This window comes from Acipenser ruthenus, chromosome 16 (genome assembly GCF_902713425.1).
Source record: "Acipenser ruthenus chromosome 16, fAciRut3.2 maternal haplotype, whole genome shotgun sequence".
NCBI lineage: Eukaryota > Metazoa > Chordata > Actinopteri > Acipenseriformes > Acipenseridae > Acipenser > Acipenser ruthenus.
In genome coordinates, this window is record NC_081204.1 from 13617438 (window position 1) to 13689526 (window position 72089).

At 38.3% G+C, this 72089-nt stretch overlaps 1 protein-coding gene across 1 annotated transcript; it reads left to right on the forward strand.

The window, feature by feature from the left end:
* The first annotated feature begins 17071 nt into the window (after positions 1 to 17071).
* On the forward strand, positions 17072 to 38855 carry LOC117411852 (leucine-rich repeat neuronal protein 1-like). The gene is made up of 2 exons (XM_034019652.3): positions 17072 to 17381; positions 35681 to 38855. Exon 2 carries the CDS (start codon positions 35928 to 35930, stop codon positions 38076 to 38078), a length of 2151 nt encoding a protein of 716 aa, XP_033875543.2. The 5' UTR covers positions 17072 to 17381; positions 35681 to 35927; the 3' UTR covers positions 38079 to 38855.
* Positions 38856 to 72089: the final 33234 nt, after the last annotated feature.

Here is a 72089-nt window from a genome sequence, read left to right on the forward strand (position 1 = left end):
TATTGAGGCTGTCTGGGTCACACATAGTAGTTATCTGCAATCTTTGCAGTGCAGATGCAGACACGCTCTGTGCTGGCCTTTGCAGCTCTAGCACAATTCTCTTAAAAGCAGTTTCACTCAAACTGAAAGCTAATTCAGTAAACTAACAGATAAATATGCCCCTCAGTATTTCAGACTTGCCATTAATTAGTTTAACCAATTCCGAAGGAATACATTTTTTGAGCAAAAAAATTAATAAATAAATAAAAAATGCCTACAGAATGTGTGACATTACTATGCACTGTTAGTACAAGAGTGGATAAATATCTAATATACCTGAAGTGTTCCTTTGTAAACAAAATTACAATATGAATAATGAACTCAAAGAGAAAACTCCCGGTCGTTAGTCTGGAGTTTAATTTGCTAATGTGCCCTCACATTGTATTTTCCAGGAAAGCAAAACCTCAAAAAAGTCAGTTAGTGTAAGAGAGGTACTGTACTAAAACTATTTAAAATAACTGCATTTTGAATATATCTGTAACATGACAGATACACATTAAATTAACACAATGTTAAATTAGCCCAAAGCCTACATAATACAAGTCTTGGTAATTGATACTACTCAGAACCTTTATCCACCAATCAGGAAGCTTCATTAGCCTCACAGTAGATGGTTTCTTTCAGTGTTAATGGTTAACAGTTATGATAACGGTACCCATGACAACCTAACCCTACAATTCTGTTCTATCCAAGTTCCAGAATGGTGTATTATGTGTCCCGAATAAGTGTTTGCAACATGAAGACAGGCAAGCTATATTGCTGAAGCCTGGTGTTGGGACATAAGCCTTATCCTACACTGTGTTGTGATGTTAAAAGTCAGGCCAGTTTAAAGTTTTACAGAATACATTTTTGACTTGCTGCATATTTAAAATTATGCCGCAAATTATGCTGGTCTGTTTTAATGTATATTTTCCCTCGTGCTATTTTTCAATTCTAGATATTTTGCTCTAAGAATACATTTCAGGCATTGACAGTTTGCTCTTAAAAGACCATTCCATGCATTAAATATATGCTTAAACAGATTAATTTATTGTAGAGTTGGTCTTAAAAAAAATATATAAGTTAATGTATATAAATATGAAATCAAATTGATGCTTTTGAAAAAGTTTGAGCCCCACTGGTTTAAGGTATTTTAACATATTTATATAGCTTTCCTCCTGTTGCCAAAAAGTCACGTTTGGAGTACAAATGTCCAACAAACTGTTGTATCTTTCAGCTTCAGTACCACTAACATAATGGATGGTGCGTTCCTCCATAATGATACTGTAAACAACAGAGATTCACACACCTAAATGTACTTAAAATACTAAAAAAAAATAACATTTACTCAGTAAAAATGACATAACTTAAAAACAAATGAAATGTGGCATTAAAAATCTCTTTGGGGGAAAAAAGGTGTAAAACCCCTTAATCTCAGAGGATGCGTTAGTTAGGCCTACTAAAATAACAAGACAGGAGGTCAAACTGCTGCATCCTTCTACAGGTTGTACCTACATTTAACCCTACACGTTGGTGAAGACACATCAGACACCAGTGATGAAATCGTAGGACAAGCTCACAGCGAGACTCATCTTTCTTCATCTGAAAATTTGCCATCAGCTAACTTCAGCAGAAAACTGCCCTTGATGCAGGGGCAGTGTCTCTTTTCTAATGACTGGTGCAACAGTGTTTTTTTAAATTGAAGGTTTATGTATTAAAGTCCTTTATCTGGTGTGTATTTCTCAGTTCTGGACCTGTCGAAACACGTTGACATTGTAGCTTGCTGACTTTTGTAATATGAAAATAAAAATACTTTTAACTACAAATCGAGTGCAGATCTGGAGCAATCCAAGGGAGTTGCTGTTTCCCTCTTTCTGTGGTTTTCTACAGTTATATACTGTATATATATATATATATATATATATATATATATATATATATATATATATATACTTTTCTTAACTTGAATAGCTTGGTTTTGGTTTTGTATTGGGTGAAATGTGCTGTACAGTGTCCCCTCGTTATTTGACGATTAGGTTAATTCATAGTTAGACTTTATTCATAGGACATTGTACATGTAATATACTTAACTGTATAAGGGCACCTTACTAAGCACTATATTTGTATGTGGAAGACAAGGTAGAATTTTACTTATTTTTATTTTTTGTTTTCCTGACCTCACACCGTTTTGTATGTTTGCACTTAATGGCAGTTTCCTTTGACTGTTCATTCACTTATTCTGAATTCAGTAATACTTTCCTAGTTAAAATGAGTGCTTGTGACAGTATATTCCCAGCAGACTTTAAATACATCCTGTATCTTTGAAATCTGTTTTAAGCGCACAGGACATGTCTTGGTATATTTTAACTAAAGATTGTCCCTTGATTTTATTCCTTCAAAAGTGTTTTATAATTCTCATCACCGAAATCACATGGTAAAGTTCACCCGGCAACTTGGTTACTAGGCAGTTTAGAGAGGGTTCCATTATGGCTGCATGTGAGGCAAGCATGGGGGAGTATAGTTTTAATATGCATTGGATTTGGGTCATCGTGTCCCCTTCAAAGAGAGCCACTTTAATTATTCAAAATCTTTTCATTTTACTTTAGATTGCTGTAAATGCCAGTCACAGAATTCTTCACAATGTTGAGTTATTGAATTAAACATAATTTCAATTGGAATTCAGGTCAAATTACACTTAGTGCCACCAGCACTGAAGGAGATGTACACAAGCCAACTTTTTTAGCGGAGTCGCATTCATAATCACAAAAGGAATGGATACTTAATAGCCTAATAAAGTCAAGAATAGAGTTCTTCAATCGGTATGGACAATACATCGTCCTTTATCAGGCTGGGCAGTCTGGAGCTGTTTCTTCTGTCTTAAAGCAAACAATTCCATCACCTACATCGTTGTCTTGCTAAGACAATTATTAGTCGCCCGTTATGCAAGAAATATTGTTATCAGCAGGTGCCTGTTGCCTGACTCAAACTCCAAACCCCAGCAATTCCATTCTTATCTTTACTTGCAGGCCTAGTCTTTCTCATCGGAAAACATCACATCTCTGTATCCTGAACCCACACAGTACCTCTGGGGCATCTGAGGAAAGAAGGAGGGGGTCTCTGATAAATGTTTGTCATGGTCTGTCTATGCTATTGAGCCTATTAATCAACATGGATATTAACTACTCTTACTTAAAAAAAGGGAGATTACATGGCAGTATGCAGCTGAAAAATAAGAGATTTATACTATGCTTTCTATGAGTGTATTTCATCCCTCACACTGTTTTATTTTAGGTAAACACACCCAATCACTATAAAGCAATTTGCTTTTAGTCACACAGAGCAGTCAGCACCACATCATTTTAAAACAGTGGGATTGCTTTCCAGACTGTTCGACAAGATTGCATTAACATTTGTATTCACTTAAAATATATTTTTCTGTTGGAATTCTACCAGTGAAAGCACAATCAATGTTTTATATATTTGTTACTGTTTCTGGTCAATGGTCTCCTGGCTAAGTAACTAAAGCTGAGTTTCTGATGTGAGGTGCTTGAGTACTGGCAGTGAATACGTTAAATCAATGTTCATCTTTTTATTATAGAGGTCTCGATTGTGCAGTGTTGAAAGAAACACATGTTTTAGCACACACAGATACAACCTGTTTAGCTTATGGAAATGCAAATAGGCTTATGGAATAATTGTGTTAGCTACAATTACTCTTAATTTCTGCAATTGTGATTAAATGGAAAATATCTTTATATAAATTAAAGTTATGAAAGGGGCAGAAACCAGAGGCTCCTTGGGTTCATTTTACAAATCTTTTAACTTAAGAAATATACAGTGCTTTCAGAAGCTGCCCTGGCGTTATATAACGATCCAAGCAGAAACTAAAGTAAATAATACTATATAAACAGATAAGAAAGAAATATTCAGAAAGTGCCATATATTTGCAGACTTTTCCTCATTAATGTGTACACTGAAATAAGGTTAATTTATAAACTGTTTGCAAACATTGATTCATTTCTTATTATCATCCTTGTGCAATAGATGTGTGTTTTCTAAAATAACTCATTTAATATATGTTCTCCTTAAAGTCCTTTTTTGTGTGAAAATATCAATCTTTTAGATTTACACAATAAAAAGGCCCATTTGAGGTGAACAGCGTCAAGTCAAGAAGAACATGATTTCCATGGTGTTGTGTTGCAGTGGTATTGTGATGCTAATGATTTTGTGAAAGGACTCAAGGTCTGAGCAATCTCAGATTATCTATTTTATGTTAATCATATAACCCATTAGAGATAAGGATAATGCCTACTTTCTAAGCTGTGTTACAGACCTTCCTTTGAAACACACGCAGTAATTAGAAAACACACATTTCAGACAACCATATGTCTCCAAGGCTAAAATCACATTTCACTGACTTGCCCCCAGGTTCCAGAAATAAGATTAAACTGGCTTTTACTTGTTAATTCTGTCTATGGTTCAAAACAAAAAAGTACTATAGTATAGTTCTGACTGCTATATACATACTATAGAATAATGGGTATATACAGCTATGGCCAAAAGTTTTGTATCACCCTATAGAATTAACACATTTTTTCTTCAGAAAGTCAAATGAAACCTGCTCAGTAATGTTACAATAACATATTCAATTACAAAAGCTTTGTAGTTTTCCACATACTAAACAAAAATTGAAAAATATGACATTTTGAAATCTAACACGAAATACTGTTCTACTATTATGGCTTCCGGTAGACTTTTGCGATACCATTTTTCTTTCTTTGATTACATGATGTTAAATAAATGATCTATTATTATTATTATTATTATTATTATTATTATTATTATTATTATTATTATTATTATTATTATTATTATTATTATTATTATTATTACAGCAGTGTGGAGTAGTGGTTAGGGCTCCGGACTCCTGACCGGAGGGTCGTGGGTTCAATCCCTAGTGGGGGACACTGCTGCTGTACCCTTGAGCAAGGTACTTTACCTAGATTGCTCCAGTAAAAACCCAACTGTATAAATGGGTAATTGTATGTAAAAAATAATGAAACTGTATGTAAAAATAATGTGATATCTTGTAATAACTGTAAGTCGCCCTGGATAAGGGTGTCTGCTAATAAATAAATAATAATAATAATAATATGTCTAAATCCTAAAATTCTAAGTAATGCAAAACTTTTGGCCATAGCTGTACATCTTAGGTAAAGATGACCGTGTCTATAAAATACCTAACAATATAAAACACACTCAATTCAAATGTTTGTTTGTATCCAGTGTCTGGCTGTAACTCATTTATAAAAGTCTATGGATCGTTATGGTTGGTCTGTGCTCTAGCCTTGCTCATCTGTGATGCCTTGGAGGGATCAACCTTGGAGAGATCAACTGCAGTGTGAAACCACTCCCAGCCCCCTGTTTACCCTGTCGATTGCAAATCTGCTAGTTCAGTCTGAGAGCAAGCAGATCAATTCTGTATGTATGGCATATATTTAGGATGCCTTTGGGCCCTTTGTGTCAGTCAGTCTGGTGTTCTTCCTGCTCAGACACGACCTCCTGTATTTGTCCTTGGAATTTCTCTACACCCATCTGATTGAATAAATACTGGAATCACTTCAACAGGATCGAATTATACTTGGGATGGCCCATAAATCAGATTGCATTGTCAACAGGGTGTTGGACCCCTGAATTGCATCATCACTTCTGGGATTTTAAGCCTTCTTAGAAGTTTAAAACGTACTGATAAGGGAAGGCGACTGTTTAGTTCAATGAACAGGTTATCATTTTATAATATTTATTTTCAATAAATTAATTTTGGTTCTTGTGAATTTGTGTTCATGAAAGGTGAGGGACCATGATACAAGCTACACTCACATGGTGCACAGCAATTTTACAGTTTGTCCATGTTTTGTCCATGCTTATATTGACCATCTACTATAGTTTACCAAGGTTTGCCATGTTTTGTTTTTTTAATATGCCTAACCATACCTATTCAGGCTTTACAGTGCTTGTCTGTGCTTTACCATGCTTTCAATGTGCTTTATTACACTTTGCTATGCTTTTACCATGGTAAACCTGTATAAGGGATAAGTTCACTTGTAGCTCTGTTAGTGCACATCAACCCTGACCCCCACAACCGCTGCTATTAAGTCCTGGGCCTATCCTAATCATGCTGGTAATTGTACCAGATTATGTGAGGATTTTGTGATGTGCACGTGTGTGTGTCTCTGGAATTCGAACCCAGGCCACCAGAGGTGGAGGCATGAAAGACAATTGCCCCACAATATTGTGTCTTTTTGCAATATAAAAAACAATAAGCAGATCAATAATGCCAGCGCACATTCAGAGAATATAATGGGCTTAAGCTGTGCTACTTGAATTAAAGCAGAGCACGCTGTGTGTCCATTTAATCAACAATAACTCTGCAGTTCTACTGTAAATAGCTCAATTTAAGATCTCTTTCTGGAAGTGCAAGTTATCTGTAATCACCATAACCAATACAATATTATTGCAATTAGTAGGTCCAAGGCATGGAACTATTGTGTATGGTCAATAAGACTACCTAGTCAGTGAACACACTGAGGATTGTTTTTTGAGATGCTCACTCAGCATTGTATTTGAAAGTAATGCATGAATACATACCACAGTGCGAAGTAAGAACCCAGCATATTGAATAAAATATAATAAAAAACAGCTAGCCTGGGGTTGCTCACCTGGTAAAGAGACAGCTGCGTGTTGTGCATTTACATAGTTTACAATGCTCACGTTCCTGAACAGATCTAGGCACATCTAAAATCGCATACAAAAATCATTTTAATGCCTGTCATAAATTAATAAGAGAAATACGGAGTCAAAAAGTGTGAACACGATAGTGAATTTTCTCCAAAGCACTGTCCTACGCATCCTTACCTCCTATAGAGCTCTTGAATTGCATGTGGGTAAACTCCAATAGACTTTCTTTCGTACTAAATGTTTACTGGTTAATGTAGTCTTTAAATCATAGATACCACAAAAATGTATGAATGATCCCGTTTCACATGGGGAATCTTTTAGTCAGATATGGATTTGCTTCTACTTGTTTTAAAGCCAACTAAGTAACAGCTAACTGCCCAAGGCCTTATATTGTAAAAAGCACACACAATCACTTCTCACATGGTTCAACTCTTTTGCTTAACATTCCCTTAACATTAAAATGCACACACACACACACACACTGTGGTGGAATTTTCTGCATACAACCGAGCAGGCACCGGTCCCGTACCGAGAGAACGATTGAGACAGAGACAAGTCGGAGCAACTCACATTTATTAGTCTGCAGACTGGAGCATTCAACAAAGTAACACAGACTCTGCAAGCAACCGCAAAGAAAGCTCAAAAATTCACTTAGTCAAACAGTTCCTTATATAATCAGTTTTTGCACAGAGTTCATGACTTGTGGTAATTCTTATCTCCCTTATTCAGCTCAAACCAACCTTGTGGTTTTCTTGTTACTGTTGTCTACCGACCTCTCTGATTGGTTGATTTTTCTAGTTGCTAGGGAGAGAGTGTTTGTGAGGTCCCACAAGGTTGATTCCCCGAACATGAGAATACTAAGTGACTGATGAGAAAAGAGGAATTATCGCTGTCCCAAAATATTATCTTTTGAGACAGTGTCCTTTCTCTCATGTCGCTGACTCATGCACTTCTCGGAAAACAGGGCTGCTGACCCTTGGCAATATTCCAGTGTGTTAGTTCAACATCTGTAAATTTAATATTTTGTTAACACCAAACTTCATATAATATCATTATTCAGGTTATACAAGTCACAGAAATGAATTTGTGTTCATGAAAGGTGAGGGACCATGATACAAGCTACACTCACATGGTGCACAGCAATTTTACAGTTTGTCCATGTTTTGTCCATGCTTATATTGACCATCTACTATAGTTTACCAAGGTTTGCCATGTTTTGTTTTTTTAATATGCCTAACCATACCTATTCAGGCTTTACAGTGCTTGTCTGTGCTTTACCATGCTTTCAATGTGCTTTATTACACTTTGCTATGCTTTTACCATGGTAAACCTGTATAAGGGATAAGTTCACTTGTAGCTCTGTTAGTGCACATCAACCCTGACCCCCACAACCGCTGCTATTAAGTCCTGGGCCTATCCTAATCATGCTGGTAATTGTACCAGATTATGTGAGGATTTTGTGATGTGCACGTGTGTGTGTCTCTGGAATTCGAACCCAGGCCACCAGAGGTGGAGGCATGAAAGACAATTGCCCCACAATATTGTGTCTTTTTGCAATATAAAAAACAATAAGCAGATCAATAATGCCAGCGCACATTCAGAGAATATAATGGGCTTAAGCTGTGCTACTTGAATTAAAGCAGAGCACGCTGTGTGTCCATTTAATCAACAATAACTCTGCAGTTCTACTGTAAATAGCTCAATTTAAGATCTCTTTCTGGAAGTGCAAGTTATCTGTAATCACCATAACCAATACAATATTATTGCAATTAGTAGGTCCAAGGCATGGAACTATTGTGTATGGTCAATAAGACTACCTAGTCAGTGAACACACTGAGGATTGTTTTTTGAGATGCTCACTCAGCATTGTATTTGAAAGTAATGCATGAATACATACCACAGTGCGAAGTAAGAACCCAGCATATTGAATAAAATATAATAAAAAACAGCTAGCCTGGGGTTGCTCACCTGGTAAAGAGACAGCTGCGTGTTGTGCATTTACATAGTTTACAATGCTCACGTTCCTGAACAGATCTAGGCACATCTAAAATCGCATACAAAAATCATTTTAATGCCTGTCATAAATTAATAAGAGAAATACGGAGTCAAAAAGTGTGAACACGATAGTGAATTTTCTCCAAAGCACTGTCCTACGCATCCTTACCTCCTATAGAGCTCTTGAATTGCATGTGGGTAAACTCCAATAGACTTTCTTTCGTACTAAATGTTTACTGGTTAATGTAGTCTTTAAATCATAGATACCACAAAAATATATGAATGATCCCGTTTCACATGGGGAATCTTTTAGTCAGATATGGATTTGCTTCTACTTGTTTTAAAGCCAACTAAGTAACAGCTAACTGCCCAAGGCCTTATATTGTAAAAAGCACACACAATCACTTCTCACATGGTTCAACTCTTTTGCTTAACATTCCCTTAACATTAAAATGCACACACACACACACACACTGTGGTGGAATTTTCTGCATACAACCGAGCAGGCACCGGTCCCGTACCGAGAGAACGATTGAGACAGAGACAAGTCGGAGCAACTCACATTTATTAGTCTGCAGACTGGAGCATTCAACAAAGTAACACAGACTCTGCAAGCAACCGCAAAGAAAGCTCAAAAATTCACTTAGTCAAACAGTTCCTTATATAATCAGTTTTTGCACAGAGTTCATGACTTGTGGTAATTCTTATCTCCCTTATTCAGCTCAAACCAACCTTGTGGTTTTCTTGTTACTGTTGTCTACCGACCTCTCTGATTGGTTGATTTTTCTAGTTGCTAGGGAGAGAGTGTTTGTGAGGTCCCACAAGGTTGATTCCCCGAACATGAGAATACTAAGTGACTGATGAGAAAAGAGGAATTATCGCTGTCCCAAAATATTATCTTTTGAGACAGTGTCCTTTCTCTCATGTCGCTGACTCATGCACTTCTCGGAAAACAGGGCTGCTGACCCTTGGCAATATTCCAGTGTGTTAGTTCAACATCTGTAAATTTAATATTTTGTTAACACCAAACTTCATATAATATCATTATTCAGGTTATACAAGTCACAGAAATCATCAAAACACATTGAATTAAAACTCTTAATAATCAAAACACAGTGAATTAAAACTCTTAGTATGATTAGTCTATCATTCTGCTATCACATTAAAACTCTTAGTATGATTAGTCTATTTCTGCTATCACATTAAAACTCTTAGTATGATTAGTCTATTTCTGCTATCACAACACACACACACACACACACACACACACACACACACACACACACACACACACACACATACATAACAAGCCAGGTAACTAATACATAAATTACATTGATATCTAGTTGGAATGCTTCAAGGTGTGCCCACAGGCCTCATAACATATTGATTTTGTCTTCAATGTTGAAGAAGCTGGGATTTAACTTAAATGATCTTTCTTACAGTTCTTCTTAAAACAGCTACATGGATAGTGGCCTTATAATTGAATTGTAATCCCAACCCAGATTGCTGCAGTATGAGTAGTCCCTGTGAGCCACTATAGGTTTAGTGAAAGAACTCCACTTCTGTCTCACCGCCCCTTGAGAAGGAGTTCTGTGGCTTCCAAAGAGACCCCTAATGGAAGTGTGTCTATCAAGCACGCCACTCTAACCGCCACTAACTTTACTTAATTTGACATTCACAGCTCAAAGAAGCCGGAGATGCCTTGAGCCGTCTCAAAGCATTAATACTACAGTGCGGTATGGGATATACTGTATCATGTGCATTTCAGCCATGCCCACATTGACCTTTACTTGTCAAGCTAAACAGAATGCTGCTGCTCCTGCTCTGCTAATGTAAAAAATGTCAACTTGTTACAATTCAATGTAAGAAAGATGTGTTTTATTCAATTATAAAGAGCTATACTCACTGACATCAATGTTTCAACGATACCCACGTGGCCATGAAGTCTTTTTTGAAGCAATTCCACTTTTTTTTTTTTTTTTAGGTTACACGTTGCTACTGTATATTTGTAACAAAATATTTATGAGGAGACATCATCGGTACATTAGGTGTTAAAATTAAGGGATCGTTCATCAAAAGCAATGAGTAAGTTAAAGACAGGGTCAGTTCCACACATAACAATGACTGTAATCATTTTAAAATAAGACATTGTTCTCAAATGCTGAGTCCTGGAGCACATAACCTCAGTATGTATTGGAAGAGAAAGATAAGAATGAAAGTCTGTAATGCCAGAAAGAAGCAAATAAAAAGTGTTGAAAACAAAAGTCCCAAAATGCCAATCGATCTACGCCACCCTCGATGAGTCAGGAAGCCAGGCTGAGGACAGGTGGGGAATGAAATGCTTATCTTTTTGTCACATCCCAGGATGGTGTCTCAGAGTGAAATGAAGATAAATGAAGTGCAAATTGAATTGCTAACAGCTCTTTTTACACCATATGAACTCCGTGACAATAAATTTGATTTTCTAAAATTATAAGTGTACCTTAAGTAAGTTCGCTTATAGAAATGCGAAAATTACATTTTGGAACCAATCTTCATTTTTTCCAAAATTCAGCACTTATTGCCAAGATTTGGTTTATTCTATGTAAAGTGTCAATCATATTAAAACTGCATATTGTTCCTTGGTGTAAACTACAAGAGTCTTATTTGTATTAATTTTGGGTGTAGAGATACATGCTACCTCCCTTGGAATGTACAGTAGTGTGCAGATTTATAAGAATGCCTGAAGATCTGTCATATACCTACCTGCATGAAAACCTCTGGGTGTGAGAATGTCCATTTTCGGTCAGTAATCAGTGATATAGGAACAATAGGTGAAAATGTTACACCACTTAGTGCTTTAATTAGGCATTGTAGCAGGGCGAGTGCCCTGCACGTGTGTATTTAGTGTTGGTTATATAATTTGTATGTGGAATGGGTTTATTTTGTGTCATTTTGGGAGATGATTTGTTTAATTGAATTATTGTTTACAGACGGACGCTCGATTGAGACTTGCTGCCTGCTAGGCTTGGTTGAGGGGAAGGGCAGCAGGTGATTGGCTGGGCTGGACCTCAATCAGCAGGTGGGCGGGTCTTGATCGAGTGTCCGTCAGGTTAAAAACATCCGCGGGAGATGGTTCAGAGCTGCTGCAAGGCCTGCCGTTTTCACGGCACCTTTGATTTATAGTTTGTGGGAGTGTGTTTTATTTTGCACTTTTTGTACAGCTTGATGTACTGGTCCTCTGTGCGTTACCATCGCTGGTAACGTCACATGACCACCTTTATTTTACTTTCGTTTTCTGTTTGTTTGTTTGTGAAATAAAACCTGCGCGCCTGTGCCGGCGTTTTCAACACCACCACCTCTGTCTCTCTGTATGCTTGAACAGCGGCTACCCACACGCGTGACACGAGGAAGACCCTGTCACAGGCATCTTAAAATGTCATCTTAATATTGTGGCTTTGGGTTCCTTGTCTCTTACTATTTTAAATGAATTGCAGACCACCAGTTGTGGTTCCAGAATAAAAATAACCTATTTTCAAACTTCAATGTCTATTTGCCTATGTCAAGTCTCTGTATATTTTAATAAGAATAATTAAAATTATAGCTAATTTTAATGTGCCAACATTTCCATATGATACAAACTATCTAAAACAAGTCATCTGATACAAAGAAATGTCATATTATATTAAATATATTCAGAGTGAGGCAAAGTTAATAGGATCTTTACATTGTGAAAACAGAAAACACAGAGCACACTTTCAAATAAGACTATTGATATGTATTTGTGCATACATAATCTCCTGCCCAAAAATATGTTCCTTGCTATAGTTACGGTAAAGCTATAAATAGGGGCTGTTGCTTTATATAAAAGGTGATGTACTCCCCTAAATCACCACACTCGCTAATTAATCAGCGTTTACTCTCAGTGTTTACTTTGAACTTTAACTTGTATTTACCTTTATCCTAGAAAACCAACATCTTGGCTAATATTAACCATGCTTTTGTAACTGGCAGTGTTGTGTGATGAACTGCTGTTAGGATGCTCACTGACACTTTATCATACTTTTTGTGAGCTGATCTCATAGCAATCAATAGCCAAGACATTTGCCTTCTTCACTTGGAGTAAAAGAATGACGAAGAATAGCATCTGCAAATTGACTCAGAGTAGGTTACAAAGATCAAATTAAATAAATCAATAGAAATGGTTCACAAAGGCAGTTGCCCTTATCATTCAAATCCATTGATTAAGGATGTAGATACAGTTATACAAACAATGTTTGCTGCTACATGTTTTGATCACTCACATTCGGAACTGGACTACTGGTCCAGCCAGAGTTTATTTATTTATAACAGTGAGGGTTAGCATGGATTGTAATTTTATTTGAAAACACACTTAAGCTTTCAGATTCATCTGCAACATAAATATATAAAATACCTAGATGAAATATGTGGGGTTAGCCATGCACCTGAGAATTTTCTGCATTTTTTTTTCCCCAATACAGACCTACAGATATTAAAGTAAATCAAACCCTATTAAGCTATTAAGTGAGATGGGGAACACTCAGAGTAAGTGGTAAGGCAAACTCAAGGTTATTTAATGCCACCATAATGTATAGTTTGCCCACATCCAGTGCTGGTGCTTAAATTACAATAGGGGTTACAAATATATAGAAACCAAAAAAGGTGACCTACAGAAGGAAAAAAAAAAAAAGCCTCAGTAGAGAGTATAAGTTATGCACCAAAGAGCTATCTCACCTAAAGTGGGGTTCAGAACACACCTAAACTATTGTAAAAACAACAGATACACAGGGTTATTGTGTAATACAGGATAGAGCAACTGGGTAACACATGTGTTTATACCAAACTGTAAAAATACATTGAACTAGTATCAAGTTGTTCAGATGCATATCTTTATTTACCAAACTTCCTTCAACCAGTCTTTACCATACTTCCTGTCCTGTAATGTGCTTTCCAAGCTTTACCAAACTTTGTAATGCAAATACTGTGCTACAGTAAGCATTGCCATGCTGCTGCACCCTTTTAAAAGAGCAATAAGCAGCTGTTCAAAGTTTTTGTTTTTCAGTGGAATAAAGGGTTAATTGTGCTTCCTGCCCCTTGCACAGGGTGCATTGAGCCCACCTGTCACTGATGTCATTAAGACCTGATGAGCTCTGTTCTCATGCTAGTATTGCCTCCTGCTCCCCTTTCTGCCCTCCTTTTGCATAAAATAGACCACTTGATAATGCAAATGCATACAACATATAACTGGAGTTAGCATTATTATAGCATTCACCATTTGCAAGTTGACTTCATGCACGATAATGTACTTTTCAATGACTGAAAATCTCCTTGATCTTACTCTTTGAAGCCAAACCATGCCTCTTCATACCGGGTATATTAATCTACATTTGCAGCTGACAGCATTGCAAATGCAGAATTGATGAGACTGGCTCATCTGTGGCAATGTCATTTTGGTCACAGGAAAGGGCTGCCAATTACTAACCCACAGCAGGGTAATGTGAATACCAGCCAGGAGTTCCTGTGACCTTGTTTTCTCTGGGATTCTTTCTTAGTTCAGAGTGGGTTATCATTTTGCTACCATCTTCCAAGTCCCTCATTTTACAGAAACAGTGCATTCCTTTACATGGGAAATCAGTATGAGTTATGTTTTATGTCTGTGAGAGTTTTCCATGTGGAACAGAGACTGTAAGCTCCATTTAATGTTGCATTGATTCATAGTAGCACTTGGGTAAATAAGACAGCAATGACATGCTTGGCTGATTGAGGGAATAACTGGTGGCAGTCTTGGGTGAAATAGGCAAAACAAGCATTAGAAAGGAGGCCCGTTGGTAAAATAGAAAGGTTTTGAATGAAATGGCGCAGTGATTGAATGCCATGTTAGTAATACAGTATTCTTATTAAAATGGCTCAGGGTTGTTAAATATACCTTTGACACTTCTGCTTGAAATTTAAAACCTTAGAGCTCTGTTTCCTCTCCTGCTAGACTACCGTTGTGGTTTATTTCAAGGTGAATTTGTAATATTGTGCATAATAACGTACAGTAGGTCATAAATGTTCTTGTTAGAAACTGGAATTGGAGAATACATCATTATAAAATGGAATGAGGTCCTGTAATGCAGCTATGAAAACATCAAAACATTTCCCAGTACGTTTCTTTATTTTAAAAAATATAATAAACTTTAAATATAGAAAACAATAAAAAGGACATTATTGAAGACATAGCTTATAGTTATATCATTTGCAAGCATGTTTTTAAATGAGAAATGAGTAAACATTGGGCATGTTTTCAAAGCATTGGTCTGATCCTTAAATGAACTGTTTCAAAAGGAGAACATGCCTGTTTTAATGTTACAAAACTGAAAAAAAAACAACTTGAGAATTCTTAAGAGACTGCAGCAGCATTAACTGGTATGTTTATCCTTTCAAAAGAAGAGGAGTTAAATAAAGGGACCGTTGGTCTGTACAGATAAGGTGTGGCTTATTTAATTTAGTCCAAAAATGATTCACGCTTTCTGTAATTACATCTGTTTCATATGCAACTCCTAAATGACATTACGTTCATAATTAGAGGAAGTGGAAAATCCAACCCACTGTTTCTTGAAACATGTTCCCTCACTTATGAATTCATGCTTGACTTAAGCGGCCATGTTAATTCAGTACATTTAGTATGAGTGAAAACAGGTTTCTTATGTATGACTGTGTCCGAGGGCAGCAGGATGGACAGTAGGACCACACAGCCCAAGACTATGCACCCTGGTGAATGTGAATTACAGAGACAATGTCTGTCAGTGAGCACACGAGATACCGTGTAGCAAGATGTTGACTCAACATACCCAGTGAGACAGGGCTAGGCAGTGTGAGGCTACCTTTCCCATAGTGGAGATAATGTGTAGATATTGTTCTGGTGTCCCTGCATTGGCTGCCAGTAAAAATCACTGTTGCTCCCTGAAGTTGGTTGTGAAGTACCCAGTGCTGGAATGTGTAAGCATGATGGAGGACTGTTTGATGTAAATGCCTCTAAATTGAGGAATATCCTACTCAAAAGCTATTAGAGATGCTGTTTTTTCAATTATGTCTCAACCAAAAAACATAAATCTGAATGTGTTTCTTACATATAGGATTAATGACAGTAGGTTCTTGTAAGGAGGACTTACATTAAACCTGTTTTTTTTCTTCATTATATCTTGTAGGGCAATGGGGAAAGTTTTGGAATTGATGGGGCCTGCTGGTAGATGTTGAAATACCCACAGGGTGACAGTAAACAAATGAGCTGGATTCTAAATGAGCTGGATTCTAAATGAGCTGGATTCTAAATGAGCTGGATTCTAAATGAGCTGGATTCTAAATGAGCTGGATTCTTAAATGAGTTAGATTCTTAAATTAGCTATATTCTTAAATGAGCTGGATTCTTAAATGAGTTGGATTCTTAAATGAGCTGGATTCTAAATGTGCTGGATTCTTAAATGAGCTGGATTCTAAATGAGCTGAATTCTAAATTAGATTGATTCTAAATTAGCTGGATTCTAAATAAGATGGATTCTTAAATGAGCTGGATTCCAAATAAGCTGGATTCTAAATGAGCTGGATTCTTAAATGATTCTTAAAGCTATTTACTCCATTAACACAATTTTGTCTGAAAGGAGGAAAAAAACACACCAAACAATTCAATAAGAAACAGTTTCAGACTATTCACAAGCCACTACATTAAATACCAGATTTGTTTCCAGTTTTGGTATCTTCATTGGGTGTGTTTTTAACTATCTTTGTGAATGTCGCCCAAAGACTTTTATTACTGGAGAAGTACATCAGGAGAGAATACACAGGGATCCTTAGGCTTAGTGCTTATCATAGTATCTTTCAATGATTTACCATAGGACTGCTGCAATTTACATTCACTATAACAGAACTAAACATTGAACAGGATTCATGATAGCTATAATCTTCAGATAATTTTAACTTGTAATGGTACAAATTCTCAAAAACATAGTTTAAAATGCATCAGCTGCTAACAAAGGTCAGTGCTCTACTGTTCATTGCCCTAACCAGCGGCACTGACTGCATATTTAAAACCCCACCAATGAAAAAAAAAAAAAAACAACTAAAGGGTCAGTGAATTTGATATGTTCCCACAGGACAACACCAGCCCCCGACCCCTCGCTTTCTCCCTCCCTGTATTATCCCATAGAGCACTCCATCCTTTGTTCCTATCACAACAAACCCGAACAGATGGTGAGCCCTGCTTGGTACTGCATGACAGGCGCAAGCATTCAACCAATCAGATGTTAGAAATCAGCTGGCTTTGCTTGGACAGCACCAGGTGCTCGCGTCGTATTCTGTTACACAAAGCGGGGGCACAGACGCGAGAGCGAATTCAGTAGAGAAGGGTTGTTCTCAGCAGCGTCGGAAAGGGTTTGCTGGTGGCAACCTAGGATTTCCACTGCTAGTAAGCGACGCACTGTAGCAAATGCACGGGGTTTAGTTCAGGATATAGGGAGAGATAAACAAATTCATTTGTGTATAGTACAACACTGCATTTTTATTGAGTCGCTATACATTGATTTCTATGCACAGATTTTGTTCCCAAAGTGTGAACCGCTGAGTGAAAAGCAGATGTTGGCATGTAATAGGTGAGTACTTTCATTTTTAATACCTTATTTAATGGTATACAGTGTTCTACCAGAGGACATACAGGACCCGTGTTAAATAATGACAAGACAATATAGGTGTATTGGATCTAACATGCTTTGAAAAAAAGACGAGCACGGCAAATTCACTGTGCACAGTAAACGTTATGTTTTTGGAAACAATTTGACGTTTCTTGGAAACTGGTGGTCGGGATTCAAAGGTAACAAGCAGGCATGCATACGAATCGCGTTCTCCTGTGGTAATAGCTTTAACGGGATGTTGTATAATTTGAAAATGCATGTTTGCATAAGAACTGCGGGTATTCAGATATGTTTAGGTATTAACATGTCAGGGTAATCGGATACACTGAACTAAATGCCCGATACAGTTCCACTAAGTGCCTTTACTGAAATGGATAAGATGCACAATCTGGCTATTCATCTTTCTCCTACCATAATTAACGGTAAGGTTACCACTGTATATTGATGTTCTATGTAAGTCCCATAGGACACACTATTCCCCCAGTGAATTCGCAAAGGCACCTGTAAATAAATCGAACCGCGTTGTACAGTAGTGTTGTGAAGGTTTAGTACCACACCAAACAGAGCTGCGGTGTTTCAGGGCAGAGCATGTAGTATAATAGTTTTACTTCATAAGTCATTTCTGAATGCGGTGTATTCAATAATGATTTGTTTTATCCAGTTTGTAAATAATGTTAATTAAACGAATTGTTATTCTCTGCAGTATACTTTATTGATTTTACAAATAGTACATACAGCGTAATTAAAAACTGTACATGTTTTTTTTTTCTGTAAATAGTTTATTCTGATAAACTAAACAAAAACAAAACGAAAATCAAACGTGCATCTTTTATTTTGGTGGAGAGCACGTAATAACACCTAAACATATAGCCTACATATTTATTTAACTTTCAATTATAGAGTTGTTATTTCAGTGTTCAGTAATGCTGACAATAAACTTATTTTGATAGAGTATTCAAGTTTGTATTTTTGATGTATTTTGTTTTATTGGTACGATAAACACAATAGAAAAACAACGTAATGCGTATAATTTATACAAAGACGAGTGACTGCATTGTTTGAAAGTTTTCATCGCTTGTTCGGCCCCGCATGCGGCAGGACTCACAGGGCAGCTGATAAGCCCTGACTGTTTGCTGTTCTGATGTAGCAGTGGCATGTGTGAAGCGCTGATTTGTATTCAAATGTAAGAGCATTCTGGCAGATGTCTCGATTCTTCTATTCACACGGAGGAATTCGAGGAGACAAGCGGTCTTAAGAAAACGAAAACAATGGGTCTTCAGAGGAAGACCTAAATGGGGAAGTGGAGGGCTGCATTGTTTGTGGTCACCTTTAAGGACTGGATGGCAGCTGTTTGGGGTGCAGTGGTATGTAGATTATCTAAACATCCACCCAGGTATGGAATACCACATTTAGAATTACAATCTATCTTTGATACGTTTTCTACCACGCTATTTTAATCTAGAAAACGATTGTTACTACCCAGCGCTTCATATTTCAAAGGCTAAAAGTATCTTATTTTCTCATATCAACTTTTCAAATGATGTATATTCTTGTTTTCATTGTATATTAGTCTAGTTGTGAGTAAACCAGATATTTTTTTATAGATTTTGTGAAATAGACACATTTAGGAAATCTAGAGAAATTTGTGAAAGCTATTATACAAATAATTTAACAACATATTAAAACATCTATGCTGATTAAAATGCATGTGAATTAAAATACTTGCAATATATTTGTTGCCCCAAGTCTCAATACTTTGTGTTTCCTTCCTTCTCCTATTTACAATCAATTGTCATCCCAGTTTTAAAGAATCACTTATTGAAATGGCACAACTTAATTGATTAAAGCTTTTTAGAATGTGGGTACCTGAATTAATTCACAGACGAAAGAAAGAAAAAAAAAGTTTGAATGCAATTTTGTGACAAGTTGTAGTAAAAAGTCTTTGTCTTCATCTCAAAGGGGGTGGTGCACCCCCTTCCAGAGGTCCTGCTATTTATTCTATTTGACTCACAACGCCCTCTGTTCCATACCCAGCCCACGTGTGAACGTTCTCGGACAAAAGCCTGCTGGTCCGGTGTGTGCGTGAACATGTGCAAATGCATTTATTAACTGGCTGTCACCATTCGTCAGCCGAGTCTGTGACAGGGGTCTCAGACCCTTCCAGAACAAAATAGGCTATTGAGCCGCAGGAGTCTGGCCACACCCCTAATCATCATTCTTAAGGGTGGAATACTGATAGCAGATTACTGTAATGAAAGGTATGAAAAGGTTGGGGGTAGGGAATGGGGTGCAGAAGCAGCTGCAGCACGGATTCTATATTTAATAAACAGAATGCTACACTGCTAGGGTTTTGTGCTGGCTCGACAGAAATGCTGTGTAGCTGTGCTCAACCAGAAAAACGGGACTACAATGAGTCACATTCGCTGGGAACAAAAAACTTAGCCCAGTCTTTAGGAGCACTGTTGTTGTGCCACAGAATGTTCTTTCATTAAGAGGTTTTCACTTTTTTTCCCCCTAGCTACTTCAGTTCACTAAACCGCTCACAGCCATCGTCACCCTTTGTTTGCTCTGGATTAGAGAAATTGCTGAAAAGATTTTCTTCCACTTCAGTCAGTTATTCTTTTTGAAATCTGCTCAGCATCTTCTGTAAAACAGGAGGGTTCAAAATGTTTGTTTCTAAAGCATTCTCTCTGTCTTTCTCAGCTGGAGTTCTCCTTGCAGTTCAGTAAAACTGGAAGTTGCTTGGTCAGCGTTTTGTATTCGTTTTTTTCTGCTTATTCTAGTCTATTGCTTTCTTTTAATTTCTTGAAGCAATGTTGCCTGCCTTGATACCATGACAATGCTCTGGAATTAGTTCAGAACTGAAGGATCTTATTTGGATAAATCAGAGATCAAATAACCTCTAAATCAGCAGTTTTGTTTTCACTGCAGGGAAGCGACAAGGTTTTATGCAGTGAAGGATGCCCTTGTAACACTTTAGCGCAGTATTTCTGCACAGTGTTTTTGCAGTTTTCCCATGTTTTTCCCATGGCTATACTATGCATTTACCATAGTTTACACTGGTATGGAATGGTTTTGTTTTCAGAATGATCACCTTAAATTAGCTGGTCTAATTTACTCTAAATTGGTCTGAAATTCCATTCCAGTCTTATTTTCTTGCAGAATAGCTATAATTATGCACATGAATCCTAATCTAATTGACTTGTAATATAGAACTACATTTGATTTGTATTTGTGCATTTTTTTTTTTAGTAGCATGTTTAAGAAAATGTGACCATTCTGTACAGAAATACAGTGCAATTTGTTAATCTCCTTATTGGGTTTATGGTAATAGAAATAATTAATGTTTATTTGAACTTCTCCCTAATGGCTTACCTCAAAGCAAATGGAACAGCTGTTAATTTCATTTTATCACCCCTATGTTTTGCACCATTTTAAACATTGCACTGTATAATAATGTGTTGTAAAATCTTTGAACGCCTACTTTATTTTCGTTTGGCAATGGTACCTTGATAACCTTGCCTTGATACAAAGGGAGGTTGGTTTTATGTAAGCAGTTATACAGTGGCAGACATGCTTTGTCTTTGCTATCGCAGATATAAAACATGAACAAAAAGACTTGAAACCTCATCAAATGGACGGCTAAAGTGCTGAGGAGGATAGGAGAAATTGAGTCATGTTTAAAGCTGACCAATTCTTAATAGGATACTATGAGGTTTATGAATTTTGAAAGAGTTAAATGAAGAACATTTATCTAAACCTCTGTAGTTTGCAGTGGTTGAAAAAGGTATAGCATTTTGCTAAGATATGTGTAAAACATTTCTTTAGACTAGTCAAATTATTGTCAAAAGATTTTTGCTTCTTTCATTTTTCTAGAAACAGCGTTAACAAAGTTTCTTGGACCATTTGGAGAGCGATAATTTTGTAACCATTCAAAATTATGGAATGTAAAACCTATTTTACATGCACATGGAATATTACCACCAGGGGGTGCTGTTTATTCTAGTGCAGTCATCCGTCGTGTATCCGCCCGTCACATATCCGCCCTAACCGTTTAACCGTTATTATCAAGCTCTTATGCAAAATGATACACTTACACGAATGTAAGTGTATACAGCATGGTGGCAGGGCAGGAGCCCTGCACATGAAGAGGATTTTTTGTGTAAATGTATTTTGTAAATAGTGTGTATTTATTGTAATTCATTAATGAAGTACTTGACGCTCCTGGGAGAGCCTGCCTGCTGTGTGGGATTGCCAGGTGTAGAATCTAATCAGCAGGTAGGTGTGTTCCAGTGGGGCATCAGGTATAAAAAGTTTCCATTTATTCACCTCAGGGCTGCTGCAAAACCAAAGCCAACTGGGCTAAAGAAGCTGAAATTCACCGGCATGCGTGTGTGTGTGTGTTGTGTGTGTATGTGAGTGAGAACCAGGGTTGGATACCGAAGAGTGAGTAAGCAAGTCAAAACCGCCGACAGCCAGACAAGTAGCTAGAGTCACTCAGCAGCGAATGCACGCACCCACACGACAGACGGCTACTCTGTCACAAGCATTAATACCCTGTATCATTCTAAACAAGGAATTTAGGGGAGCTCCTTAATAAAAGCTGAATCTCAAAACAATAATTGTGTGGATATAGGCATTGTTACAGCTGTGTATAATGGTATTTAAAACAGGATTAATTTAACCGGCTTTTTACATATCCGTCCTTACTCTGGTCCCACCGCAGTCGAATATGCTCATTGTGACCTCCATCCAATGGCTTGCATATGTGATATGACATCATGAACAGCTGACCAAAGCATTCCTTTCGTGTAAAAATTGTTTTTGCTGTCCAAAGTGGCCAAGAAACTTTGTTCAGCATGTACAGTTGTGTGCAGATTTATTAGAACACCCCGTTGCTTCTGTAGTTTTGATTTTCTATGCGTATAATGCAGGCAAATTAATGATTGTCTAATTTAATTGATGAATTTAATAGGCTACACATGCAATTCATTTAAAACAGTAAGAGAAAAGGAACACGTAGCCACAAATGGTCAAATGTAGGAGACTTTTTAGAAGTTAAGATGCCTAATTAAAACACAAAGTGGTCTAACATTTTCACACATGAATGCCTATTGTTTCTATATCACTGATTACTGACTGACATTCTCACACCCCGAGGTTTTCATACAGGTAGGTATATAAAGGATAGTGTGACAAATCTTGAGGTGTTCTAATAAATGTACACACTACTGTATTCTGAATGCAGGTCAGGCAGCATATAAACCCTTTATAGGAGAGCATTGGATTGACAAGTTTACATTTTAGATAGTATAATAGAAATGCATCCTTAACAGAGCCTTTGAGTTCAGATAATGATACAATAAAAGCACATTGCCTTTTTTGTACTTAATGCCCTCATATTGCAAATATTATCTTTTGTGTTTGAGTATTATTATTAATTGTTTATTTAGCAGACACCTTTATCCAAGGTGACTTACAGAGACTAGGGTGTGTGAACTATGCATCAGCTGCAGAGTCACTTACAATTACGTCTCACCTGAAAGACGGAGCACAAGGAGGTTAAGTGACTTGCTCAGAGTCACACAATGAGTCAGTGGCTGACGTGGGATTTGAACCAGGGACCTCCTGGTTAGAAGCCCTTTTCTTTAACCACTGGACCACACAGCCTCCTATAGTATCAACATATTTGTTATCAAATGTGCCTATATTTTAGAGGATTAAGAAGTGAGTCGAGGCTAAGTCCTGCATTCTTACCAATCCGAACTACATGTCTTATACCTTTAGTTTTACTGCATGGTAAAGTGCTCACCATGTAGATTGGGTATCCTGTTTAAAATGTGAAAAGGGAACATGATAGTATGAGAAGTGATTGTAATTTTCTTAGCCACACCATCACAGTTTATATCCATTATCTTCCTGACATGTGCTCGACACAGCTGTCCCCTCATTTGTGTATCGAATAGACACGCTGGTGGCATTCGTAGGTCGCCATGGTGACGGGAAGAATACAAGCATGATACAGGATCCCTGGACGTGAAGGTTTAGCTGGCAGGGGCATTTGGGAAAAAGAGCTAACAAGCAAGCTGTTCACACGTTACATATTCTAAGTCTGACTGCATGGGTTGGCTGTTTAGGAACAGTATTGTTTCATGGTATATAATTACAGGATTTAGAGTAAATCACTCCTTAGGTTTCAGATTTTCCTATTAAAGATTAATGGGAAACGTGCATTTTAATGCTATTATCCTAGCAATAAATGAACCAACGATGTCTGAATGCTCTAGTAAATGGTTCCAAGAGAAGTCACATGATGAAAGCAGTGGCATTGGAAATGTGAGTAATAAAAAAAGGAAGGTCACTGAAGAGTGTATGTCCGGTAAAGAAAGATAAAGAGAAACATTTACTCAGTAATGGAGCAACAGAACCCAGAACCACCCAGAATAACTGCAAACAACATAAACAAATGAGGGGAATGCAAAACATCAATTTAATGTCATTTGAAGCTTATCTTTTCATTAATTTGTATTTTTTGGTTTGTTTAAAAATCTTAACATGAGGATCGGTCATCTGTATGTATACACCCTAAGAGTCCCAAGAGGCAGAAAGCACAGGTCTTTGATTAACAAACAGCCACAGTATACAGTAAAGTGTGACTCACACTCTCGTGCAGCTGAGATTCGCTGTGCTTTTGTCTCATTTGAGCTCAGCTGTAGTAGCAGTCTAGTGAAAAAACAAAGCCTATTCTAGAACTCATAGAACCTCTGATTTTCTCATTGAGCTTTTCATCTGCCGTCATGTTTGTTATTGATATTGGACCAATTTGGAAATCAGAAATGATATCTTAAGATTTCGGGACTACCAATTCCACTTCCTCAGGTTTGATTGTGTTAGTTCAGTTATCTGCGTAGTTGTATACAACCGGATAGATGAATATCTGATTGATAAATCTTGCTTCATCTTATTGCTGATTAGTGGCAAATCAAAATTAGATCAAAACAGATCTAATATCTTGGTCAGCATGTATTTAGACCATAGAGAGAGGGCAGAATGGAGTGTGCTACAGGGGCTCTGTAAAGTGGACATGTGGTCACTTTTATTGCAAAATGGCACATCTTTTGAATGAACCACACCATATATAAAAATAAAAATCCCAATGGACAGAATGACCCATATGCTGATAGACATGATTAAACATGAGCAAAAGCACAATTGTAAATGTACTGGTGCACACTGCTAATCAACACTTGGGCCCATTCTACAGATTGCAAAGTGTATTTTCTTCCCAGATCTCCATCTTACAGAGCAGTTGGTTGCCCTGATCCGAGTCCCTGCTTACTGATCCAGAAGAGAACCCTCAGGGGCTCAAGCTGCTGAGGAACCTGCAGCTACCCAAGTGTTGTTGTCGCAGGGGGAATCAGGGGATGGAGCCAAGAGCTTGCTTTTTGTCTGGTAACCTGCACAACTCAAATATATGATTGATTAGCGGAGTGCAGCATAGAAGCAGTGTATAATTCTGAGTCAATGCTTTCCTTGAAAAGTTTATTATAGATTATCTTTTCACTTTACATTTAGAAGGGTTCTGCAGAATGGTTCTGGAATTGCCATTGATCCATTTGGATAATTTAGAGAGGTGGCTTGTGAAATAACTAGAGGTTCATTATAAATGCTGATGAAGCAGGTAAATAGTATTAAGAACATATCTGAAGTTGAAGAATTTGACCTCGATTGACCTCTGTTTCACTCGGTTTGGTATTTAGACAAAGACGGGATCTTCTTTGTCTACAACCAACATGTGGAATGTGTGGCCTGGTTATAAAAATACCAGATCAAAGATATTTATTTACAGTAGACCTTTAAAAACATGTTTTAATTAACAAAAGTTGTGAATAGAAACATTTGTTAATGTGACCAGTAAATTATTTAATTTGGATGACACACATTGTGTAACAGAAATTAATTTAAAAAAATATCTCAAAGCTAACTGAATGGAAGGCTTTTCTATTAAAAAAAGAACATTAATTTATTGATTTTAAACATATACAGTACTGTGCAAAAGTTTTAGGCAGGTGTGAAAAAATGCACCATCATCAGTCCAGAGCACCTGCTGCCATTTTTCTGCACCCCAGTTCCTGTGTTTTCGTGCATAGTTGAGTCGCTTGGCCTTGTTTCCACGTCGGAGGTATGGCTTTTTGGCCACAAGTCTTCCATGAAGGCCACTTCTGACCAGACTGTAGATGGGTGTACCAGGGTCCCACTGTTTTCTGCCAATTCTGAGCTGATGGCACTACTGGACATCTTCCGATTGCGAAGGAAAGTAAGCATGATGTGTCTTTCATCTGCTGCAGTAAGTTTCCTTGGCCGACCACTGCGTCTACGGTCCTCAACGTTGCCCATTTCTTTGTGCTTCTTCAAAAGAGCTTGGACAGCACATCTGGAAACCCCTGTCTGCCTTGAAATTTCTGCCTGGGAGAGACCTTGCTGATGCAGTATAACTACCTTGTGTCTTGTTGCTGTGCTCAGTCTTGCCATGGTGTATGACTTTTGACAGTAAACTGTCTTCAGCAGCCTCACCTTGTTAGCTGAGTTTGGCTGTTCCTCACCCATTTTTATTCCTCCTACACAGCTGTTTCTGTTTCAGTTAATGATTGTGTTTCAACCTACATATTGAATTGATGATCATTAGCACCTGTTTGGTATAATTGTTTAATCATACACCTGACTATATGCCTACAAAATCCCTGACTTTGTGCAAGTGTACCTAGAAGAATTGATGCTGTTTTGAAGGCAAAGGGTGGTCACACCAAATATGGATTTGATTTAGATTTTTTGATTTAGATACATTGAGATGAAAATGAAATAAAGATGAAAAGCCATCTGCATGCAAGGTAATCTCTATGCTGCTAAAGTCGTTGGGTATTGTTAGGAATAGTTTCTGGAGAAGCATGATCGTAATTCCATGCACCGTAATTCCATGTTCCAGCAAAATGTCAGTTTTTGAATGATCTCGTTTAATAATATTCTGTACTATGTGGGAACTAGAATGATGTTAGCATGCATTGCTTTCCTCATGGTTAAATAGGTTTAGTACAGATATTTGTTTTCGGTGCGGTTTTTTGTTTTATAGTCTCATTGGGTAATTATTTATAGGTTACCTGTTGTTTTTTTTTTTCTATCACAACAAAACATTTATATTGTAAACTGTAGGCAGTGGTCATGTATTACAGATGAAATGTTAGAAGCATGTTATGACCACCATATAATTAAAACTTTAAGGTTGAGGAGATTGACACCTAGTGTAATCGGGTGGAGGCAGGACATAGTGATCCCGTACACTACAAGTGAGCATCTTAACCACTATGCAAAAGTGGGTTTCTCTGCATTTGTAGAGCTTTTAATCACATCTCAGCGACAGGGGGCAGAATCCGTAACAGAAGTGTATCTGCTGTAGCACACAGCACTGCCCGTTATACTATGCCTCCCTTTAACCTCAGTCATAATACCAAAAAGAAAACAAACACATTTAAGTAAAAAAAAAAAAAAAACGTGTGATATCTAACAAAAGCATTGACGATGTACAACACCTGCCAATTTAGAAATATAGTCCATCTATATAAAGATGTAATGTCAAACAAATGAGCAAAACTTGGCCTCCCCCTGTAAGTGTGTGACCATTTGTAAAGGGTATGTTCTATTGTATTTTATCTTTGCTTCCACATATGCATTTGGCTAGGTGTGATATCCTAATGAGAAGAATGATTTACATAATCCAAATTAAATCAAGTAGATGGAGGTTTTGTATATGTGGCTAATTTTTGTTTTGGAGTTTCCACATCACCCTAATTAAACATTTAGCAGGCCAATTTATTTGTACTCTTCTATATGCATATTCACAAAGCTTTCATGTTGCAATTAATTGTTATGCAAAACCTCCAATATTGGGAGTTGTGAAAACCAGGTAGAGGCAACGTAAAGCCTGTGGAGGCAGCAGGATGCCTCCCTCTTCTTCTGTGATTATTGTTGGATTCAGTAATTTGCCTTGTTAATAGCAAGAGGGGGAGAGGCGTACTGTAGATAAGAGCTCTTATGGAGCGGATTCAATTTCCATATGAAAACAAGGGGGCAGGTCATCTGTAAAATACACTGTTTGCAATAGTATTAAAGAATAATGTAGGATTAATTTTCCTCTTTTATAACTATACACCCACATGAACCTGCAGCATGCATTTAATGTTTTATCAGGCTTTCTAGTAAATATACAGAATTATACGCATTTTACGTACTGTTCTGGCTTCTGTCGTTCCTTTAATCCTCAGTCACTGCACTAAGGAAAGCTGGTAATTAATCAACTTTTTTACAGTACTTTTTGACCCACTGTTCAGCGAGCAATGTGAAGGTTCATTGCATCTGGGAAGAGCTCCTGCTGGGAGTCCCCCCTTTTCCACGGTGTTTCTAACATTTTTAAGGATCTCCCTGCCAGGTGTTTAATTTTATGGGCGAGCGTGAATGCAGCAATTTGCATGGTAGTCACCTTTGATTAAGGAGATCTGAGTTGGAGCCCAGCTCAGATAGGCAGCCGTGAAGCCCCATGTCACTCCCGAGTGCTCTGAAGAAACCAAACAGAAACAGAAGCTGCCTTCATTAAAAACTGACTGATCACACCAACTGCTTTTAAAAGATGTTTCTGGCAAATAGGAGGAAACATTAAGAAACAAAAAAGGCTGGTACAATCTTGAGTTAAAGTCTAAAAGATGAATTACAATCCAAACCAGGCCAGATGATTTAAGTTGTTTAGCAAACAATGTAAAATGTTTATAGCTGGTTGGAGCCCATTCAGTCAGTTCTTTTACTATTAAAGGAATTCTCAATGTTAAATCTGTTGTTATTTAATACTTTTTTAAAAGTGATGTTTCATGTTCAAGCATTTTTTAAGCATTCTGATTCTACTGTATTTTGACTTGATCATTATGTTGTTTTTCTATTCTTTGAAGTGTTATTATTTATTTATTTTTATGAATGAAAGCCAGGCACAATTCGCACTTTTTGCTTTAGCAGTAAATTCGTTTTCCTTTTGATTAAACAATGAGGCCTCTTCACAAAGGGAATGATTGTGAGCTAAATGAAGATTGATCTCCCCAAAAACAATTTCAATGTTTTAGACCATTGGCTTCTTTAAGTATTGTTAGAGTTAAATTAAATTAGTTAATTAGACTGCATATTTCACTTGAACAGCCTTGCTTATATATATATAGGTCTCCTCATTAGGGAAACTAATACAAATAATGATTTTAATAGGGCTGCAACTAAGGGTACATTTTGACCTTCGAAGGTTTGAACCTTTAATGGTACGAATTTGCATAATTTACTGGTGATGTCACTATAACTACTTGTTTATATTTGACTGAAAATCCTATTATTTTACAGGTAATTCATATAAATGGCATAAAACATTCACATATAGTTTAAAAATACATTATATTGAACAGTAATCATGTTTTTATAATTTAAATAAAAACACATGTTGTTTATTTACATGTAATTTTGATGCTGCTTGCGATAGATACAGTAAGCTTGCATTGCAGCAGCACCAACTGCAGCGGACATGGGCAAAACAAAGCTTTATTTAACAGTCACCGTTATGAGCAGGTTACCAGTCACAGTGACATTTTACTACAACTACAAGTACGAATAATAATAATAATAATAATAATAATAATAATAATAATAATAATAATAATAATAATTCTTATTATTCTTATTTCAATAGATGACAGTATGGAGACCGGGAAATATCCAGTAAAATACAAAGATTCTAGGTATTTGCTGGCCTTGCTTTGGTACTGATTCGTGAGAAAAATCACTTTATCAGCAAATTAAGTAGCTGCACTCTAACATGTGGTTTTGCACCTCTTTCTAGAATTGTACCTCTGGACCAAAACAAAAAATAATAGGCATCCTTTAGATTTTACAAATGAACTTGATGAAATAAAGACCATTTTGCTGAAAAGCATGTGAACTGTAGTTGTGCTTGATTAGGTGTAAGCAAATCTTACTTGGCACTAATGACTATTTTAATGACTAAATGTTTGCCTTGGTTTGGGCAGGCACCAGACCACAGCTTTCATATTCATTTACTACAGGAGATACTCTTCCACGCTTCTACTGATTCACTTGTTCTTTTTCAGAACTTCTTGATGTTTTTTGGTCTTCACAATAATAATTTAAGCAATGTTGACATTTCTGAAAAGGCTCAGGTTAAACAAGAATGTGTTTTTCTGAAGAAATCCCATTTTTTGCACCGTCATCCACCTCCCCATCATCCAATATTGATAAACATGAGTGCAGACGAGATGAATGTTGTTGGAAACCATAGGGGAACCTGGTCAGATAAAAAGCCCTATATACCACTCCACTGATAACTAATGTGCTCTTATACATTATTATTTATTTAGATTCCCCTAGACTTGTCCTTACTCTCAATTCAACTTTATATATGTTGAAAACAACATATTAATATTTAAAGAGCGTTGCTGTCTTTGCATATTTGATATCTGCACACAGGCCCATGTTAATGAGCAGCAGACAGGTGCTGTGCTGTAGCTATTTGTAGTCGTTCTAATAGCTGAGGTAAGCTCTGTTCACACAGTGTAATAGTTACCTCAGCAGAGAATTATGGACCTTTCATTAACTGTTTCTTTTTCCAGAGAACTGCTGTTCTGATGTTGGAAGTGTTGTGGGGTTATCAGCCTGCTGCTATAAATTCAGGCACAGATGCAATTCAATGCTTTATTATTTTCCAGAGATGAATATCTGTGGTGATGGGGTTATAGTAGAGGCACTCGTGTCTCAAGTTTGGGCTGATCACCTATATGGGTTTGTTTATGACTGTAAGTCTCCCTGGATAAGGGCGTCTGCTAAGAAATAAATAATAATAATAATAATAATAATAATAATAATAATAATAACTTTTATTCCAAATCAGCCCAGCATGAAAAGTTCATCAGATCTTCAAGTTTTGTTTTGTTGTTGTTGTTTTTTCTTTAATTAATTTAGTTTTACCGCATGGTTGCTGAACAAGCTTTTTGCCAACCTATATTCACCACAGAGATACTGCTGTTTTCAAACGATCAATATAGTTCCCAGCGTTTTTGCAATATGAAATTATTTTCATTTCGGAGGCATAGTTACACAGCGCGTGCTTTTTATTAAGACAAAAGAGTTGACTTCACTGCGGAGGTGGCATCGCGTGCGTACAGACCGGGATGTTGACAGTGTGTGTTTATGTAATCTTTTTTTGGGGGTGGGTGCAGGTTCATTATAATGAAGGGTGTGCAAGCAAGTGTGTACTGTACAATGTTACAATGAATTTAAGTGTTGATGTACATCACATTTCCCAGAAGGATTACTTGTAAGCCGACACATATTTGTGTATTTGTGTTTTATTAGTTCCCTGAATGATTGTGCTTTGTTTAACTTGGGCTGTCCCCCTTCAAACACTTTTGTTTTATATAATCTTCCATTTTTAATAACTCGTTTTTTTGTCCTGTGTCGTTATACCAAAGATAAAAAAAGTTAGAAAACAAAAATGTTCAAGTCAGTAACATATGGTCTTCACTTTTATACCATGTATTTTCATTACCACAGCACACTGAGCTCTGCAGTGGAGTGGCAGAATGGTGGTTTTCATATTTCTATTCAATTGAACAAAGATTTCAGCATCATTCATGTGAAAAACATGCCTGCTCTCAAGCTCCACCATCACTCAAAACAAATGTAAAAATGACTTTGGCTATGTTGTTTTCAAAAGCCCTGCTAAAATGAATGAATGTATATATATATATATATTTAATATGAAGCACGTTTGAAACTTTAAAGTTCGTTTCTGGGGTCAGTTGAAGGTCTTACTCAACAGTAGATGTAGTCGTTTGACTGCCACATTTCAGAAAGCTGGAGTATAAAGTCAATACATTTCAGAGAGTATGATAAGCGGCTTGCTCTTGCCTAATTGTCCTTTATTAACTAAAAAATATGCGTGAAGAACCAGAAAGAATCTCAGGATAAACTGCACTTGTATGCAAACATGTTACATACTCTGCTCTTCAACCAAAGTAGCCTAGTATACTACAGTTTAGCACACCCTCTGAGTTTAGATGGGAAGGTTTTAGTTGCTTCATGAGTAGATTAATTAGACTAATTAAAATAAAGCAATATTTGAGGAGGTATGGTTTAGCCGAAGGGTTAAATTCATTTGCAGTGATGATGCATGTTATGTGCACATCAGAAATTCAAAATTGTTTAAATTCATGAGAAAAATGTACATTCCCATATTAATGTGCACATTTTAAAATTGCATTTACCAGAAAACTGACTTACTATTAAAGCAAAAAAAAAGACCTTGTACTGATTAGCTTTTTATAATTTCAGAATGTTCTAATCATTTTTAAAAGACTGCAAAGTCTGGATTGCATATCCGAAGGACACGTTTTCAATGCTTGTTCACTGTAATGACAATATACATACTGCCTGAGTTTAAGAAGTAAACAGACCAATATGATGTCTTGTCCCGGTTACATCTGTGCTTTTGTTCAGTGAACAGTACGTCTTCATCTTATTCCACATCCTACCTTCATTTAGACACAGCTGAGGAGTTGCATTGATTAACTTGAATACCGCTTCCCACACAGCTTTCATCAAAATTACTGAAACAGATCGGAAGTGGCTTGATTGTGAACATTACCTTTTTATATTTTAAGTAGCATTAATTGTTTTGTAATACAGTAACTAGAAGCCTTAATCATTTGTGTTGCTAAAGTATTTTTAAAGCAAGCTGTTTTCAACATATCACCCCCTTTCACAGGTTTACTAGTAATACAGCTGTTGCAGTAGCATCACTGTGGTAAATGTAAGTAAAGTCCTCCAAACACAAGGATCTTGATTGAAAAAAGAAACCATTAGCAAACATCAGAAAAGCTTCTTTATTTTCTTTGAAAAAGCTATTTGAAAAGTCTATTGATATCAACAGGGTGCAATTTGTCAAAAGATAAACAACGGTGAAACATTACTCATGTGACAACATCTGCCACCATGCAAGTCAGGGAAAACTTTTTTTTATTATTCTCGATAACTAAAAAGGCAATAACAACCTACGCTTATAATCAACCAAAAAACAACTTGCTGTACTCTTGTAGGAAGTGTATTTTTACCTCAAGAAAAACTAAGCATGGAATGTACATATTTTAAACTGCCCTGACTTGCAGTACAAGACAGTTCAACCCACTCTGTGATATTTTATGTTCCGTTACCAAACAACCGCTGCTAAACGTACTCAATCCCAACAGAAACAATGGGTTGCTGTTCTTCTGAGGCGGCTTCTGATAACTAATTCCTTTGGCTTTGAGGAGATTGTGTAAGGCTTGTGTATTAACTGTTTATACACATTAAGTGGATTCAAAAGGCTTTATCGGGAGAGTACATGATAAGAGGACATGTACAGAGCAAAAGGGATAGTGCAGCTGTGTAGTCTTGCTTACAATCACATTAATCTTTCATTCTCACTTCCTGTATCCCTTACATAAATGTCAACCCCCAATCAGGGAATGCTAACTGTCAAAATGCAAGCGTACATTAATTTAAACACACATTTCAAACATAACTTAACCTATACAAAAGACTTATTTTCTGTCTTATCTACTATCGATTTCTGGTTGCTTCTCTTAAATCTTCTAACTTTGCAATTTTTTTTAAAGATTCAACGCTGGTCCATTTTTTCAGCAGAATGATGGTGTGTCTCCGGCACTATCAAGAACTCGAAAAAAAAGAACAGTTTGAGCATAGCAAAAACAGCAATGTCAATGTACTGACTTTTTACTGACGCATTCTGTTGTGTCTTATTGGTCAACTCCCCTTCAAAAGGGTGTCGTCAGTGAATTGGCTGGTTCCTGGTGACTGTATGGTCGAAAGTATCATTTGCGGTAGCTATAAAACAGTCCACGCTGTACGAGATGTAATTCTGTATGAATATCATCTGTATAAGTGAAAATTTCCAGCAGAAAGACATAAAGTAAGTAAGTAAAAAATAGTTTTTCCCTGCCAGGGATGCAAAAAAAGCAAAGCCAGGGAAATCACCTCCTATCAAATCGCACCCTAGGTATAAATAAATTCCCTAGATAGTAAAATGGTTCCAATGTAATAGTTACTTGGCTTCAAATACCCAGTCTTTAGCCAGGCTATTTTTAGTTCAATACCACAAGAAAATAGGGGGTCAAGATTGACCACAGCATTCCACATTTTTGATTAAAATGAACTACAGGTCCCAGAATCTGCATAGAGGAAAGATTCCATTTTTATGGGATGTATTTGAGTTCCTCTGCGCCAGTCCTAACACAGCTCACAACAGAAATGTATTCATGTCAAGCTTACAGTTTGGGGATTAAGGTTCCTGTCAATACTGCTTTGATTCTTGTTTTTCTCATTTATGCAATAGCTGGGATTTGGATATAGAAATGAGATTGCATTTCTCCAATATTAACATTTTCAAGGGTGTAGTATAAGCTCTTAAATAACATTTTTTTTTTCATAATTTAACAGTTTGGAAAGTCACAGGCGTTTAGTTTCAAGCTAACTTAATAGTTTCAAAATGTCAAAGTGAAAATAATTTATTGGATTGTATATCTTTTTAACATGCAGAAGATGTGATTATTGCATTTTTTTTAAATTAAAATGACAATTTACTTTTCACCATGTGGTGCTTTTTGCCAGTATCAAGTGTGAGCAATGCACCAACATACAGGGTGTCCTCATAATAATAATAACACAGTACCTGAAATCGTAAAAAAAAAAAAATTGTAAAATGTGAGAGTTTATTGGTCAAATGGAATATGAAATGTCTAGGAGTGTAGGTGAAGGTTGCACTAAAGGCATGTAGAGTGTGACAGACATTTGAATGAGGAGCCTAAAAACCCTTGCATGGCATAGTCACAAGTTTATTTCCCTGCTGTACTCCCATTAACACCAGTTTAAATGTTTGCAGTCGCTGCACTATTTCCCTCGCTCACTGTTGATGCACGTACCCAAATGATTAAGACACTAAAAAGCAGAGTCATCAAAGCATTTTACACAGGGGGCTGATGCTAGTTTCAGATGTTTCTGGTACTTTTCACTTAATTGGAAGCAGCAGTGAAGAAATGAAGTGTAATGGGAAACGGCGGCTAGTACTATACACCCAAGGTAAAGGTTGTGCCACAGGTTAACCTGTGTAAATGTTATCGTTTCAGAGTGCTTAACCCTTACAAGTCCCACAGGACTAGTAAGGGTTCCTGCACGGCAGGGCTGTGTGTTCCATTCAGCTTACCGAGGAGCCACAGTGCCACCAGTTTAATTACATGTCTTCCTTTCCATTTATTTAGGGCAGAATGTGCAACAGAAGCCTGGTTTTATAAGTATTTTGTATGAAACTAGCTTTGCTATTTGAAATGATAATAAAATATTGAAGATCTGTTATCTCTGACTTGACTTCATGATTTGTAATTTTTAGTTTCGAGCATATAGAAGGAAACACAATTTTGTGACATAGCTGTGGTGCAAAAGTTTGCAGTGGGCAGATCTGGAAGGTGTTATCGTTATAGATTGTGGGAATGCCTTCATTTCATCTGCTCCAAGATTAAAATGTTACTGAACACCCTTTAGTGTTTACAACAAACGCACCACTTACCATTGCTGTGTCCTGTGCTGTATGTATTACTGAAATATCTTTTTCAACATAATAACGATTGTTTTGATATTTTTATTCACATAAATCTACTTAACCGAACAAATTATTGATCAAATCTTCAATGTGAATTGGTAGAAGACAAAACCACACCATGAAAACATCCAGCATCTGTATCCAAATAAAATGCACTTACTACATGGATGAAGCAGGTTTTCTGTTCTTACATGATTCCTTGCATGTCAAGACGGTGTGTGTATAATAAATTTTAGCGTAGAATATATGTCAGAAGGCTTTGCACAAACCTTTAACTGAAACTACAGTACTTTTAGGAAGTGTAATCAAACTTTCAACAAATTGGTCATCTGTCTGCTATCTGTGGCTATCAACCAACCCCAATTTAAAAATGAGATTCTGTAGCTTTAAAATAAATTGTTTTGTCCATGAAAATCCATTAAATAAAAACTATACATGTTCTGTCTGGTGTTGAAAGAATAACATATATTATGCCCATGCTGAATATTTCTTACAGATGCTCTGATCTGTTTTTCAGGCACGTTCTCGGATACTGATTCAGCAGAGCTAAAAGCCGGAGCCCGAAGAGCTTTGTCTAAGCACCTGGAACTGAGAACTGAGGATTCAGATCATTTCCTGCTCTTCAAACCTGTATACTATATTCCTAGTAGTAGATACCCAATTAATGAACCCAGTATTTTGTGTGTATGCAAATTTCACACCTCCTATTAAATTTAATTAATTGCTCAATTTCCTGGCTGTTGTGGAGAGACTAGCCAACCAACATGGCTAGAGAGATGACTTCTTCATTGCCTTGCAAATTACTCAAAGGACTGCTTATTGTTTCACTAACTGTGTCATCAGTGCAGAACAGCGAGTGTCCTCAGCTGTGTGTATGTGAAATCAGGCCTTGGTTCACACCGCAGTCGACTTACAGGGAAGCCACCACTGTGGATTGCAATGACCTGCGGCTCATCAGAATCCCCAGCAACCTTTCTAGTGACACCCAAGTTCTCCTCCTGCAGAGTAACTACATTGCGAAAACCACTGACGAACTGCAGCAGCTCTTTAACCTCACAGAGCTGGACTTATCTCAGAACAACTTCAGCAACATCAAAGATGTTGGCTTGACTAACCTCTCGCAGCTGACCACTCTGCATTTAGAGGAGAACCAAATAGCAGAAATGCATGATAACTGCTTGCAGGACCTGACTAACCTTCAGGAACTCTATATCAACCACAACCAAATTATCACCATATCAGCTAATGCTTTCTCTGGCCTGCGGAACCTCCTGAGGCTTCATCTGAATTCCAACAGATTGAAGGTCATTGATAATCGCTGGTTTGAATCCACTCCTAATCTGGAGATCCTTATGATTGGAGAAAACCCTGTGATAGGTATCTTGGATATGAACTTCAAGCCACTGGTTAACCTGAGAAGCCTGGTCCTGGCTGGAATGGAGCTGACTGATATCCCTGGAAATGCTCTTGTAGGACTGGACAATCTGGAAAGTCTCTCATTTTATGATAACAAGCTGGTGAAGGTCCCCCAACTGGCACTGCAGAAGGTTCCAAACTTAAAATTTCTAGATCTGAACAAAAATCCTGTGCACAAAATCCAAGAGGGGGACTTCAAAAACATGCTTCGCTTGAAGGAACTTGGAATTAATAACATGGGGGAGCTGGTCTCCATTGATAGATATGCACTCGACAACCTTCCAGAGCTGACCAAGCTGGAAGCCACCAACAATCCTAAACTGTCCTACATCAATCGTGTAGCATTTCGGGATGTACCTTCTCTAGAAAGTCTAATGCTTAACAATAATGCATTGAATGCTCTTTATCAGAAGACAGTGGAGTCTCTTCCAAACCTCCGTGAGATTAGCATTCACAGCAACCCACTGAGGTGTGATTGCGTTATCCAGTGGATTAACTCAAACAAAACTAACATTCGATTCATGGAGCCCCTGTCGATGTTTTGTGCCATGCCACTCGAATACAGAGGACAGCATGTTAAAGAAGTGCTCATGCAGGAGTCTGTCAAACAGTGTCTTCCAATGATCTCTCATGACACTTTTCCAAATCACCTTAACCTGGATATTGGCATGACAGTAAACTTGGATTGCCGTGCCATGGCAGAGCCTGAACCAGAGATCTACTGGGTCACCCCACTGGGAAATAAAATGACAGTGGATACCTTGTCAGACAAATACCGGGTCAGCAGTGAGGGGACTCTTGTACTATCCCATGTTCAGATCGAAGATTCTGGCCGATACACTTGCGTTGCACAGAACTCAGAAGGTGCGGATACAAGAGTGTCCACTATCCGAGTTAATGGAACACTTTTGGATGGTTCTCAGGTCATGAAAATCTATGTCAAGCAAACCGAATCCCATTCAATCTTGGTTTCATGGAAAGTTAATTCCAACGTAATGACTTCCAATTTAAAATGGTCTTCTGCCACGATGAAGATTGATAATCCACATATAACCTATACGGCCAAGGTACCTGTTGATGTACATGAGTATAATCTCACTCACTTACAGCCTTCCACTGAATACGAGGTCTGCCTAACTGTGTCCAACATTCATCAGCAAACTCAAAAGTCTTGTGTTAATGTGACGACCAAGAACGCAGCTTTTGCATTAGATATTTCTGATCAAGGAACCAGTACAGCACTGGCTGCAGTGATGGGAACCATGTTTGCCATTATAAGCCTTGCTTCCATTGCCGTGTATATTGCTAAGAGGCTCAAGAGAAAGAATTACCACCACTCTTTAAAGAAGTACATGCAGAAAACCTCTTCTATCCCCTTAAACGAGCTTTACCCGCCTCTGATCAACCTGTGGGAAGGCGACAGTGAAAAGGACAAGGAGGGCTCTTCTGAGAACAAGCCAAGCCAAGTTGACACGACAAGAAGCTATTACATGTGGTAAACCTTGAAGGATTGTGTTTGCTTCTAGTTCCAGGAAGCATAAAGACACTCTTTTGCTTTTTCCATGCAAAAGTGAGACGTTGAGAATTTTTTGTATTTTCAGCTTTGCTAGTTTGTGGCAGAGTTGGTGGGGACAGGTGGATATATTTTTTAGTATAGCGTATCGCCGTTTTTTGGACACTAAATTGGCAGCTCCACTTGGCTTCCAAGGCTTCTTAGTTGCTGTGCTTTATTTTTGTGATGTTCTCTTCTTTGATATTGTTGATGACATTTTGGATCAGCTGATAATCTTGCAGTGGCCTGATCCATTCTGTCACACAGTGTCAATAGAGACTGCAGTGCTCCTTTCTTTGAATAAAACAGTTTTAACTGTTGTGCACTGAAACATATTAACAAGTTTGTCTACAGACTGTAAAAGCTGACAAAGAGGATTAGACTTGTTATACTCTGTCTATTGAATAACGTTAGCGGATTGTACTGTAATGTTGTATCAACTATAATTTGAACTTTTTTGACGAACAAAAAACTTTTTCATTTTAGTACTAGTTTGCAGAGTACTGTAAAGCAATAGAAATGTGAATGTTTGATCAAATAACAGTTAGGAGATAGATAACTAAGAACCGTATCTGACATTCTTTTTATTCATCTTCATTTTATTTTTTTGCTAGTACTGTCAATGGCCGCTTCATTTTGTTGTGATTTAAACACACAAACTATGTTGTATAATGAAGGCAAGACTAAAATAAATTACAATTATGTTCTGATTTTTTTATATGCATTTTGGGTCTATGTGTTTTCATTTGACTGTCAAGCTGATTGTATCTGATATGCATCAATCATATAAACATATATTACAACATTATGTAACATTATACAGAGCTCCTTCATTATACTGCCAGCTATGGGACAGGTACCAAACAGGCACTATAGCAAGGTCATTAAAAATCCAGTACTAGAAAAACAGCATGTTGGCAATCAAAACAATTGATTGTTCAGCACAGCATAATGACAAGAGTGTCTTCTATGCAGTAAACAACAGCAAAGATTAAGCATCTATTTTTCTACATTTGAATTGGTTATGAGTAATTTGCTGGTGGTAGAGTGAGAGACTGTAATGCATTTGTGTGCATTTGCTTGATTTGCTGCATTGGCAATTAGTGGAAAGCAAGGATAGTGGTAAAACACAGGGGAAAAAAGCATTGGTTTATATTGTACCTTAGGCACACTGATAAACCCAGATACATTACCGAATTACCTTAATAAATTATTACTGAATGTGCAAACACAATATCCAAAACTCAAAGGATTACCTCGTGCTAGGCCAAGGGGAGCTCAATTCAAACATGTAGTGTAATAATGTTTTTTTATATATAAATGACATGGATAGTGGCTATATTTACACTGTGGCCCATGCTAAAATAAAGTCATATTGCAAAACAACTTTCTCTGTCAATCAAGATTAGCTCAAGTAAAAAACATTTGTTCCGTTTCATAAACCACTGCTCTTGTGGTTTATGATGTCACATAACCCCTTGATGAAATATTTTCACATCTGCACTGCAGCCAATATATTATCCTTTGTTCCCCTACCTTTCAACGATGCCCACAAGCATTCTAAGGGGTTCTTAATGCAACTACTCAAGAACTGTGTGTTTACTGGTAGATATATTATTATTATTATTATTATTATTATTATTATTATTATTATTATTATTATTATTATTATTATTTATTTCTTAGCAGACGCCCTTATCCAGGGCGACTTACAATTGTTACAAGATATCACATTATTTTTACAATTATATTTACAATTATATTATTTTTTACATACAATTACCCATTTATACAGTTGGGTTTTTACTGGAGCAATCTAGGTAAAGTACCTTGCTCAAGGGTATAGCAGCAGTGTCTCCCACCTGGGACTGAACCCACAACCCTCCGGTCAAGAGTACAGAGCCCTAACCACTACTCCACACTGCTGCCCTATATATACAACAGAGGCTAGATCAGCAAAATCATCTTTATATAAGTAAAGCCAATGCCATCTAGTGATCTGGCACTTTGCTAACAATACACTCCCCTGCACTAGAGGGGGCTGGTGCTTACTAACACAAATAAACTTTGACTGATCAAGCCTATGTTATTGTGTCTATGGCACTAGAACTGAGGAGCTGTCCCTGAACGCCTAGTGAAAACACCTTACACAGATTTAAAAACACAGCGTTTGAGTACATGTGATAAGAGCTACTCAGAATGATTTTAAACAGCATAAAAAGGGAAGGGTGCTGAAAATATCATTTGAAGGTACTTGCTCAGGAAGCATGTGGTATTACAGGTTCCATTCATAATGCATGAGTGAGGATCGTCTACATTGCCTGTATACTTAAAGCAGGGGGGCCCTATTCCCATTCTGTCTATTCCAATCCAGATTGAATTGCAAACATTGAATAATAAAACTAGGTACATGGGCTTGGGTGGAGTTTAATCATTCCAATGGTTGGAACAAAGATCTGGAATCCAAAGACAAAGTTTGTCGTCGTCCCCTTGACTTAAAGGAAAGGTTTGATTGGAAAGATGAAAATCCACCTACCCTATCTATTAGTAGATTCAATACCATTGTGCAACAAAACCTTCTTTTCTTACACATCTTCTTAACACTGTAATAGAGTCCCTGGTGCAGCTCCACCTACAACATTGACATGTTGTGCCACTTTACTGAACCTGTAGGAAAGGTGATTGAGCCAGTGTTGTGTATGTCCTATGGCAACACTGGGGACTCTTAATACCTGCTGCAGACCAACAGAGAAGAGTTCAGTAGGTCATTGAAGACATAAGAAAAAAGGTAGCAGGTAAATGACATTTCAATTTGTTATCTCAAAATCACAAGATAATTTAACACCAAACATGTGCCGCTTATTATTTCTGGACATGGCACTTTTGTTAACATTTCAAGATACTTACTATGTTTTCCCCGCTGTTGACACATTGTAAGGCATTTTTAAAAATCATACAGCAAGCTGCTTGTTTAAATGGAAAATAAGGCTCTTTTAATGTAGGCGCCACAAGAGTAAAATTGAATAGCCATTTTTTGAAAGGGTAAGTGTGAACAGGAGAGCGTGTGGGTGATGTCAGACCAGGAAGAGCAGAGACACAGTATGCTGAGTTAATGCGCTGGTGCACTGATGTATTAGAAAGTAAATAAATAAACAAAAAAAAACACTTATACACAAAACAAAAGGCACGTTGGCCAAAATAAATAAAACCAAACAGTGGACAAACCCCAAACAAGTATCTTGCTGGTCCTTCCAGCATGAGTAGCCATTGTTATTTCTTTTAAATGTATTTCTCCTCTCTCTTGTCCATTCTCCACTGCGAACACACCAATCCCGAGTGAGTGATCTGTGCCTCTTTATATACAGCTGTGCCGGGACTCCATTGCTAATCATACAATCTGGCCCTGGCACAGTCTGCACGTGAACTAATTGTACCCGTGCCCAAATACAAATATACATTTTACATCACCCGTGCTACATAACCCAAACTACACCAAATAACCCAAACTACACCGAGGGGCAGGGGTACCCCCATCACAGGAAGTCATTGGGAATTTATGAAATTAATTATTTATAAACGTTTGCAATCAATAGCCATTATGCAACAGATTCAGTCTGCAAAAAAGGAGGAGCTCCAGGTAACATTCCTTGATTTAGCTAATGCATATAATTTAGTGCCTCATAAGCTCCTTTGGGCTGCATTTGAGTTTTTCAACATATCCAGTACTATAGTGGCATCCATGGTGAGTTATAAAAATGGCAAAGGATGTCGCGCTATGCTTCACGATGAAAATGAGGCCAATGCGATATGCAGTTTAGTTAGCCTGTCCTTCACCTTCTGTACACTAGAGGGTGTTATCTGACTAGAAACTGGTTTGTTACAGATTACTACTGAAATACATTGTTTCACCAGCAGGTGTCACACTCTGAGCTCGTGAATACCAAAAGCACAAAGCTTACATTGGTTTAACGTAATTTCTATACTGCACTGCACGATGGCGGTAACAGCTCAGATATGCCGAAGCTTACACTATATCAAGAAGTTAAACAATGCTTTTGCTGGAGAAACAGAGAAATACAACATGCCACAGCCCAAATGAAAATAGTCATGGTGATATTAGAGAAATTAACTACAGACGCTGAGTCAGTGGGTGCTCTGGGATAGAGGTCTGCTGGGGCCTAAATTTAAAACCTGACCAAAGAAATCTGAACCCAACCCGAGACCTTTGAAATATTTGCATACTCGACCGAACCATCTCCACAAATATAATTCCAAACATACGCTATTGAAACGAAGTAGCTTCTGTGTAGAGTGTATTCCCGATTTCCAGTTAAAACATAAATAAAGAAAGAAATTACTACATCCTTTCCTAATAATCCAACACTGCATGATTTAAAAGATTACAACAACAGGCTTCTTCAAAACTTTGTTACCATAAATAGCCACACATTAAGATACTACAGGACAAATACATCCCTTTTCAGTGTGCCGCTGCACCGATTATTTTTTTTTGCTGTCATATTTCAGTAATATTTTGCAAGATTTGCATTGTACAAAGCCACATGGACTTGTATTATCGCTGAATACAACAATGTCGTAATTTTTCCAAACAGTGGATTTAGACGTACCCTTTCCAGCAAGGGAGCGTTGCACTGGTATACATTCTCCTGTTGATAGTTATTTTTTTTACTCCATCAGTCTCCATGTTTTTAATGTAGAGAATCTCTCCTTCGTATACATTTTTGGTTAACTGGCGTGCACGCTAGAAGTCCTTGCCACTCACAGCAGCTCAAGCCTTCACTCACGTGATATATATTTAGACAGGCAAAAAAGGAAGCAGGAAGTGAATTTTAGGAAACACTTGCACAGAGGAAGAAAAAAATACTCAATTATAATTAAAAACGCCATAATCCACTCACTGATAACACACTGACCCAACCCGACCTGAGCCCAAACTATAATATACAAACTACACCCGACCCGATCCGAACCCAACACTTTTTGTCAGGCTCCGTCAGGCTCGGGTCAGGTACCAAGGCTCTACTCTGGGGCTAAGTCCTCTACCATGGGAGTATCTCCCTGAACTAAGGAGCTAGCCTCTCTGTACCTATGATCTCTGAATAGATTGTCTACATTTGCTACAATCTTTAATGAGCAAGTTAAAATATATTGGGGGTAAAGAGTGGGGCCACCCACGAAGTCGTTTGCATGTCACATTTGTTCCCTAGTTTGCTTATTGAGTACCAGCGGAAACTAGGCTACAGGCCTGTCTACTCTGTTATGAATATAATGCTGCTGTATAGGGGTTCTAATTGCAGGCAGCTGCAGTGTATTGCTGTGCAAGAAATGTGCTGCTAAAGCAATTAACTGAACAGAGTTAATCTCTTTGCCTTCAGGCACTAATTATCTTTACAGAGCCACTGTCTTTATACCTATTGATAATTCCAGATCTGCCCTGGAAATGCAAGCCAGATACTGCTGCATGTCAGAGGCAATACCGATGCCAATGCCCTGGTGTGGACATGGACTTGCTGAGGCTAAAGAGCTATACGGAAATACAATACCAGCATGTCTAGGCAGACATACAGCAGTGTTTTACTAATTATTCATATTACTGAGGGTCCAGAGGCAGTTATTGTTCTTGTACAGAAAAAGCAGTTTCACCAGTATGGTGAAACATTGAACCGGAGGGTTGGGACTGTATATATAAGAGGGATAATTCATTGAAACATTGAACCAGAGGGTTGGGACTGTATATATAAGAGGGATAATTCAGTGAAACATTGAACCGGAGGGTTGAGACTGTATATTATATATAAGAGGGATAATTCACTGAAACATTGAACCAGACTGTATATATAAGAGGGATAATTCACTGAAACATTGAACCAGACTGTATATATAAGAGGGATAATTCACTGAAACATTGAACCAGACTGTATATATAAGAAGGATAATTCAGTGAAACATTGAACCGGAGGGTTGGGACTGTATATGTAAAAGAGACAATTCAGTTGGGATAAATACCTGGATGGGTGTCTTTATTTTATGTCGCAATATTTAGCATTTTGGGTTTCCTTTGTTACAAAACTTTAAAAAAGCTACAGTAAATGCCAGCACAAAGGGCTGTGCTTAAATACAGGTGGGTCAGGCTAAATCTGCAATTTTTTCCATTCCTGAATTTACTTTGTTTACAAATCTACCTCAAACAAATGGCTGCTCTATATGCTAGCATTTCTTTGCCACTGTAATACATTTATCAATGTGCTGGTAAAAGTATGGATTTATCACAGTTCCTTGCTTATTTTATAAATGTAATTTATAATTTACCAGTCTATAGATTTACCTAATTTATAAACAAACCATTATATATGCTCTCCAGGCACCACCACCATCAGCTCCTGTAGTGTTTTTAGAGGCTGAAAGTTGAAGACTAAAATAAACCGGATCATTTTGATTAGACCCAACAATAGCTAACTTCATTCTTTTTTGTATAATTATAATTATCATCTAAATCTGCAATACTGGGCTTGTGTGTCCCAGTATTGAAGATTTGGGAGCCCTTAGTCATCGTGTTGGGAGCTGAAATGTGCATGTCATGTCTTAGTGGATATGGAGAGTATGCGGCAGTTGGTATTTTTCATGAAATGTGAAAAGCAGGGGTACGTTTGTGACATGCCGAGGTACCAAACGATTTGTCTAACCCGGGCTACACTTTAATACATGTAAGCACTTAACGTGTTTATCTACTGTGTAACACTGCTTGTGTGCTTTACTTCTATAAAGTGGCTGCACAATAGAACATGTCATCATTATCTATAGACAAAAAAAAGTCATTATTAAAAAGTTGATTTTTTTTTTTTTTTTTAAATAGTCATATTTTTTGCAAATTTGTAATACTGATATTTAATCATTCACTCAATGCCCTTCAGGTTTTAGCGCAGTTTGAAAAGAAAACACAGACCCCAAAGCTCAGTCTACACAGCAGAATTGATCTACAGTATATAATCATCAACATAAAGAAAATATCTACACATTAATCCCAGAAGCTAGCAAGGGTCTCCGTATATCAGATTTTGCTACTGAAATGTCTATCACACTGGCAGCTTCAGCTGAGTATAAGATATAACTTAGCAATAAAGGCTGACAGAAGCATCTATCAAACCCATACAATGAATGTAACTGGGGATAGATCAGGCTTGTTGGAGAGTTTGCTTCTGAAATAAATATATGTCTGATTAAATTACATCGTATACTTTGTGAAAGATCTGCACTCACTCGAGTTCGTTTGCCCCTTTTAAAACACTGACCCATCACAGGATTTAAGTTTTCTGTGCATTTCAGTGCACTATTTCCCATAACAAAAAATAAAACACAAAACCTAAATCCATCTTGGAGCACTAACTAAACTTTTGCAGATTCCTAAACTACCACAACTAAGCCTTTTCCCAGTTACAAAACAATACATTTTCACACAGTTTCACACAAACAAAAAGGTTTACACGCTACCTTTCTTCTTAAGCCACACAGAAACACACAGCTTCACACAGCTTCACACAGCTTCACACAGCTATACACAGCTATACACAGCTATACACAGCTATACACAGCTATACACAGCTTCACACAGCTTCACACAGCCTGGCACCACAGCCCTGAATACAGGGTTTCTACCCCTTTTATGCAGGACTTAATTACTTTAATGGGAGCCAGGTGTACCTCCTCCTGGTTCACTTCCGTGGCCTTCTGGGGGATGTAGTCCTTTAACCCCTCCTGGACTACATTTTGTTCTCCTCCTCCCCTTAGTCTGCCACAACTTATAGAATTGTCAATGTGGGTCCCCGAGTGGTTCACCTGGTAAAAGCACAGCCGCATGTGCAGGGTGAGTCATACAGTCAGGGGAGTCCAGGTTCATGTCCTGGCTATGCAAAGTCATCGGTCTTCACTGGGGATTCCCAAGGGAATGTCGCATTGGCTTAGGGAGGCAAACCCGTCAGGGACTGTTTCTCATCGCGTTACAGCGGACTGGCGTTTGTCTTCCAGAGGCCAGTAGCTCGCTGTCATACGCTCTCAAGTTCGTGGGTGTAAAAGAGGAAGCTGACTTGGTTGTGGGACTGAACCTTTGGATCTCCTGAGATGTGAGGGAACCGCTGCGGTGAGGGGAAAAAAACATTTTGGACATTCTAAATTGGAGAAAAAAAATCAGGGGTTCTGGGTTTTTTTATATCATTATTTTTGGTGATTTGCATTTTGATCTGTATTAATCAAGCATCTGTGTTAATCCATTTAAATTATTTAATCTTATTAACCATTTAAAATTTCAAACAGTTTGAGCTCTCTTCCTATGACAGAAAGTATAATATTACATGTGCATTTGCCTTCAATAACTTTTCCCCTTAGAATTGTAAGTGGATTTCAATTTCTAATTTCCCATCAGTGTTGCAAAATATAAAGGCATATATAAGAAAGTAATTTAAGCTGACAAAATAATTCCATAAATATTACTTGTTGTACACATTCATTAGCTATGGAAAAGCCCTAGGGCCATGCGAGAAATAAATAAAAAATTAAAATGTTGTCTTTAAAACTCAAGTTTTCGACTTTGAAAGTCGAGATTTCAACTTTAAAACACGAAATTTCGCTTAAAAAAACTCAAAATTCTGTCTTTAAAAACTCAAAATTTCACCTTTAATGCGTTCACCTAGGAGTCCCCGAATGGCTCACCTCGTAAAAGCACTGCCGCATGGCGTGCAGGGTGAGTCATGCAACCAGAGATCGCAAGTTCAAATCCTATCTGTGCGATGCAGACAGTCTTTGCTGAGGATTCCATGGGGGCAGCTCATTGGCTTTGGCACTCTCGGGGTTGGGAAGGTGGGATCCAGCTTGACCACTCTGTGGCGACCCCTACAGGCCTGGGGGCATAGATTTGCTGGGCTGGTCTTTGTCCAAGTTTTTAAGGGAAAAATGTTTTTAAAGGTGAAATTTTGAGTTTTAAAGACAACATTTCGAATTTTAAAGACAAAATTTCGAGTTTTAATGTTTTCTTGCATGGCCCTAGGTCTCTTCCGTAATTAGTTACATAGCTCTCAAATGGTCAGTTTTGAAAGATATAGTGAACACGTATTTTAATTTTTAAACATGATGTCTGGTACAATTCGAAGTTTCTATTTGCACTTCCTGGGTCATTTCACCTCAGGTCAAAGCATATTACTGGCTGAAAAAATATCAGTCAATACAAAAAGTAGCTGGTTGGTAAAAAGCCATTCACTTTCCAGATGAAATGAGCAAGCAAGTGCAACACTAACTGAAATCATGGCTTTAACCCAATATAATACCAGGTATCATGTTTTAACAGGTATTGCATTATTTGTTAGCAACAATGACTTTAAAAAGAACTTGGGAATTACAAAATACCACTGAGTCACTATAAGACACTATCAAGAGGAGACCTCATTTACAGATCATGAAACACAACAGAAAGTCACATTTTGGATTGTGTAAAGCTTAACAACACAGGACCGGTATATCTCTGAAATGTAGTGAAATTCTGATTGTTCTGACCAGGTATCATGGCCCCAAATCAGTCCACAAGCTTCCCTGCTTCCGTTGGAGCAGGCTCACCCAGGGTTAGGGGGTCTGTGGTTTTGTCAACCGGTTCTTATTGCTGACATAAAGATAGCCCAACAGGTCTGTTTGTATTGTGTTGGCTATCTTTAACCTTTTCAATACCAAGGAAAAATAATGGAATATTGTTTTGGTCTTTTACAATGTTTTATTTTACAACCAAATAAAATTAAAATATGTATATAATCTAAAAGTAAACACTGGTAAAGTGATATGGATTTCATATAGGAAATTTTACAAGCCTGTTGCTTCTATAGTTTTAGAAACAACACTGTCAAATCCTGAACTGCGTCTTATAAAATATACACCAATTTCTAAACATTTAAATGGGAAACTGCCATCAATGTTTTATGAAGCAGACTCCTGAAAAAATCTCCCCACATGTTCATTACTGTAACTAACTGCATTTCAGTTTTAAACCATATAATTATTACATCATTGCGTTTACAGACATAGTTCAATGCAGAATCTTCCAGCATGGAACTGTTTATTAAATCCTTATACAACAGTCATTCCCATAACTAATTAAACACAAATTTGAATTTCCTGTTCTGGCTTGTTACATAAATGTATTTTCTATGTTCTTAAATCCCAGAGGCCCTGCATTGTCACTGCTAACATTAATGTAATGAATCTTGTGAATGCTTGTGTTTCAAGTATAAGACAGAACACTACACCAGGGCTCTCTCTCAGCACCTTGGATCCTGTCATTTCCTGCACTGAAATATCTGGGGATTCCTGTGCATAATCTTCAACCGTTTTAGTTATAAGAGTCATGACGTACATCAGGTTTTAATTAAGTTGTTTAAAAATAGGTACTTATTGTTTTAAATTGTCCACTAAAGATAATCCCACGGTGTGATGGGGTGCCAGCTCGCTCCAATAATTTGTGTTTTGTTATTGTTGTTATTTTTACTGTTTTCATTATGTTTTTGTGATTCTTGTTTTGTTTTGGATTGGCAGGGAGGGGGTTAAATTCCTCCCTGTAAAATACATGTGAGAATGTGGCTGGAGCCCAATTAACTAATAATTAACAATTAAACACTTAAGGCTCCAGCCACATTCTCACATGTATTTTACAGGGAGGAATTTAACCCCCTCCCTGCCAATCCAAAACAAAACAAGAATCACAAAAACATAATGAAAACAGTAAAAATAACAACAATAACAAAACACAAATTATTGGAGCGAGCTGGCACCCCATCACACACAGCAAGACTGTGTCGATAGTCTGTGCACTTTTTTTTTTTGCATGCTCCCATGCTGTGGCCCTCCCTTTGCTAGCAGCACTCATTTAATTAGCAATTTCAGTCCATTTCACCCTCTTTGACGAAAACGTTACACACGGTTGTTCATGTTATCAAACAGCATTTCCCAAATAATTTCTACTTCTTCAAGCAGTATCTGTAAGATAGCTCTATTGCAGATGGCATTATTGATTTTCCTATCTGGGAAATTGTATAACTGAAATAGGCCCATCAAATTGAAATGTAATAAGGATAATCACTGTGTACTATCTTTATGGGATGTTGAAAACCATATATTTTATATTTGTCTGACATTTAAAGGGAAGGCGAAATATCTATTGCCCCATCCCCTTGTCACATAACAAATCAAATGATCTGAATCTCATGATAATAAATGCATATTTAATGAATATGTCTATATGCTCCTTCTGTGTACCACAGCAGCTTTAGGTGTCCGAATGAAGTGCAGTTCACTGGAATAAATAGGAGAATACATTCCATTCTCTACAAACACTGAACTTTATGCTGATCTACCATTTGATGTTTATACTATGACATTGAAAAAGGTTGAACCAGAAGTGGACCACATATGTGTTGTACTTAACTGGAAGTTTTAATAACTACAAGCTCAAGCTGTGAGTATGGATGACATGTTGCCATTAAAACTATTACAATACCATTACAACACCCTGACAACACCCTGGCTTTTAGCAGAAAGCTTCACCTGCAATGGCAACTCATTAGATTTGAAACACATACTGAATACTGCTTCTGATAAATCAGCAAATTGATTCATTATGTTATATTACATGTGTGCATTGCTTCATACCTTTGTGATATCAAAAAATGAACAACTTACAATGGCCGGGTCCATCTACTAATTTCACCCTTTTACTGTTGTAGCTGCACTTGTGCTATTCTAGCACAGAAGGATTTTCTATAGTGAAGGTCATTTGAAATAGGTTAACAGCAAGGCAACAGGCTTACCAGTCTCTGCTGTGTGTAATAGAACATGGATATGAAGCACTCAGCAAATAATTTAGCACCACTGCCTAATCTGCGTTTATTAGGGAAACTGAAGACTGGCCCCTTCCTCTTCAGTTAAACACCGAATGAGTATTCTCTGAAGACAAATCAGTAGGCTTTGTTGTAGCCTGCCAGTTTTGTGATATAAGCAGCTAATTGGTTATCTGGGGATAATATTTCCTGCTGATGACCACAACACAAGAGAAAAAAAAAACCCCACTGTATCTGTAAAGAGAATATTGATTGTACTGTTTCTGAGTCTCATGAAGATCTAAGTGACATTTCCAGTGCTTTTGCGTTATAAATATTTCATTCTGTTCCACTATCTGTGATATAAATGGCAGAGTTAAAGGATAACTGGGCTGCAAGAACTACACATTTTATGATGCATCTAAGGAAAGAGCTCAAGTCTTAGAGAATGATAGATTTTTCTTTTTTTATTAAAATCAAGGTTTTTCTAGATTCGGCTCAATGTTGAAGTATCTTGTTCACTGGGAAACAGCGCTCTAGTGAAGGGAAGTGTTGGGGTTCTTGTACAGACTCCACTCACAATACTTGTTTACTCCTGTAGTTTTAATGATGTATTTACTAATTAATGCAATTCATTTTTATGTTTATGAGGAAGGACTGTCCCTTACACCATTCAATTCTCGCCTATCAGAGCTATATAAATAGACTGTAACTTACCCTTCTATTGCGTTTGATTAATTCGCATCCCTCCTCCTCCCCCGTCTCCACCCTCGCAGCTCCCCCCCTCCCTTGGTACTCTCCATTATGGAGGGCCTACTGCCTTGTCTAGCAGGCCAGATGATGGACCCTCAAAGCAAGCAGGTTTGAGGCAGTTATTCATTCTGTACATTGCATAACGCTATGTAACACAATTTTTGTTCCTGGGTAGTAAGTGTTATTTCCTAATTGCGTATGCCTCAAAAGTATAGAAAATGGCTATTATTCCCCACAAACTTTGCTTTTGTGACCAGGACAGTGATATTTTGAAATTTACCTATTTCCAATGAGAAAATGGGCGAATTTGTGTCTTTTCGTTCACATAAAGTCAGAAAAAAACAACATATGAATCCAAATTAACATGTATTTATACTAAAGTAATACAAAAATGACTACAAAAGATTTAGAAGTGAGTAGTTTTTCGAGATTTACGATTATACTGTAAATCACTTTCACGAATGAGCCCCCAAATGTAGTCTCCCATCATGTTCTCGTTATACTGTCCTTCATTGACAGCTCATCCAGGAGCCTCAAAGCCGTGCTGCTCCATAATGGTAACAAGTACCAGTCTCTTCCCCTGGCTCACTTGGTGCACCTCAAAGAGGATTACAACAGCATCAAGACCTTGCTGGATGCCTTGAAGTATGATGAGTACGGCTGGGACCCCTGGAAGGTGCTGATGCCACCACTGCACATCAAATTGGGCCTTATGAAACAATTTGTCAGAGCTCTAGATAAGGAGTCGGCAGCCTTCAAGTACCTTCAAGACTTCTTCCCTAAGCTGTCTGAGGCAAAGGTCAAAGCCGGTGTCTTCGTCGGACCACAGATAAAGAAGATCCTGGAGTGCAATGAATTCCCCAAGAAGCTCACTAGTAAGGAGAAAGCGGCTTGGAACAGCTTTGTCGCAGTGGTTCGGGGCTTCCTGGGCAATCACAAGGCCGAAAACTATGTGGAGCTGGTTGAGACTCTGGTGAAGAACTACGGCACAATGGGCTGTAGGATGTCCCTCAAAGTCCATATCCTTGATGCTCATCTTGATAAATTCAAGGAGAACATGGGAGCGTACTCGGAGGAGCAAGGCGAGCGCTTCCACCAGGATATACTGGACTTTGAACGCCGCTACCAAGGACAGTATAACGAGAACATGATGGGAGACTACATTTGGGGGCTGATTCGTGAAAGTGATTTACAGTATAATCGTAAATCTCGAAAAACTACTCACTTCTAAATCTTTTGTAGTCATTTTTGTATTACTTTAGTATAAATATATGTTAATTTGGATTCATATGTTGTTTTTTTCTGACTTTATGTGAACGAAAAGACACAAATTCGCCCGTTTTCTCATTGGAAATAGGTAAATTTCAAAATATCACTGTCCTGGTCACAAAAGCAAAGTTTGTGGGGAATAATAGCCATTTTCTATACTTTTGAGGCATAAGCAATTAAGAAATAACACTTACTACCCAGGAACCAAAGAAAAAAAAATTGTTACACGGTGTAATCATCAATAAAATATGAATTATTAACATTGCTGGGTTGTGGAGGTTTGTTTTGATCTACTGTAAGTCAGTTGGATTTGCACATGAGTACAAATACTAGGAACCAAACAGCATGGCATAGGCGCTTATAGAGGAAGCAGTAAGTTGTTACCTCATGCTGAAGCTCTCTGATTCCCAGTCTCTATAGTCTGTCGGTACTGGGAACCACTGAAATATGGAAGCACTTTTCAATGATCTAACCCTAATTTGGTATTGCTTACATGCACATTCATTCACCTCTCTCTCACCTTCTTAATAATTCTGCAATCATATCACAACTTTAAGTAATGGATTCCCCCCTCTGGGAGTGAAAGGAATTTATTCAGGAGTTAAGGTGAACTTGCTCCCTGATTTTCCTCCGGTGTAAAGGAGAACATTAGCAAGTAAAGCCCAAGGGTTCCCTCTCAAGCCTAGTGTGAAAATTGGAGGCTTGAGCTCATTAAAAAAGGACACTGTGAACACCTGAACTGTTCAGCATTCAACTACTGGGTTGTTGCTAAATTCCTTCTAGGGCAGAGGTTCACAACTCAGGGGATGTGGTCTGTGAGTGAATCCCAGGTGGCCCATAAAAAGTTAAGCAAATATTACAGAGTTTACCCATTTAAAAAAATCCAAACCTAACCTAAATCTGCACTTAAGATTCGGTAGTCTACCACTTGAAGTCTTCAATTATATGAATATCTGAATATTTATTAAGACAGTTTAAAGTAAACAACATGGGTATCTTCCACTGGGGGAATGTAGGAGGGATTGCCTATGAAAGACTTTGCTGCCGTGAGTAAACAACTGCCTCAGGGCTTGACGAGGTCATTCCTGTAATATTGTTATATGATCCATGAAGTTCAGTTCCGCTAACTTGCTTAGTGAGATCTTCAGCCTCATATATTTATTTGTTTCATATTTGATACAACAACAACAAAAAAACCTACCAAACAATGAAATACAATGAGACTGTAAGTTCCAGTCCTTACAGAAATCCAAGCTTTGATGACAAACAGGAATAAACTACTATAGGACCTAATAATATTTTTACAAATTGAGTTTTACCTTAACCTCAGGTAGTGCTATACCCTAAAGTAGTCTATATAATGGGGATTGATTTTATTCTTAATACAAGGGTTGTAAAACACGACTGACAGATATCCTAGTGCTGACTGTATCTTGAAATACCTACAACTATGGCCAAATGTTTTGAGTCGCTCTATAGAATTAACATATTTTGCTTCATAAAGTCAAATGAGATGTGCTAAATAATGTTACATTAACACATTGAATTACATACTGCTTTGTAGTTTTCCATATACTTAACGAAAAACTGACACAGACTGAAAAATGTGACATTTCGAAATCTAACATGAACTACTGTACTACTATTATAACTTCTGGTAGACTTTAGTGATATCATTTTGTAGTTTTGTTAATTACATAATGTTAAATAAAATTATGTTCATGTAGTTTTTGTTTTTTTATATGTCTCAATCCTAATATTCTATGTGATGCACAACTTTTGGCCATTCTGTGAAATAAGCATTTATTTATTTATTTATTTATTTTACTGTGAAAAAAATACAGCCCTAAAAGTGTTTGTTCAGGCTTGGGATTATTTCGGGATGTCATAGTGGTAAACAAATCAGAACATTAGGAAGGGGCTGGTTCTGTTTACTATATTGTTCGAGAATTCCTTTTTTTCACATGAGAATCACTTGCCATAACACTGTCAATAGGACACATGGACGACGTGGGCAGCACTGATTAGACAGTATTTATCTGGTTTCAAATTGTTCTGGTGGGATATTAGATCCTTCTACACGGATTACCGGTTATAATCCGTTCAGGGAATTTGGAGTGGAAGTCTGCAGAGAGTCTGTTCTTCAGAATAGCTCTTGGTTAGGGAATATCAGATCTTGCCCATTTGTAATGAAAAAGACTTGCAACAGGGAGATGCAGCTTGTATATACAGTATATCACAGATTGCATGTCAGGGGCATATGAAGTATCAGTCATGTGTGTCAGAGGCGGCTAATTTACATAGCGTGTGTAGAAAAAGTGGAACATTACCCCCTTTAAATATTAAAATGAACTCTTTATAAAAATAAATAAATACATTGCAAACATACTGTAACAGACGGCAGGAATCTCTTACCATTCATTAAAAAAAGTAAAAAAAAAACTTGCTGTGCTTCCTCTGCTTGAAAGGCACGATTCTCTTTTACGAGCAAAAAGAAGGATAATTAATTTTCCCAGATGAAATGTTCGCTGCATTTCAAAATATTTAGCCTTTCATCTAGTTCATTCTATAGAGGGCTTAATAGCTGACTCCCCAATTATGTATAATGGTACACAAAAATCAGCATATTCATCAGAAATAACTAGCTGTAGGCCATGGTCATTAAACAGCAAATGTTTTCAGTGAAGTGAGAATAAAACATACCTGATTTCGTAAGTGGGACAGACGAATACATTTAATTGTATGCCACTTCCTTACTTTGATTAATGGTGTATTCACATGTATAAAGCCATGTGTTAATTACATTTTCACGATTTACACACACATACTGTAACAGGGGGGAGTGTTACGTGTGTGGGTCGTCACTAGAAAATAATAAGTCAGACTCAGAGCATTGGGTGTTGACACGCTACACAGGTTCACAGATCTAATAAACAACACAAGTGCTGCCACTAGGGTACCAGCAATGGTAGCCCTAGTGTCACATTTAATAAAGAAAAGAAAACAAAGATAAAAATAAAAGTTTGTCATACAAGGCGAGCGCTAGTCCCACTAAAAGAGATGTCCAGCTCCAGGAAACTACTACACTATGCAAACCCTCTCTATACTGTTTGGGATCAACATCCCCTAAACTAATCTACTGCTGTTGCTCCTGAAGTCCCAGCCTCCCAGTGACTCCGGGTCTTTACGACAGTCCTGGCTGAGCTGAGCCTTCACAGGCACCGTCTTGCAGTTGAGGGGTTCCGTAGTAGTTATCCTGCGGAGCGGACGCTCTCCTCCTTGATGTAAACAAAGTGCCCCTCTGTGTAGCATGGCGCTGCAGTCCTCTTGAGCTGTGGTGCAGCCACTCTTTGATCTGCACGCAGCCTCCCTGGCCACTCCCCCCAGCCAATCCGGACCTCCCGATCAGCTCAGCGCCGGGTGAGCCTAACTGCTCAATTGGTTGCTTAGCAACGCATCTCCTGTTACGCGTCCCAGCTGCACACATCCACACAAGAACCAGCGACAGGATCCTCCCTGTCACACATACATTAACTGTAAGTGAAAATGCAATTAACACATGGCTTTATACATGTGAATACACCATCAATCAAAGTAAGGAATTGATATATATTGTGGGGCAGTGAGGGCTAATAAGTATGTCAGTCTGAGGCTGACAAGATCTATGTTCCCCTTTTAAGGTGAAAAACTTGTAGTTCATGATAGGCGCCATGGCCGAAGTAGCTGGGGAAACTACATTTCCCAGAAGCCTTTAGGGCTGATGGTATTCAGCCAGAAAAGGGAAACACCTGGCTAATTGGGTAGATAGGGTGTTGATTGTCTGAGTGTTTGCAATTATCTGTGCTATATAAACTGTCCTTTTGTTCTTGGTGTAAGAAGGAGGTGGCAGGAGTGTTGAATGTGGAGAACGTAAGTGCAGAGTGATTAAAATAATTGATAAACTAGATTTAAGACAGGGAAACAGCTTAGCTGTCCTGTGTGAGTTAGGGACTTCAATATAGTGAAGTTAGTATCTTCAAGTGAAGATAGGCTTTTGGTTTGTTCTGTTTGTAAAAGGGTTTATAGTATTTTGGTTCAAATATTTACTTTGTTCCTGTGTTTTGTTTTATTTTGTGAGAATAAAAGTGCGCCAAGGCGCTGAACAATAACTCTGTCTGTGGGTGTTTGCTGTTCCTGCCGCTAGTCAGTCTTGACTGCCCGCCACGCTACCACATATGGTGGCAGTGGCTGGATTCTAGTGCCCTAGAGAGAGAAAAAAAAACAAACACATAAATTATGGAAGATGTTCTCAGAGCCTTGTTGCAGGCCACTGCTACTCAGCAAGAAGCAAACCAGCGTCAAAGAGAGCAGACAGAGGCACAACAAGAAACTAACCGGCTGCAAAGGGAGCAAGCAGAGACACAGCAAGAGACAACTCGGCTCCTGTTGACCCAGATCGCACGAGGGCAATCCGAAAGGCAGGAACTGGCGAATCGGCTTGCCACGGTAGAAAACAACGCACCGGGTGGGAGGCCCATGATGAGACCGAGCCACGTTCTGCAAAAGATGACAACCGGTGACGATGTAGAGGCTTACCTGCTTGCTTTTGAACGAGCTGCTGCTCGAGAGTCCTGGCCCAGGGGACAGTGGGCTGGGATAGTAGCCCTGTTCCTGATCGGGGATGCCCAGAAGGCGTACCATGATCTGGAGGCAACAGCAGCGGAGAACTACGACAGCTTGAAAGCAGAGATCCTGGCCCGAGCTGGCGTAACCCCAGTAGTTCGTGCACAACGTTTCCACAACTGGAAGTTTCAGGAGAAACTTGCCCCAAGGTCTCAAATGTTCGACCTCATACATCTGGCTAGGAGGTGGCTAAATCCAGAGGTCAACACAGCGACCCGAGTTGTGGAGATTCTGGTTATGGATCATTATTTGAGAGCCATGCCTGCCTCCCTCAGGAGATATATTGGTCAAGGGGACCCAGGCACAGTGGATGAGTTTGTAGCTTTAGTTGAGCGTCACTTGGCTGCAGTAGAACTGTCTCGGTTACCCAACGAGACACTGTCAAGGAGCACCGAGCGACCCTCTACCCTGAAGGACTGGTCTCGCAATGGAACCGGTAAGAGGGAAATGGGGAAAAGGGCCTCTGAAGAGCAGCCACAGGCTGTGAAGGGACTGGGGAGTAACAGGCATATAAATCTAGAGCGGTATAAAAATTTTAAATGCTTCCGTTGCCAAGAGTATGGGCATATAAGTGTGCAGTGCCCAAACGAACACGAGCCCATGCAGTGTAACGTGGGTCTCAATGAGTATGATTGTGGGGTCGTAAATGTGGTGAACATGGCACTAGGAGTACATAAATTTCTAATGCCTTTAAAAATTAACGGGAAGGAAGCTCTGGCACTCGCAGATTCAGGTAGTGCAATTACATTGGTCTCCACGAATTTTGTGGAATCAAACCAATTGGACCATAATCTTAAAACTGGAATTACTTGCGTACATGGGGACGTAAATTTTTATGCAACCAGTATGGTTACCCTTGAATGTCAAGATTCAAAGTGCAAAATGAGAGTTGGGGTCGTGCCTAAGTTGCCGCACGCAGTAATTCTAGGAAGAGATTATCCAGGGTTTGATGCACTGGTTAAAGTTGAAGGGGAATTGGCTCCCCCGGCTGGAAATTTAGTGTCAGGCGAAATTGGCCCAGAGGAGTGCCTTGAACAGATCTTCCCGTTTCCAGACCCGACACTGTTTGTAAAACCCCAAAGAATTCGAAAAACAAGAAGGGTTAAAAGAGAAGAAAGACGCAAGGGCCCCATAGGGGAAAGAGTACCAGAAATGTTACTTGGGGAGAGGGCAACTGGTACAGAACCAGTAGAAATTCGAGACCAGGAATTACTGGAGCAATGGTCTCTGCCAGATTTACAGTTTGGAAGGGAGCAGTTAAATGATCTCTCACTAGGGAATATTAGGAAATCTGTGGTGGAAATAAATGGGGTGCCGGTGGAGGGTAAAACCAAAAATCCTGTAGAACATTACATTCTCAAGAATGATTTGCTGTATAGAGTCGTACAACAAGAGGGAAATGAGGTCACACAGTTACTGGTGCCACACCCCTATAGAAATATAGTAATGAAGTTAGCCCATAGCCACTTGTTTGGAGCACATATGGGGGTCAAGAAAACTACACAACGGGTTTTAAAGAGGTTCTTTTGGTTGGGCATATATAAAGAAATAGAGCAGTATTGTTTGGGGTGTCCAGAGTGCCAGTTAGCGAGTCCCCGGTCCCATTTTAGAGTGCCTTTAGTTCCCCTTCCAGGCAAACAATAGCAAAAGAGCTAGTCCAGGTTTTTTCGAGGGTGGGAGTACCAAGGGAAATTTTGACGGATCAGGGTACTCCTTTTGTATCGAAACTTATGCGAGACCTATGTGACTTATTAAAGATTAAACCCATCCGTACGTCGGTGTACCACCCACAAACGGATGGCCTAGTTGAGAGGTTTAATCGCACCTTGAAGCACATGCTCAAGAAAGTAGTCGGGACGGACGGGAAGAACTGGGACACCCTGTTGCCGTATTTAATGTTTGCGATACGAGAGGTTCCTCAATCTTCTACTGGGTTTTCCCCATTTGAGTTACTTTATGGGAGACAGCCCAGGGGGATACTAGACATGGCAAGGGAAACTTGGGAGAGCCAAATAGACACAGGTAAGAATGTGATAGATCATGTAATGGAGATGGGGGATAGAATTAGGAAGGTGACCCCCATAGTAAGAGAGCACATGGAGAAGGCTCAGTTAGAACAGATGGGAAACTATAATAAGAAAGCACAAGTTAGAGGGTTCCAACTTGGGGATCGCGTGCTGGTTTTAGTTCCAACACCTGAAAGTAAACTGTTTGACAGGTGGCAGGGGCCCTATGAAATAATTGAGGTTATGGGTCCAGTAAATTATAAAGTGCGCCAGCCAGACTGCAGGAAAAAAGAGCAGATCTACCACATTAATTTGTTGAAGCCGTGGAAAGATCGTGAAACCGTCTTAATCGCAGAAGAGCCAATAGCTGAGGGTGATAGGGCACCAGCAGATATAGTTCACATAGGCCCCAATTTAGATGCGACACAAACTAGAGAGGTACGAGATTTAGTGAATAGAAATCAGGACTTATTCACCACATTACCAGGAAAGACAACGTTAGTGCACCACGATATAGTCACTGAACCAGGGGTAAAGGTAAAGCTCAGACCCTACAGGGTACCAGAAGCCAATAGGGAAGCCGTAAAAAGTGAGGTTGAAAAAATGTTACGCTTGGGGGTAATCGAGGAATCCAATAGTGAGTGGACCAGCCCCATAGTCTTGGTTCCAAAGCCGGACGGGTTGTAACGGCGTCAAGCTCTGGGGTGCCAGATAGTAATAAATGTCCTATCAAATTATTTAACTTAACCACATTACCAGGACCAGAAAACCAGAAAACCCATTATCCTATTCAAGTCCTATATCAACCAGAGTAAAAGGGGACTAGTAATTAATTGAATGATCAAACAAGTTGCTTATGAGGTAAAATATATATATATTTAGATGGCTCCAGCTTTAAGTCCATTTACCCCAAAATAATGAAACCAAATTATAAACAAAATAAAAAAACAAGTTTTACAGAACAAAGAAACAAAACATGTACAGAACAAAATATTAATTAACCAAACATAAAAATAACAGTTAATTGCTATGGTAGTAACAAACAGTACACAACAATGAAAAGCTTTTCATCCCTATTGGAAACCTGCTTTAAATACGGTCCTTCCAAGAGACAAACTAACTTTACCATTGTGTTACTAAAGACACCTCTTTAGTAATCAACGCCAGTGGTTGCGGGAATATACCCTCACGAGCCAATTTACACTATTAAACTGCAAGCCGGGTTACAATAGTCTCAGCAAACACATACAACGCAATATACATACCCAACAATTAATCAACAAAGCAAAAGTTAATTAACAATTTACTAAAATAAAATACAGAAACAAAAAAAAACAATATACTATAAAGCAATATTTATAATTATTTACTGGTCAAAACAAAATAAATAAATAGAAGAAAAATAATAAAGTACGGAAAATAACACACGAGTCTGTAATAGCACACAAGGATTGGCGGTAATTCTATAGCAGTTCTGATAGATAGAGTAATGTTCATTTAATATGCTGCAAGTCAGTTATATTCGAATTATTTTCTCTTCCTTACAGCGACTGAATTGGATATTGAACCAGTCACAAAAATGTCAATTTCCCTTTAGCAATCGAAACAACGATGCGGGAATCCTTTCAATGACCTAAAACCAAACTCCCCAATTTCAAAGCTGTACGACCTGTTCCGCTGGAACAAACAGGTTAGTTAACCTTGTTTGTTCATCTGGCCTCCGGCACGTAGTTTGTTCCAAATACTTGGCAAGTAGTTTAGTCAACGTTTTCCTCATGCAGCCGCTGATAATATAGAAAACTTTTTCCTTTTCAAAATTGTTTCGTTCGAACACGCCATCAGTCACAGCACTCAGCTTCAAACTTCCTGATGACATCACACAATGCCTTCCATCCCAGACTGCATAGCAAACAGGAACCGCCAACCTCCATACAGCACCCGTAGTGACCTCCAGCAAGCCTCCTCAACAAGCTAATTGTTCAGCTTTTATACGCAAGTGGCTCTCTGTTAAACGTACAGTATCGATATGTCATGTTTGCCACATTCTCCCCCCTTTAAAAAAACACAAGTCATTGTGTTTAAATCCTCGTTGGTAAAACCAGCAAACTCTGACTCTTCATCCACATCATCATCCTTAAAGATTTCAAGCACCTTTTGACGAAGTTGGAAATCATGCTCTTCGGCTGTAGGATAAAAGGGTTTAACATCACAAACATGGATAGTCCTGACATCTTGTCCGGTGTCTTCTAAACAAACTAGATAACTCACTGGACCCCGTTTCTCAACAATGCGATAAGGGCCTTTCCAGCGAGGTGCTAGTTTGGAAGTAAACTTCTTGGAAGCATCAGAAAGAACATGATTACGCACCCACACTCTATCTTGGGACTTGTAACTAACAGTTCTTCGATGCTTATCATAATTCCTCTTTTGTCGCGCTTTAGCTTTGGCAACATTGCTTTGCACATGCTCCTTCAAATCATGAACAAGTTGTAGGGTGTCATAAGCAGGCATGTCAGGTGATATACCTGCTCCAGACAAGGCTTGATCGATAGGTCCCTTCAGTGATCTGCCTAAGTTGAGCTCTGCAGGAGAATAACCAGTAGTCTCCTGCTTAGATGAATTAATAGCATATCTGAACTCTGCTAAATAGCAATCCCATTTAGCATGTCGTTCCTGCACATAGGATGCCATCATAGACTTCAATATTCTGTTAATACGCTCAGAAAAATTCGTCTGCGGATGATATGCAGTTGTCTGTTTCTTTACTACATTCCACTGCTTACAAAGAACAGTCAACACTTCTGAGACAAACTGCGGACCCCGATCAGATAAAAGATAAGCAGGCGTACCCCAACGTGTAAATATGTCTTTTCTCAGACAGTTAGCAATGGTTACAGCTTTTGCCTGTCTTAATGGAAAAAGTTCAACCCAGCGGGTGTAATAGTCTACCACCACTAGCAATTGCGTATTGTTGTTGGAACTGTTAGGCAGGGGACCCATAAGGTCAACTCCAACCATTTCCCATGGTCGAGTGACTGTAATAGACTGTAATTTACCCACAGGGCGAGTATTTTCAGGTTTTACAGACTGACAAACTTGACAGTTGCGCACATAAGTAACAACATCTTTCCATATCCCTGGCCAATATGCTGTTTGCAGGATACGGTGCAGAGTTTTATACCGACCCATGTGCCCACTCATAGGATTACTATGATAGGCATGCAACACATCCGATCGTAAACTCTTTGGTATATAGAGTTGGTACTTTGTAGTATTGTACATTTTACTCACTCTATAAATCTTGTCCTCTAAAACAGCATAGGCCTTTTCATTTTGTTCAGAGGTGGTATCATCTTCAATCTTTTCCAGAAGAGTTTGATAAATTCTCTGTACTTCCGGATCTTCTCTTTGCGCACTCCAAACATCATCATCTGTATAAGGAAATGGAGTATAACTTTGCCCAGCTGCTAGTTGTTCCACTTGTACTCCTAATAGAACTTTCTCAGTTGTCCCTAATGGAGCACGTGACAAAGCATCTGGGGCTTCATTCAGCTTACCCTTCCGAAACTCCACAATAAAATCAAATTCTTGAAGGCGTAGAGCCCATCGAATGAGTCTAGAGTTAGGCTTTGTAGTATTAAAAACCCACAAAATAGCTGAGTGATCCGTAACCACTTTAAACGGTTTGCCTTCTAAATATTGTTGCTATTTCTCTAAAGACCACACAACTGCTAAGCATTCCTGCTCAGTGGTAGTATAATTCTTCTCCGGAGGAGTCAATGCTCGACTGGCATACGCTAACACCTCTTCTTGAGTAGGAGATAAACGCTGCACCAATATAGCTCCCAAGCCAAAACCACTGGCGTCAGTATAGACCACTAAAGGCAACTCATTGTTCGGGTGACCAAGCACTGGTGGTGACATTAAATGTCCTTTCAGTTGTTCAAATGCTGACTGACATTCAGGAGACCACCTCCACTTCACACCTTTCTTCTTAAGAGTGTTCAAAGGATCAGCAATGACAGAGAATCCAGGAACAAAGCGATGATACCAGCCTGCCATTCCTAAGAACCTTTGCAAGTCCCTTAAATTAGCTGGTACTGGATAATGCTGAATTGCTTCAGTCTTTGCAGGATCTGCATACACACCTGCTGTAGAAACAATATGTCCCAAAAATTTAATCTCAGTTTTGCAAAATTGACACTTCTTTAAATTAATAGTAAGGCCAGCCTCTTGAAGTTTATCAAAGACTGACCGGATATCCCTTAAATGCTGTTCTTTGTTTGCTGAGTAAATGATCACATCATCTAGATATACTAAGCAAACCTTACCACGCAAATCTCCTAACACCAACTCCATTAAGCGTTGAAAAGATGCTGGAGCATTTTTAAGGCCAAAAGACATGACCTTAAATTGATACAAGCCATAGTTTGTTACAAATGCTGTCAATGGTTTGCAAGTCTCATCCATTTGGACTTGCCAATAACCACTATTCAAGTCAATTGTAGAAAACACTTGTGAACCAGACAACGAAGTTAACATATCATTAATTGTAGGCATAGGATAAGCATCAGTTATTGTTTGGGCATTTAATTTACGATAATCTACACAAAATCTTTGGGAGCCATCTTTCTTAGGGACAAGTACTACAGGGGAACTCCATGGAGAATATGAAGGTTCAATTATTCCCTTATCTAGCATATCATCCAAATGCTCTTTCACCATTTGTTGCTTTCCTGCAGACATTGGATATGACCGTTGTTTGATTGCAGGACCTTCCCTAACATGGATTTTATGAGATAACACTGCAGTCTTTCCAAGTTTTGGGGTACAAACACCCAAATACACTTCCATCACATCAGCCATTTCTTTTTCACACTCAAATACAGTATCCATTCGAGACAAAGCCTCCTTCACATACAGTTTACGCTTTTCTTCCACAGACATTTCTGATTTTAACTCTACTGCAACTACTGGATTAATCTTGGTATACACAAAAGTATTAGTGGTAGATTCACATGTATGACAAGTATTTAAATGTGCAAAACCTGGTTGAAAAGGGAATTTCTCTTTCTGCATAACATAGTAAAGGTTTTTTACATCTATCAACATTCCAGTTGACGTAATAAAATCTAAACCCAAAATTAGAGCAAAAGCCAACCCATTCCCAGACACCACTGCTACTGGCATTGCAACTGTTACGCCATGAAAATTAACTTCTAGATTAGCAGAACCTAATGGACAACTTGCGTCACCATTAGCTAAAAACAAAGTACCTCCTTTCCAAGGTTGCAACTTCTCATTGGACACACACATTTTTTTCCACAAATCCTCATGCAATAAAGTACACGAAGCACCAGTATCTAACAATCCCTTACCTTCCCACTGTCTAATGCCAACAGAAACTATCAATTGTTGCAAGACATTGGGTGGGATTTTCTTTCCTTCGTTGGGTTTTCTAGTCTGTCCTTTAGGATTAATGACATCCGTCACCTCTTCTCCTTTTGCAGTTGTTACTACACCAACTTTAGGTTTGTAGCCTTCTTTTTTAAACAATGGGCACTGTTTTGGTAAATGTTCCTGTTTACACCTCCAACAAAGTACATTATCCTTGCTCGCCACTGGGGTAACTTGCTGCCCTTTATATACCCTTTCTTTATTACCACCATAGGTCTGGCGCCCGTCAAACTCTGATTGAGCAGCCAGATCCTTCTCAATTTGTCTTCCTAACTGCACAAGCTCCTCTACTGTATTAACTCTACCTCTCAAATGACTAACATATTTAGGATTCATATTCTTTAACATGAGTTTTACAACCTCCGTCTCTTGAATTGAAGATTTCCACCTTCTACACAAAGCACGAAAACTATATGCATAATTCTGTACCGATTCTGTTGATCCTTGCACTCGAGTTTTCACTCGCTCCTCCAATTCATCTTCATAATCATCTGAAAGAAATGCAGACATAAACTTCTCCTTGAAATCTGCCCAACTAATAACTTGCTCTCTAGCAATCTCCCACCAATCACGAGCTATGCCATGTAAAACATTACTCACTGTAGCCAGTATTTCATAATCAGACATAGGACACAGGGCAAGAAAATCACTACATTTGGCTAAATATTTCACAGGATCACTTTCATCATGCACTCTTCCAAAAGACGGAAAATTAATTTTAACAAGCAACTTAGCTGCTGTTACACCAGTTTCTCCTCTCACTTGTGCACTACTTTCCAATGACAAACCAACATCCCCTTTCTTATGGTTTGCTTCCAACACCCTCACACGTTTTGTTAAGATCTCAGAACACTCTTCCAATTGCTTCACTTCCTGTACTGTCCGACAAACCAACAAATCCCGTTCATCTGCCACACGATTCTCAAGCTTATTCTGCGTTTGCAAATTTAAAATCAGTTCCTTCACACCTTCTATGTTAACCCTACATTCTTCCCTTAAATGCTTAATTACACCATTGACACTTTTAGTGACAGCATCAGACAACTCATTCACCGATGTTTCAATAACACATGGTATATATCGCTTTAAACCCTCAATGCTTTCAATAATAAACCCTTGCTCCTGTTTAAGATCAACCAATTCTTTTTCCATAGCTAGTTGTTTTCTTGAGTTTTCCTGCACAATGGTTTGCAATTCATTTACCATCTGTCTACTTATTTCCACTGATTGCGCCAACACCCGTATATCTAGATCTCCTGATCGTAAACCCAACGGTGTAGGCAATGGCCTTAAAGGAGGATATTCTTGAGGCGAACAAACACCCTCAGTTTCAAAATCTAGCAAGGACATATCAGCTGTAGGCATTAACTGATCATCACTCAATTCAAAAACATTAGCCATTTTTTTCCCCTCTAAAACAATCGCCCAATTATCAACTCCAATTAATTATATCCCAATTAGTCCAGTACTAATTAGCTCTGTCCCATCTGGGGTGCCACTTATGTAACGGCGTCAAGCTCTGGGGTGCCAGATAGTAATAAATGTCCTATCAAATTATTTAACTTAACCACATTACCAGGACCAGAAAACCAGAAAACCCATTATCCTATTCAAGTCCTATATCAACCAGAGTAAAAGGGGACTAGTAATTAATTGAATGATCAAACAAGTTGCTTATGAGGTAAAATATATATATATTTAGATGGCTCCAGCTTTAAGTCCATTTACCCCAAAATAATGAAACCAAATTATAAACAAAATAAAAAAACAAGTTTTACAGAACAAAGAAACAAAACATGTACAGAACAAAATATTAATTAACCAAACATAAAAATAACAGTTAATTGCTATGGTAGTAACAAACAGTACACAACAATGAAAAGCTTTTCATCCCTATTGGAAACCTGCTTTAAATACGGTCCTTCCAAGAGACAAACTAACTTTACCATTGTGTTACTAAAGACACCTCTTTAGTAATCAACGCCAGTGGTTGCGGGAATATACCCTCACGAGCCAATTTACACTATTAAACTGCAAGCCGGGTTTCAATAATCTCAGCAAACACACACAACGCAATATACATACCCAACAATTAATCAACAAAGCAAAAGTTAATTAACAATTTACTAAAATAAAATACAGAAACAAAAAAAAACAATATACTATAAAGCAATATTTATAATTATTTACTGGTCAAAACAAAATAAATAAATAGAAGAAAAATAATAAAGTACGGAAAATAACACACGAGTCTGTAATAGCACACAAGGATTGGCGGTAATTCTATAGCAGTTCTGATAGATAGAGTAATGTTCATTTAATATGCTGCAAGTCAGTTATATTCGAATTATTTTCTCTTCCTTACAGCGACTGAATTGGATATTGAACCAGTCACAAAAATGTCAATTTCCCTTTAGCAATCGAAACAACGATGCGGGAATCCTTTCAATGACCTAAAACCAAACTCCCCAATTTCAAAGCTGTACGACCTGTTCCGCTGGAACAAACAGGTTAGTTAACCTTGTTTGTTCATCTGGCCTCCGGCACGTAGTTTGTTCCAAATACTTGGCAAGTAGTTTAGTCAACGTTTTCCTCATGCAGCCGCTGATAATATAGAAAACCTTTTCCTTTTCAAAATTGTTTTGTTCGAACACGCCATCAGTCACAGCACTCAGCTCCAAACTTCCTGATGACATCACACAATGCCTTCCATCCCAGACTGCATAGCAAACAGGAAACGCCAACCTCCATACAGCACCCGTAGTGACCTCCAGCAAGCCTCCTCAACAAGCTAATTGTTCAGCTTTTATACGCAAGTGGCTCTCTGTTAAACGTACAGTATCGATATGTCATGTTTGCCACAGGGTCCTGGCGATTTTGTAATGATTTTCGCAAAGTAAATTTGACGCTTACCCAATGCCCCGGGTTGATGAGCTGATTGAGAAATTGGGCAAAGCCAAATTCTTGTCTACACTGGACCTTACCAAAGGTTACTGGCAGATCCCGTTAACAGTTCAGGCTAAGGAAAAGACCGCTTTTGTGACCCCGGAAGGTCTATTTCAATACACGTTCATGCCCTTCGGATTACACGGTGCCCCTGCGACATTTCAGAGGCTTATAGATAAAGTCTTAAGGCCTCATATTCAGTATGCCTCGGCATATCTTGATGATATCGTGGTGCATAGTGAGGACTGGGAGACTCACTTAGCTAAGGTGGAAAATGTCTTAGACAGCTTACGTCAGGCAGGGCTTACAGCTAACCCCGAAAAGTGCCATCTGGGTTTAACAGAGGCAAAATACTTGGGCTACGTTGTCGGTGGTGGGTTAATTAGGCCACAAGTGAGCAAAGTGGAAGCCATAAAAAACTGGCCGAGGCCCATAAATAAGAAGCAGGTTCGGGCCTTCCTGGGTATCGTAGGATATTATCGGAGGTTTATTCCGGACTTTGCTACAATTGCGGCGCCATTAACCGAAATGACTAAGGGTAAAACTCCAAATATGGTTAAGTGGACAGGAGAGGCTGAAAAAGCCTTTAACCAGTTGGGAAACATATTGTGTAGTGGCCCAGTATTAATAGTCCCTGATTTTAAAAAGCCATTTGTGTTGCAGACGGATGCCTCTGATGTGGGTCTCGGGGCAGTGTTGTCACAAATGATAAATGGTGAGGAACATCCGGTCATCTACCTAAGTAGAAAATTGTTACCAAGGGAGCAGCGATATGCCATAGTAGAAAAAGAATGTTTGGCAGTAAAATGGGCTGTAGAAACCCTAAAATATTATCTACTGGGTTTTTTGTGGTGACAGATCACGGCCCACTCAAGTGGATGAGTCTGAACAGAGAGAAGAATGCCAGAGTGACAAGGTGGTTTTTAGCCTTGCAGCCATACCGCTTTACCATTAAACATAGAGCTGGTTCAGTAAATGGAAACGCGGATGGTCTATCCCGAGCACATTGCCTCTCGGCGGAGGCCGCTCTAACCAGAGGGTTTGAGCTGAGGGGGAGGATATGTGGGGCAGTGAGTGCTAATAAGTATGTCAGTCTGAGGCTGACAAGATCTATGTTCCCCTGTTAAGGTGAAAAACTTGTAGTTCATGATAGGCGTCATGGCCGAAGTAGCTGGGGAAACTACATTTCCCAGAAGCCTTTAGGGCTGATGGTATTCAGCCAGAAAAGGGAAACACCTGGCTAATTGGGTAGATAGGGTGTTGATTGTCTGAGTGTTTGCAATTATCTGTGCTATATAAACTGTCCTTTTGTTCTTGGTGTAAGAAGGAGGTGGCAGGAGTGTTGAATGTGGAGAACGTAAGTGCAGAGTGATTAAAATAATTGATAAACTAGATTTAAGACAGGGAAACAGCTTAGCTGTCCTGTGTGAGTTAGGGACTTCAATATAGTGAAGTTAGTATCTTCAAGTGAAGATAGGCTTTTGGTTTGTTCTGTTTGTAAAAGGGTTTATAGTATTTTGGTTCAAATATTTACTTTGTTCCTGTGTTTTGTTTTATTTTGTGAGAATAAAAGTGCGCCAAGGCGCTGAACAATAACTCTGTCTGTGGGTGTTTGCTGTTCCTGCCGCTAGTCAGTCTTGACTGCCCGCCACGCTACCACAATATATATAGCGCTGTTATTTCTTATTTAGCTTACCTGTGATGTATAAACCTGTCTTATTTCAGTACTGTCTGCCGTAAGAAGTTGAAAGGGAATATTAAACAGCAACATGGTGGTTCATTATACACCAGCTGGCTTTATTAGCATGTATTACATGAAGTTTTCAAATGCCATGGCATCCCTAAAAGAAACAACTTTGAAAGTGCAACATATAACACACATTTTGTTGCAGAAAATGAAAAAACCTGGGGAAAATAATTATAACTTCTTTTCAGTCAAGAGGAAATTTATGTACTGGTTAAAGTAATTGAACAGAAAAGATGTGTTTTATTTTATTTTACCTGTTGACAGGAATCTCAGCCAAAAAGCATTAAGAATAGCAATTTCTGCTGCCAAAACAGCCTTGATTTGTAAGTTGCTAGGAGAGAAGACCTGTATGCGTACATGTGCAAATAAATAAAGCATGCAGTCAGCTATTCTTAATTATCTGCAAAGCACCACTGTGTAAAGTCACAAATAATGATAATGTGTTTTATTTTTAAATGAACTGAACAAAACATAGTTAAAAATAATAAACCACAAAACCTCCCTGGAATTACACTACCATGGAGCAAGCGTTAATCATTAGGCTACATATGAAGACAGAAACAGATTAAAGTTTATACATCCAATCTAACTAAATGAAACTCAAATTACATTTACAAACCATGAATACTAAATGAAGAGCTGTCAGATACCAAAGTATAATTTTTGTTTGATTGAGCAAACACAATGGCAAAGGCAATACTAAACCATAAACCTCCTTTACACATCTCTGAAACCTAAATGAAAAGTACCACGAAAATAGGCATTTAAAACTTGTATACATACAGCCCTAGGTCTGAAATTGTTGTAAGAGATTAATACACCAGATATTCCTGCAATATGACTGTTAAGTGCGATTAGCAGGTTGTCAAACTTTTGATTTGGTCCCAGCCAATGACTACAAGGACATATAAAAATATGGCAAGCCATTGCTGTGGAGTTTTACAGTGCTGTTTTTAACCATCAGCTTGAGAGATTTCCTGCTACTGACATATAACCTTGTTTATGGTCAATTGATTACCTTTGATCCAAACTAAATTGTTCATTAAAATGTAACTGATCCTGTTACTGCACACTAGATTTAAGAGCCTTCACTACAATGTGATCATTTCCAATGCACCGTGGCAGTGTGCCCTGCCCCTGTGTGTATTTTATGTTTATCTGTTGTATGTAGTGTGTTATTGTTAGTGGATGTATAAGTGCACAGGATATAATGTGGGGTTATGTAGCATGAGTGTTTTAAAATTTGTATTTAGACACGAGGATGACACAATCACTTCACGTGCAGATTAAAATGTGTATAGTATGTGAGCACAGGATTCACAAATTAGTTCATGTGCCGAGATTCAAGTGGATGATTAATTAGTAATTGAATCTCGGCACATCTGTATATATAGAGGCACGAAGCACTCACTCGGGGTTGTGTGTTCAGGGTGAAAGAACGGGAGAGAGTGAGGAGAGTAAAATAATTTTCACTGGTGCGCGGTGAGCCGAGGACACCCTGGCTGACCTAACCCTCCCTCACCCCGGGTGACGCTTGGCCAGTTGAGCGCCACCCCCTGGGAGCGCCCGTCCTCGGTCGGCAAAGGAATAGCCTGGACTCGAACTTGCAACGTCCAGACTATAGGGCGCATCCTGCAATCTACGCAAGTGATTTTACTGGATGCGCCACTCAGGAGCCCCTAGGAGAGTAAAATAATAATAATAATAGCAACTGCTACTTCATGCTGGAGGACCAGCACAGTACTTGTTTATGGAGTGTTCGTCCCTGTTTGTTTAGTTGGTGTCAGTTTTGTGTTAGTGATTTGTTTTGGGTTCAACCTTTTATTTTGCTCTGAGAGAACATGCTGATCATTTTGTATGGCCCCTAATGGGCTGAATTTTGGATTGGTTCTATGTAGGTTTTAGATTGACAGTCATCACTGCCCTATTGGAGCAAGTAGCTGATTCATTGATTTTTTTTCAAATAACAAGTTGTATCAAAATATCTGATCTATTACTTCAGCTCGAAAAAAATAACCATACTCGTTACAATTACTCGTTTGTACTCGTTGCTCGGCACGGACCTACTTTCTTTTGTCTATAGGTTTAGTTTTATTTGAGAACATATTTTTATATAAAAACCTACAAATATCCCAGTACCCAATATGCAAGAAAAATGCTGCTTTGCTTGTCACCCATTGTACATTACTTTGTAATATTTGCAAATATACATTTTTACATTGAATATACTTTCCCTATGAATAATCATGTGAACTCCCACTGTATGCTGTGACTGTCACACATTCAGTATGTCACAAATCTCAGCGCGGCTGGTGTTTGGGTTTGAATATTTCTAGCTCACATAATGTCTGCTATTCCTGAAAGAAATTCAGCGATAAAAAGTGCTGGAAGGTTTCCGACAATATGAATGATTTAGTCATAGTGAAGATCTCAAATGTGTTGCAGTGAAGAATTGTACTGCCAAACTTGCTCTAGTCTGTACTGTACTATACACATAGCACAGAAACACTTTGCTGTAAATTATTGACTTGCTTGAGTTGATAATGGAAAGGGATGCAGAGGTTTCTCATGTGGTGAGCAAATCTTCACCTGGGACGCTGTGTTGTCTCGTTCAGGAGCAGTATATGCATCTACTGTAGAGGTGGACATTTCTTTCACTCCTACCTCCGATAGAACCTAGTGCAGAAAGCCATTCAGTCAATATGACTTACCTCTCAGGAAATTACAGTCAAGGTTTGGAATCTCAAGAGTCCTGCCCAGCCAGCCAGCCCCCACCGGCTCACTGACCATGACTATCCTGACAGGCATACTTATCCAGGTGCTAGTCCCAGCTCTGACATCACCACACAAACAGTGTCTGTGAAAATCTGAGACGTAGACATGTGCTGGTAAACTCAAAGGGAATTCATCCTCATCATGTGGACAAACTTGACTTCATTTGACATTGACTGATCCCAGTTAAGAAAACGGAATAAGATCAGATAAAGTCAAAGTAGTTCAAAGAGAAAAAAGACAAAACATTGATTATTATTGTAATTGCTGTTGAAAAAGTTTGGGTACTGATCGGCTATTCTGTTTAATAGGATGAGAATAGTTTTCTGTTTCTGTTGGCTGCTATGTATTTTTTCTGTCCCAGAGAGAATTGTGTAATGATCCTTTACAATATTGAACATATCTCGTTAACCACAAACAGTTTGAAATATTAGGTTATTTGTATGTTTTTGATTAAGATCAGGATTTTGTGGTCCACA

Bases quoted from the DNA above. Each gene is read 5' to 3' on its own strand.
- LOC117411852 (XM_034019652.3), top strand. From the start codon at position 35,928: ATGGCTAGAGAGATGACTTCTTCATTGCCTTGCAAATTACTCAAAGGA.